General features: G+C 44.4%; 2 protein-coding genes across 2 annotated transcripts; both read left to right on the top strand.

Moving 5' to 3' along the window:
* The first annotated feature begins 1,338 nt into the window (after positions 1 to 1,338).
* Positions 1,339 to 23,578, top strand: sned1 (sushi, nidogen and EGF-like domains 1). Its single transcript, XM_068743400.1, has 32 exons — positions 1,339 to 1,557; positions 7,745 to 8,032; positions 8,746 to 8,886; positions 9,015 to 9,177; positions 9,251 to 9,376; positions 9,623 to 9,736; positions 10,382 to 10,495; positions 10,992 to 11,105; positions 11,797 to 11,844; positions 11,932 to 12,039; positions 13,342 to 13,434; positions 13,536 to 13,676; positions 13,964 to 14,083; positions 14,412 to 14,528; positions 15,512 to 15,655; positions 15,937 to 16,110; positions 16,221 to 16,334; positions 16,419 to 16,532; positions 16,628 to 16,741; positions 16,850 to 16,966; positions 17,112 to 17,399; positions 17,495 to 17,678; positions 18,554 to 18,666; positions 19,043 to 19,321; positions 19,575 to 19,707; positions 19,785 to 19,867; positions 20,259 to 20,357; positions 20,640 to 20,756; positions 22,436 to 22,523; positions 22,660 to 22,739; positions 22,832 to 22,855; positions 22,991 to 23,578. Exons 1-32 carry the CDS (start codon positions 1,339 to 1,341, stop codon positions 23,020 to 23,022), a joined length of 4,203 nt encoding a protein of 1,400 aa, XP_068599501.1. The 3' UTR covers positions 23,023 to 23,578.
* A 1,847-nt stretch (positions 23,579 to 25,425) lies between these two features.
* ryk (receptor like tyrosine kinase) lies at positions 25,426 to 51,879 on the top strand. The gene is made up of 16 exons (XM_068743641.1): positions 25,426 to 25,642; positions 35,388 to 35,509; positions 35,604 to 35,703; positions 36,966 to 37,097; positions 37,854 to 37,916; positions 38,623 to 38,764; positions 39,461 to 39,561; positions 41,272 to 41,355; positions 43,002 to 43,127; positions 45,459 to 45,545; positions 46,229 to 46,298; positions 46,810 to 46,942; positions 48,445 to 48,554; positions 48,647 to 48,806; positions 49,991 to 50,127; positions 50,887 to 51,879. The coding sequence occupies exons 1-16, from the start codon at positions 25,426 to 25,428 to the stop codon at positions 50,996 to 50,998; spliced, it is 1,896 nt and encodes a 631-aa protein (XP_068599742.1). The 3' UTR covers positions 50,999 to 51,879.
* Positions 51,880 to 54,335: the final 2,456 nt, after the last annotated feature.

The following is a 54,335-nucleotide window of genomic DNA, read 5'->3' as shown; positions in this document are numbered from 1 at the left end:
TGTTTCCGGTCATGTCACTTCTACTGCTTGTGTAACTATTTTATTATGGGATTCAAGATTCTAGATTCTTTATTGTCATGATGCTAATGGAACGGAATTCTGTGAAGGCCCACGGCTTAAGGCACACAAAAGAACATCAAATATACACAATCATTATGGGATGTGTTTCACGCGATCACTAGTAATTCCTAATAAACAGGGTGTATCAGAGAACAGGTTGCGATGTGATCATGATGTTTATGCTACTGCTCACACAACGTTGTTATGGAATAAGTCCTGTTGGAGCTTTGTGAAGGACGGCGCTGCTCGTGCGTTCCGGTGTTTGGTTCACACCATTAGAAGCTTCGGTGGATTTAGTGTTGTGGGTGACAGAATGACCTTCGCTCTCTCTGTGTTGCCAGTGCTGTCTTCACTGTTTTCTTTCCAAGATCATTGCTGACTCCAAGGTCTGTGCGTGTGTGTGTGTGTGTGTGTCATCAGTCCCTGAGAGGTTTCCCTTGCAATCTATCAGCTCCTATGTTCTCTTCCATTTGCTGATTAGAAACCTCAAACGCCGTCTTCTCTAAGTGATTGATTCCAGCAAAATAGTCATTTGATTTGTGGAAAGTTTCAAAAGTCAGGAACTCTTTTTCTGTCATTCTTTCATTTCAGTTGCGTTTCATTGTCATAGCAATGCACATTCATGTGTTCTCACTGTGCAGCGGTGCAAGCCATGCTTACTGAACACAGTGGGAGTTTCACTGAAAATCATGTCAGAGTTTCTTTAAAGCAGCCTTTTGATTATCATAGATCCGCCCAGTGCTTATCCAGTTACCAGCCTCTTTGCAGCTATTGGAGGGATGGAGCTAATTATGCAAGGTAGTGAATCCCTGTGGGGGAGGTGGGGCCAAAACTGAAAGAAGTCCTTTGGCAGGCAGTATAGAGCTTTTATTGAGGATATTTCTAAGCTGACCATCAGGGACCAAATCGCTGGATTGTTTAAAAGAAAAAAAAAACAAACATCTCAGCTGAATCACGCTTCTCCCCCTCGTTCATTCCTTTCCTCGTTTCATTTCAGTGAGACGGAGTGTAGCTCATGCAGTACCCTGCTGCAGGCAGAATGCAAGGAATCTACAGTATTCCCCTGTCTCACACAAGAAGCCCAGTTCACTACTGAAGGACAAGTGAGGAGAGAAACAGGCAGAGTCAGAGAGGGGAGGATTCAGACTCGGTTGTGGCTGAGAGGAGGAACGTGCGCTCCTGTCCTGCTCTGCTCTGCTCTTGTTGCCTCAGGTGTGTGCGCTCCTCCCTCCCCAGCGCGGTGCCTGCTGTCAGCTCCATCCCTGGGTGGCTGAGGCCATGGTGTTGGTGCTGCGATCCCTGCTGCCCTGCTTCTGCACCCTGTTCTCCCTGAACCTGCTGCCTGGGGTGGAACCCGCTGTGCCCCTGGAGGAATTCTACCCCTTTGGCAAGGACAAGGGGGACTCCCAGACCATCGCTCAGGACGACGGAGGCTCCAGGCTTGTCAAGATATCTGTTGCGTTCCCCTTCTTTGGAGACAGACACACGGGACTCTATGTGAGTACACAGGAGTGTGTTTTTGCATGTGTGTGTGTGTGTTTGTTTATGTTTTCATATGTCAGTGTATGTGTGTACATGCACGTGGCAGTTGGCAATTGCAATTGACATGCTGAGGATTGTATGCGAGCCTTAGGGAGTTGATATTTGGGACACAGCCAAATACTACATTCTCGTGTCCTTTGAGAGTTTGTGTATGTTTGTGTGCACTCACAAGCTCTGGTCTGTAACCTCATTTGTAGAATATAGTGTTTCCCCCTCCACACACACACACACACACACACACATACTCATGGGTGGAATCACAATCCTCCGTGACATTCACCCCACTTTCCATCCTGCACTCTTTGAGCGCTGGAGTCCACAGAGGGAGAAACTGTTAGCAGAATCAGTGGTTAGCGTTGCGCTAATAAGGCTACAATGAGCTGTTAAAGGAAATGACACTCTGCTCTAACTGTTGCAGCCGAGCATCTGTGAGCAGTTTGTTTTCAGAGAGCACAGGGGAAGGTATGCACACGGAGAGAGAGAGAGAGAGAGAGAGAAGAACAGCGCTCAGGGGAGGAAGCAGAAAGATTTGACAAGGATTTTCACACACCACAGTGAAACCCACTTTGATCTGCCTTTGTCATGTATTGGGTTCAGCTCCAGCGCATGGAAAGGCAGAACTCCTTTAAATCAACACCACCTGTTGCGGTTATGCATCCGTGCTCCTCCTCCTCCTCGCCTTCTCTGAGCCCCTCCTGCCTCCATTCAGTTCAAAGCATGGGCAGGGGAGGCTGAGGAACCATGGCAACAACGGGCAAGGTCAAAGATCGCCTTTCTAAACTAAGCATCTGCGCCAACGGGGTGAGGTCAGCCTCCCGATGAAGACATTTTTAAAACTATTTTGCACACACCGAGCATCAACTGTGACACGAGATTTGTAAGTGCAGCCTGTGAATAGTTTTATACTCAAATGCTCCCGTGTGACAGTCGTCACATTGTTTCTCCAGTGAATTCCAGTGAAGCACTTGTTTCCTTCTACGGCGATACACAATAGTCGCGTTAGACAAGATAAGGAATGTTCCCGGTTGCCTGGCTTGTTGGTTTTAGGCTGAAATGATGGTGTGAGAGGGATAAACATCTGAGCGCACCGCTTTCAGAAATGTGCCGCATCAGCTGTGATGCCATCTCCTGTAACTCTGCATCTCATTGGGCTGCTGCTCTGCAGCCACGCGATGCGTGACACATTGTGACCGGCACTTGAAATTACAGTCACGCTCATTCCGAATCCCTCACCTGAATCCATTAAACACTTGCTGGGGAGCACGGCGATCGCTGCCGCCAGAAAGTCGCTTTGAAGGTAAGATTTCACAGAGCGCTATGTTTTTGGGGGAGTTTCTTTCCATCAGTCTGTGCTAAAGCCACATGGAAGCTGGTGCTGTCTTGCTTTACGGTCATTACTGATTCTATGTGGATGAGCATGCACAGTCACACCTCTGATATCCCATTACCCCCCCAACTTCCACAGCTGAGTGGCACTTCATCCCAGAGGTCTCTAAGGTCCCATCGAATCGTTCCGCAGGAGTGGGGCTGGAGGTTTTCACACATCACTGGGATCACTCCTTCTCCTCCTCCACCATCACCACCTCCTCCGGCTGCTTTATCCGAGAGATGACCAAACGCTTTAACAGAGCGCCGATGTATCTGCAAAGTCTCTTTTTTCATTTTCATTTCATTTGACCTTTATTAATCCAGGTAAAGCCGATTGAGTACAAATTCTCTGCAAAGTCGCTTCAGGTCTTCCAAGCAGTGTTGGACACGGAGTATATATTTATCTACAATTTATTTTGTATAATGTGTATGAGCCATCATGATTTCTACTTAATAAGTTGTAGAAACAAATAAACAGAAGAATATTTCATGATCTGATGTATTTGGTGACATCGTCTCGTGAATTGATTTCCATAGCTTGTTTCTCTTTGTTCTTTCCTGTTCTTAAATACTAGTTAATGTTTTGTGGCATTTTGCCCCTGAGTGTACAGGATAGCTCCAGAGACAGGAAATGGGGAAGAAGGGGGGGGGGCATCCAGCAGGGGGCCACAATTGGGAATTGAGCCCACGGCTACTGCAGGAGGATTGTAGCCTCAGTACATGGTCGCGGGGGGGGGGGGGGGGGCAACATTAACGCTATATGTTTTGTTCCATTCTTGCAGAATTTACCGTCCTAATCTCATTTTCTCAACATTGCAGAAAAGAGCTCTGGTGAAAAACCGCTTTACATTTACATCGCTGAGATTCACCTCGTAATGCTTTTTCACCACATCAAAAAGCATGTGTCATGTCACCCTTTGTATTTTAGACAGTTATCAGAGTGCTGGCTGGAAACCTCTGACCCCTGTCTCTGCTGTATAAATGATTTTTTCACACATACATTTTCATTTCCTTGCACTTTTGTTTTGCATTAACAATACCAGGTCTTTTTTTATTTCCATTATTGTAAATGTTTTTTAGCAATTCATTTTCCTCAGGCGTTTACATACAGTAGCCTCATAGACCCTGCTGACAGCCTCTTCCCAGATATCTGAAATTTCTGTCGTCCAATTTGTCAACAGCAAATACTTCAATAATATATATATATATGCCACCCCAGACTGTACCAATATGTGGCTGTTGTGTTAGTTTACTCTTACATATACAGATTAATGTACTCTGAATTATGTTTTTGGGGAGATAGTACATTATCTGATTTTTCTCACGTCATATATTCGAGACGATAACTCTTTATCGCCTTCCTTAGAATATTAATGAATAGGCTGTAATTATTTTGTGTACAGTAAGTACAGTAAAGTGTAGTCTAGTGTTCAGGTCTCCCCTCAAGTCTGATTTCCTTGTCTTTTATTTAAGGATGACGCATGTGACATTCAGTTGATGGATTAACGACTCTAAGGATAGCCAGTGTAAAGAACACGAAGGAGGATGTCCAAGGTCAGACACGAAGGAACCCAAGTTTAAAAGCAGATGTGCTAAAAAAAAACATTTATTGTTGATGCATAAACTCATAGACTGGAAAGAATCGAGCTTTTCCTGCACATATTTATATTTTATATAGTTGCCTGTAATTACAAATAGTCTCAATTTGAAACGTTTGACCACATTGTGCCAAGAACACGCTATACCATAAATGCAGTCTTTACGGACTTGCACATCTGCAAGTGCTCATCCACTCCTCTCCAGCTCTACGAGTGCGATTTCATTCACGCACTTTCACTCACCGCCGTGTATGGCCCAAAGATGTGCACATTAAATTGTATTCTTTGTTCTCTGCTGGAGTTTTTATTTTATATTTATCTTTTTAAAGGTGTGGGAAGAGAGACGTGACCCAGTGGTGTTAGAAAACAGTTTATCCACCACAGAAAAGATTTGTCTGCACTTTGAAAAGCCTTCAAGTTTGAAAGTAAATGCCGCGCTTCAATGTGATGTTTATGTACAGCTGGATTAGGAGATTGATGGCACTCACACGCAACTGTTCGTTGAATGCGACGCTTTCAGCCAGAAGATGCTTAGCTCAGCTGAGAGCACACGGTGGAAGCTTGTTTATGTGAAAACAGCAAGTTGTGGTTTTACAGCATGGTCTATTTCTTGGTCCAGACTATGCTGGTTGCATTTTCAGGTCACAGTGACGACAGGACTCCAGGAAGTCTCAGCGCCAGGCCAAGAATGAGTCTGGTGCATCTGTTCATCTCACGCTTGGGCAGAGACCAGAGAAAATATGGAACTTCTCAATTTGGAAAGAAATTACAATAATTTTGAAAGCATGGCTTTAGTTTACCTTGCTATTATACATCAATAAAAGTATCTAGCAGTTTCAACTATACCATAAAAGCACCATCATTTCTTTTGAATCTAAAAACTCACTTGTAGAAGTGTTCCTCTGCATTCAAGCCATGGAACTTGAAGTTGAAATGGTTGTTCAGTTTCTACACTTCACTTTAATCACTTGCATCATCGAAGCTGAACGAGAGCCTTTCCACTCGGCGCTGTGGTCACTTCCTTCAACTCCGTCGTGCCATTGGACAAGCTCGTAGCTGTGAAAGCTCCAGTCCTGACAAGGAAAACAAATGTTTTCCCCGAGTTGATCCACAGGCACCTTTTTCATTCTGTGGTTTGTTTTGGCATGACTTAGCCCAGATGAAAGTTTATTTTAGTCCATAAATTTGCTCGGCTCTAAAGAACACCCGAGCAAAATCCTGGATATATCCAGCAAAGAATCGCACCCCCCCCCCCCCAAAAAAGAAAGAAAGAAAGAAGGGCTTTACAGAGTGGAGTGGCACCACCCGCTGACAGAAAGAAGTACGGGGAAGCTTCTAACAAGGTTGACTGATCGCACCTCCTCCCCCCCAGTGAATCTGACCTTGGTCATGTTACAGCATTTAACACAAGGCGAGCTCTGAACCCACTCGCTCTCTCCCGTAAGTGTGATACATGACCAGCCTCCGCTGGATCGCCCGACTGGTTCTCACCCTGCTGAATTCCACGAGATGAAGAAAAGCACAAGATATGGAGCACAGAGAAAGTTCTGCGTGAATTCCTCTGAGGTCGTCCTAACGCTTAACAAATGCACTTGTTTAAGCAGTCCCAGATGCCACAAGCAATTGGATTAGGTAATTAAACGTATTTGCGTATTAGAGTATGAGCTTCCAGACCGCCGTTACCGCAGGTCTCTCTTTGTGGGTGCAGGAGATTTGTAATTCATGTGCATCCCTCCATTCATCCAACCCTGTGCCCTCTTGTCTTGTTTTTCTCCCAGCATCAGATGGTTCTCTGGCTGACCTTCGCCCCCCCCCCCCCCCCCCCACATCAGCCACGTTCTCACCACATCACGCTGATGCAGCGGGGAAGGCTGTGGTCGGGCAATTAACTCGGCCCCTGTGCCGTGCCAAACAAAACTTCCTTTGCTGTTTTTGCAGAAAAATCCTTCAAATTCTGGTTTTCATACATGCAGGGGAGTAAAGCGGAGCCATTTGACGTTGCTTTGTCACTGTCACTTGCCACTCAGCTTGAATGCTGAGAGGCAAAGTTCATGCCAGCGATTAGAGGAAACGGGGTCGGTGCCGTGGTGCGACGAGGCTCTGCTTGTTGATGTTATGCAGAAATGATGTATGGATGAATGGATGCCTTTCATGGGCATTCCGTGATGGAGACCTTTCCTCTCAACTCATGTTTGGTGGATCACCTCTTGGGATGTTCTCTTTGTGTAGTGGCTGCCTATCTAATGAATCATCAGAACTGAACAGATCATTTAAAACCCTGCTAAACACTGTTTTCGCATCTTTAATAGAAATACTAGAATTTTAATTAATTTACCACCTAAATAACCTCATTTTTTCCTGAAGCATCCCTGCCTCTACACCATGAATCAATAATTCCACAATGGCAGGAATCCTATTGTGAAAAACAGGATCGTTTTGGATCTGGTTCCTTCAACTTACAATGTTTACTGTTGGTCCTAAAGCGTCACAAGAAATCTACAGAGAATTGTGAAGCATTGCATGGCCTGTTCTATTTTACTTGAGCTCCTAGGTTTGAAACATTAGTCAGATTCACCCCCTCTGTGGAACATCATGCATCATTCAGCAGCTCGTGTGCCAGATAGTTCCACTGGGCCCTGGCAATCTGCTAATGAATACTGATTGGTCGGTTAAGGACTTACTGCATGCATTACTACTTTTAAAATCCTCTTCAATAGTTTATTCTTCATCACCAGCAATGCACCAGTTCTAGATTTCTAGATTTTGGTTGATTGCTGTTTCTTCACGCTGCCGCGTTTGGCACCAGGGCTGCAGCAGGCTCTTTGCACGCCGCTGTGGATTTTACGACCGTGAGCGTCCTTCCTGGTATGACGGCTTTGCAGGTGCGTGAGCAGCTGAAACCTGGTTTTCTCAGCTGCTGTCATTTCAGGGAATAAATGTAGCATCTGTTTGCTGCAGCATGAGAAGTGCAAACATCCGTTACGGGAGAATCCAACGCCCCGTGCTGCCATTCCCTCCGAGAGGTCAAGCTACCGCTGTTTGTCCACTGTCTTCTCCTCTCCTTAGCACTTTGACTCAAGCCCCCACCTCATCCTGTGGCTTCATCTGGCATGTTAGACCAAGCACGCCCCCTCCGTGGGATTAACCTGGCTCAACTCCCACTGTCTCCTGTCCAGGTTAACAACAATGGCCTGGTGTCTTTTCTGAGGGAAGTGTCTCAGTTCACACCCGTGGCGTTTCCAATCGCTGGGGACAGAAGGGTTGTGGCACCGTTCTGGGCTGATGTGGACAACCGTCGAGCTGGGAAAGTCTTCTACAGAGAGAGCAAGGAGCCCTCCATCCTGAGGAGGGCCTCAGGCGACGTCAGGACACACTTCTCAGAGTTCCCCAATTTCAATGCAACATGGGTCCTCATTTCTACGTGGCTTCAAGTCACTTTCTTCGGAGGCAACTCCCTCACACCGGTACAAACTCACACCTGACGCAGCTTTGGTCCTTTTTGTTTTAGAGATGATATTCAACATTGATAAGTTCATGCCACTGCATCAGCATCCGGTTGTAACACGAGTGTATGAAAATGTGTGAGGTCACTAGACAGTTGATTAAACGTGATGGAGAGCAGAGAGTTAGGATTGTGGCACTTTCCTGCAACATCGCTGTTGCTCTCTCTCTCTCTCTCTCTCTCAGCCTGGGAGTGGGAGCAAGCAATGCTTGGCAACGCATAACATTGTTAAAATAATGATGAAGTTAGAATGAAATATTAATTTACTGTTAGCTAATAGAAGGCTGTAAACAACCATCAATGGGTAAACTGTGAGTAGCCAGTTGAATCCCTTTGCCTTATAGATAAAGGTGCGGACGATCTCTTCAGGTCTTTAAATCACCATCCTGCAGGCTGCGTGACGAGTGATGAAGATGATGAACAGCTGTGTGAAGTGATGTAATGGGGAGGAACCACTGGCAACCACTGATCTAGATAATCTTTATCTCTGAGGAAAGAATCTGGTTGTCACTGGTTGCGATTGGAATATTTCACGCTTTCTTCCTTGGCGGCAGGTTCAGACGAGACCGCTAGTTTCATGCTTGCCTGACATTTAGGAATCTGTGTCGTCAATATGAGTCATACATTAGTGGAAACCAGGAAATGGTTTAACCAAGCCTCTTCCTTCCTGTGCAGGTAAATACTTTCCAAGTGGTGCTCATTACAGATGGAGAGCTTTCCTTTACTATATTCCAATACAATAACATCGCTTGGACCACAGGTATGCACGCCAGCAGTGGAGGAAACCTGGCTGGGCTGGGAGGGATCGCAGCGCAGGTGAGGTCACGCGCCTATTTGCTCAGAATCAGTGAATGCGTGAACAACGTGCTTCTCGTGAAGACGCAGACTGAAGTCATCAGCTGTCGTCTTCTGTGACGTCTGCTTCCTTGTTACGCTCTTCCCAGGCAGGTTTCAATGCTGGCGATGGCAAACGCTACTTCAACATCCCCGGCTCTCGCACGTCCGATGTGGTGAACGTCGAGGGGACCACCAACGTCGGCTACCCGGGCAGATGGGTGTTCCGTATAGACGACGCACACGTGGAGGTGGGGGGCTGCAATAACTCAGGTGAGAATGCTCTATTCCTGTTCTCCATCGTTTTGCTCCTGAGGTTGCTCTTACGTTGACCCCTCCCCTGCAGCATCCGTGTGCCCACACCTGCGACCGTGTCTGAACGGGGGCCAGTGCATCGACGACTGTATTACAGGCAACCCCTCCTTCACCTGCTCCTGCTTGGCAGGCTTCACCGGCCAGCGATGCCAAATCGGTGCGTTATGATCGATTCCACTTCCTGCTCTCTTTGTTCTTGCCACACACGCAGCACTCTGAATGAAGGCTCGTCTATCTGACTTCAGCCAGAAAAAAAAAACTTATGAAAGGAGGCTTTAAGGGGACTTCCTTAATACTTTATCGTCTTCATTCTCCTTAAGCATTGCCTTACCGACTGACCTCAGCCAGAGGCGTTCCTCTGATTCAAGGATTCGCATTACCTCCTGTCTCCGTGTCTCTGCAGATGTGGATGAATGTGCCTCAGATCCCTGCCAGAATGGAGGGACATGTGAAAACCAGATTAATGGTTTCATCTGTCGGTGTCCTCCTGGATACACTGGGAGTCAGTGTGAAACAGGTACAAAGAACGCTTTTCCTGAACGCCGTGATATAACATGGATACGCTTACGTTTTTATTACCTGCCCCGGTTCTGTTGTTTCTGCTGGTATCCACAGTATTATAAAAATAAAGCGCTACATATCTGAGACTTCTTTTCTGTTATGTAACGCATTCTTAAACATTTCCTCGTGGAAAACGCACCAAACTGATTTCCTTATTTTGACTATTTGTATTTCCAGCATTTGTGTTTCTATACAATTCTGTCGAGTGGAAATGTGCTTTAAAATGTCAATTTAAAATGACACCTGGCTTGATGAAGTCCACGAACCTTTCATTTTACACAGTAACAATAAATGACTCACTGCCCATTAAAAGAGGCTGAAGACCAGAAAAAACTTCATTTGAAGTCGTTTTCTGCCTCATTAAGCACAAAAACGTATTTGAGAGTATCGTGGTCCGGACTGCTGGGAGCTCCTGTGCCTGTTCCCACAGTCCAACCTGTGGAGACGGATCAAACCGCTTCTAATACCTTTCACAGCCAGCAGCACATACTTGCAGAGTGAGGGGAGCAGTGTGGCGGATATATTAATCAGCTGAGTAAATATTCCTTGAGTCTCTCTAACGCCGCGTGTGTGTGTGTGTGTGTGTGTGTGTGTGTTGCAGACATTGACGAGTGCAAAGACAAGCCGTGCCTCAACAACGCGTCATGTGTACAAGGCGCTGGCAGCTTCACCTGTGTGTGTGAACCGGGTTACACTGGCATCCTGTGTGAGACAGGTGAGCCGGGCTTTTTCACACTGGAGAGGAAAGCCTTTCTGCTGCTTTCTACATCAAACTCCGCCTGGAAGATGTTTCTGTTCGAAAGCGCTTCCCATACTGTTCGGAGAAATGGGTCCAGGTTGAGGTTTCATTCGTTTGCAAACAACTTGTGTTGCAACGAACCTCTGTGAAGACGTTAGCTGAAGTCAGGTTGCTTTTCAGAAGGGACCGATGTTGCTCTTCCTGTGATGGATCATTGTTGATATTTGAACCCAATGGGGATTTGAATTATCAGATCTTGCACAGTTCATGAATCCTTGTATCTACATGAGATGGGATTACTCCTAATACCAGACACCTGGTTACTGAAACTCGACACGTTGAGAAGGGAAGTTCAGCGCCCTTAATCTGGCTCTATGTTCCTGAGTAGGTTTTTTTATTTGAAGACTGAAAAATAATAGTTGGGAACTTAATAAATGGCAAATTAACCCCTGTTTTTTTGTGCACCTTCTAGACATAAATGAATGTGAGTCTCAGCCTTGTCTGAACGGAGGCGAGTGCATCGATCAGGCGGCCAACTTCACCTGCGTTTGTCCTGCCGCCTTCACAGGAACGCACTGTGAGACAGGTGACTTGAACGTGGACGAGAAGAGCATGTTTTAAAATGTATCTTCATAGAAGATGTTGACCTAATAAGCTCTTTTTAATTATATAGCATTTTTTCCAACTAGAATCCTGATTGCGAGCCAAACGTGTGTTTTCTCAACAGCTATGAAAGCAAATTATGAGCTAAAATTCCTGATCCGGTTACAGAATCTGACAGGATGGTTTGAAGCATTTTTCTGGCGTAGTTGCTACTGCAGTGAGCAAAAGTTTCTGTTTGTCCATCAGCCTAGCAGCAAACATAATAAATCCAATGAGGTATGTGTCGGTTTTGCTGTTTTGCCACCTCCACAAGTTTGGTTTGAGGGTCATTCTGAGAGAATTACAAAATAAATCTGATCAATTGGCAAATACTCAAGCATGAACAGAAATTATTTTAGTGGGAACTCACTGATCTTGGCTGTTGAAGGATTGATCTACCTGTCATCAAAAACCTTTGTTGGTTTTCTGACAACAAAAGCAGAAATAGTACACAATAGTACTCAAACTGGATTTTATTTTCACTGGATTTGCTTGCATAGATCTGTCTTTGATTTAAAACCGCTTTAAAACATATTGCCATTGCATAATTCTGCCGGAGTTCAGTGAGGGAATACGTATGTTTTGATGCTATTCGTATGAAGCCCTTTTAAAGCACGCTCCTGTTTTCCTCTCAGAGCTGGTGGCGCTTCAGGTCAATCCAACTGGGGCAGAAAACCAAACGGGTAAAAGCAAGTCAGCCACGGCTCAAGCGCTTACGAATGTTTCCGCAGGTACTTTGTCACAACTTTGTCGTGCTTTTCTACGTGCAGCTTTGTGCGAAGAGGGAGACTGTAGGAAGAGCCGGATCTGTGAATACAGCAGCCCAGGAATCTCCAACTGCACGTGTGCGCCAGGCTTCTATGGTGACCAGTGTGAAGGTACTGTACACCCGGGCCGGCCGGCTGCAGGAAGCAGGCAGGTAGAGGGGGCAGACTGGTGCTGTTAAAGAGGAGCTGCGCTACCCCACAGGAATTTGGAAGTCTGCCCTGGCCATAATGATGGATTATTGTAATTATCAAAACTGACATGGCCCTCACCCGCAGTTTACTACAGGAACCAGTCGCTTGATGTTGTGTATAATTGTTTTACAGCACGTTTTTATTAGTTTACCAACAAGAGGAAGCGCTTTGTCTAGACTTAGAAAGGCGTCTTTATGAGTCCAAGCTACTCTTTGGTATTCAGGTCATCTCTTCAGACAGAGCTGTTAAAATATGCATGCTTCCTCACCGCCACGAGTTCCTCTGGAAGTCGGCCATTGCTCCACGTTGTAGATTAAAGCACAGCTGCTGCTTACATAGCCACAGGGCGCTTAGCACAGAATATGCAGAACGCTATCATCCTCAACTAATGACCTCCTCCGCCTTCTCCATTATGTTTAATGGCTGTATCGCATCGTGTTAGATTTTTACAATGATTACAAGACGCTTGAAGCTGATTCAAGCTCTGGTCGGAGGTTAGTGTCATTGTCTGACAGCAGTTGTTGCAAGAATTCTTCTTTCCCCACCGAACGCTCTTTAATAGCATAGTATTTGAGCTATTGCAAATAGCTTGAGCTGAAATAACTCTTAAATCTCCCAAATAGTTTCCTGCCCTGCTCACATGGACGGCACAGTGGAAAAAGGAGCACGATCCTCCGAGGAAGAGAATGTGGCGGGATTCAGAAGTGCCTAATCAGGTTCTCAGATCAAAGGGCCCGGGCCGCACAGGTGGCCAATGAAAGTTGCAAATTAACAATCCATTAATTGCCCTCGGGGGAGCCGTTCATTCTGGTCACAAAATATGCTCCATATCATCAGGAAAAATAAAACCCTCCACAGAGCTCCCGGGACTTCAAAGGGAGCCATTTAGCTGCGATGCGGCCGCATCCTTTGATCCACTGCTGCAATCAGGAAGGAGAGGAAAATAAAAACATTCATATGAATGGTATGGAGCGGATGTACAGCATGCTGAGTGGTAGCCCTCTGGTCCTGCGACCTTTGTTGGGGGGGGGAAATGAGGGAAAGCGAAAAGAGAGTGAACTGATAGAGTTTACAGAGCAGCAGATGAAAGACGGCGGCATGTTGTACATGTGCTGAACATTTGTATCTGCAGCCTAAGCTTACGCACAAGCCAAGACTGAAAACTGTCTGTCCAACACTGAGTCTCTTTCTCTCTCACTCTCTCTCTTCCTGTCTCTGCAGAAGAATGCCTTTGCCAGAACGGGGGTGTGTGCGTGGACAGCAATGGGACATGCGAATGCCCCTCAGGTTACACAGGACTCTACTGTCAGTTTGGTGGGTGCAACCTGTAGAATCCTATCAGGCATATCTCCTCAAAAACACGCTCTGTTGTGTGAATGCGAATTAAATGTGTGACTGCATTCCCTTCCCCTCAGAAGTAACTGAGATGCCATGCAGCAACAGCAGGACGTGTCCTGATGGAGGCCCCTGCCTGGAGTACGGAGGCGCCTACCTGTGCACGTGTCAGACGAGTGCAGCCGAGCATTATGCAGACATGAAGGAATTCTACCCATATGGTAAGAGCCTCAGGCACAATCTCTGTGTCCCTGCATGAGCTGCTGGTTTCTATAGCGACAAACACACGGGTCTTAAAGAGTGCCACTGTTTTAAAAGGAACAGTCACATTTGTAGTTTTACGATGACCTTTTTTATTTTTATTTTTTTATGATGTGTGAAGAGACATTTGAAACCTGAAGTAACCCGTGTTTTCAGATGTTGGTGCCGCTCGATTGAATGAAATTAAAGAGGTTTACCATTTCCCAGTACGGTGGAACACAGTCAAGTATCGGTGTGTGTTTTTCAGTACAGCCCCAATCGGTCTGCGACTCCTCTCCGTGTCTGAATGGGGGCTACTGCTACGAGCGGGACGGAGGGTACACCTGCGAATGCAAATATGGCTACTCGGGGAAGCACTGTGAAAAAGGTAGCATAACTTTAAAACTCTCTTGGAACACATTCACATGAGCTGATCCCTTAGGCAAAACGTCCCCCCAGACTGATGTGTTTTTTACTCATGCTCAAATCTAGCTATGCACCAGGAAACATGTCATTACTCGTAATGCTGCTTGAAATATTACAGCGCTGAAAGGCTTATGATAATTTGTACTTGTTGTCTGAGTTGTGAGCTATCATCCTGAATTATGTCTTGAGTTGCAAACAACTGGAACCGATTTATTTGTGTGTGTGTGTGTGTGTGTGATTAAAAGCGAGACTCCTGCTTCATGGATCCCCTTCTCTCTGTCTCCTTCTAGTTAGACTCAATACATGTGCTTCTGGTCCCTGCCGCAACGGAGGCTCCTGCAAAGAGGAGGCAGGGAGCTACAGATGTGTGTGTCCTTACAGGTTCACCGGAAAACACTGTGAAGTGGGTGAGTGCTGCCCTTGAGCAGTAGCTTTTAGATAAGTCTGATTTTGGATAAACTTAATGAACAGAAAATATCGATCCTCCATGCAGGATCTCAGCTCCAGTAAAGTTTGGTTGTCTGTTCGAGCTAAGTCAGCCTCTTGGTGGTTGATCGTGCAGCAATGCACAGCCAGAATTGGGTCTCCAGCAGAACTGCCGTTTTCACAGTGTGTCTGGCAAATGTTTGCAAAGCATCAGCTTTTCAGTGCAGAGAGGACGTCCTGCTGATTTTACCAGTTCGACTGTGCAACCTCCTTCCACAGATGGGTGGCGTTCAGTATCGACAGTTCTACAACCTATGGTTCAGGGGAACGTGTGCATACCAGGACTTGAACGACAATTTTTCATTTTTACTGATCTAGGAGTGATTTTGAAGCTTGATTTGACTTTTTCATGAGGTTGCAAAAAAAAGAATTCTCGTGATCATCAGAAATATGTCTTAATATAGAGATACATGACTTAAGCACTAATCATTAGGCTATGTCTCTCTTTTACATGAGTTTTATATCTTTAAACAATGACAGTTAAAGCAGAATGCTGCAGTCTAACATTAAAATAAAGGTCCTAGCTTTTTGACGCCGCTGCCTTTGTGTTAGAAGTTGTAGAAGAGTGTCCACACATTGGGTCTGAGGGCCAAAACAAATTCAAAAACATTTTATGTGTTCTTCTTGTTTTTGATATTGGTATTGCGTCATCGCATTGCTTAATGCTGCTTTGTCACTTTGGGCTGGATTTTGTTAAAAGCCTTAGGAAGTAGGATTTGCCCTCGCTTGTAAACACAACATTTAAAGATGGCCACGCCTAATCCTGCGCGCGTCAGGGCTTCATGTAATGAAAATCTAATACCTTGACAGCACTTGAAGACGCTATGCAAATAACATTGTTATTATTTTGTTGTTCTAGTTGTTATTACCAATGATAATGCTCACTTTGCATGTTTTCTTGCAGGGAAGCCAGACCCCTGTGCCTCCAGCCCTTGTCTGAATGGAGGAACGTGCTTTCACTATATAGGAAAGTACAAATGTGAATGCACTGAGGCCTTTAGCGGCAGGCACTGTGAAATCAGCAGGAGCTCACCACCACCCTCTGCAGGTAAGCAGACGTTGCTGAATATCCGAGTGGCTTTCCAACCGAAGATAATCTTAGCAGTGTTGCTGCACTGGCAGCCCCACCATCACAAATATAGAGCGTCTACGTTAGCTATTTAAAGTAAGACCTGATTAGACTTTATGATTCATGTCTACATACTCTGATAGCATGCTGGAGGTCATTTTAGAAGCACTGAAACAGAGAGCCTGGTGTCCTTGGTGAGTGTTTGCAAGCTTTGTGTTATGGTGCCGCCATGCTGACGTTTCGACTGTGTTTGCGTTCAGAGATGGGCTGTGGTCCGCCTCCCAAAGTCAAGCATGCTGAGGTCCAGTTCTCCTCAACAACACCAGGCTCGGTGGCTGTGTATATGTGCCACTCAGGCTTCATGTCCGTGCCCAGAGCCACACAGAGCATCTGTGGTATCCAGGGGGACTGGAGCCAGCCCCCCATTTGTGAGGGTCTGTAACCAAACACATTAACATTCACTCTGTTACTGAAGCAGAAAACAAAAAATATTTGTGCTGATGTTGATTTATAATGAGTTATAATGAATTCCCCGTCATTACAGAGATCAATGAATGCTTGTCACGGCCTTGTCTCAACGGCGGTACCTGCCGAAACCACGTGGGATCCTACCAGTGTGAGTGTCGCGATGGCTTCAGTGGAAAGCGCTGTCAGACAGGTAGAGCCTGGTCAAAGTCCTCTAATAGTCGGTGCCTAAATCCAGACGGCACTGATGAAGTTCCTGTGTCTCAACCACCTTAAGACATAAATGAGTGCCAGTCAGAACCCTGCCAGCATGGTGGAACGTGCGAGAACCAGCCCGGCTCCTACATGTGTCGCTGTCTACAAAACTTTAAAGGCCAGAATTGTGAACTAGGTACTTGGCCCACACGGCCTATTGACTTACTTTAATATTCTAACAGAGAATATACAGGACAGCGGTCAAATTCTACCATAAATATTTGTGTTCAGAGCAGGACGGGTGTGAGTCCAGCCCTTGCCTAAACGGTGGTGTGTGTCGGGGTTACCGGAGGAATTATTTGTGCGTGTGCAAAGAGGGGTTCTTCGGGGACCAATGCCAGATGCGTAAGTCACTGCCTGCCCACAGATTTATTGATTTTAAAAGGTAATTCATGCAACTCTACTCAGACGGAACCATTCATATTAATTGCCTGTCTTTGCCCCCCCCCCTAGTGGAGAATCCGTGTGTACTGCAGCCTTGTGGAAACCGTGGCCTCTGCAGGAGTGACAGGAAGGGCAACTATAACTGCGTTTGCAAAGCAGGACACACAGGCAAAGACTGTGACAAAGGTCAGTAAGAGTCAGTAGGTGAAGTCCACCCTGTTCCCCCCGTTATTTCTGCCCGACACGCAGATGTTCATCATCTGAATTACAAAGATGACTCTGTAATTATTTATAGTGTGGATGAGACATGTAAGGTTGCCACTGTTCCCAGACCTGCTGCCTCCCTCGGGTCTCCACGTGTTGCGTGTGGAGGAGAACGAGCTGGAACTGCGCTGGGATCAGCCGGAGCCCTCTCGCAGCCTGATCAGCGGGTTTATCGTCACCTATGGTCCTTTGGGCCGGACCAATCGGAAATCGGATCTGCTGGACAGGCACAAGTCCACGCATGTCATGCGAGGCCTGATCCCTGGGGTGCTTTACAACATCTCCACCTTCTCCACCAAGCGTAACACCAACAGCAACGATGTCAGCCAGCCTGCCACTGCACTAATACGCACAAGTGAGCACACTCTTTAACATTTCTGTGCAGTCACATTTGTTTGAATGCACACGTGGATGCGTTTTCATGTGAATTTGCGTGTGCTTCCGCACTAGGGCCTCGGAGGGTGGAGCAGCTGCAGGTGGTCAACGTGTCCTCTTCTCAGGCATGGCTGAGGTGGATGGTCCAGGCAGCTCGTCACGCAGCAGTCAGCAGGGTGCATGTGTCTCTGCTGCCTTCAGATGGGAGTGATGCCCGCACTGCTGTGCTCAACACCAGCAGCACTGAGCATACCTTCAGGTCAGCTCAAAAAATCACCAAACTGCAGGATCCCATGCGTCCACTAAGTGGTGCTGTTGTAGCACTTCACTTGAAATGGCTTTTGTAGATTTAGCATATCACCACTATAGAGGGCACTGTTTCATCTCTGTTGCTCTTATTTAGTAAGGGCAGGGATCCCCAAACTACAGCCCGCCTCCACATTTGGCACGGCCCCCTTGAACAATACCAGAGACCAAAAAAGTTAATTTATTTATTTGTATTATTACTTTCCTTTCCATACCACATGATTAGCCGGTGGGGGATCAATAATGGTATGGGGTGCATTTAAGAGGGGTCATTAATTTGATCTTTTGTTTCCTAAAAATAATATTGATAGTGGATAATATATTAATATTCTGAAGAAAAGCATTCTTCCTTTCGTTTGGGACAATTTTAATGATGATCACATACGACCAGTGACAAACCTGGAAAGAGTTATTTAGTTATTATTTATTTTATTAATAGTGTTACTATTTATCTCCTGGCTCTTTTTTTCTGTGAATAAAGGGTTATTTGGCGGCTGTCTGGAAAACAGTAAATGTTTAGGCACCCCTGCCATCGTCACACTCTTCCTACAAACTGACCCCGGCCCTCCATCAGAGAAGGGTAAAGTTATGTGGCCCTCACAGGAAAACGTTTGGAGACCCCTGAGTATGGGTGATAGGTGTCATCCCTGATGTAAAATGTAGGTGTTCAGGTGCGCACTGTCAAAAAGCAGAGGTAGAAAACAAGTACACAAGTAAACACACTTTAAACTAGCAAGAGAAACACAAAGCAGGAGCTTAAAAATTACTGATTTTTTTGTTGTTTTTGCTGTAGTCCAAAGTTTTTATGTGCTTCTTTGTGTTTCTTAGCTCATTGCTCGCTGGTCAGATGTACACAGTGGACGTGTTGACCCAAAGTGGAATCAGACCCGATGAGTTCCCCTCCACCAGCCACTCGGCTGGACCACTGCAGTTCTGGACAAGTACATTCATTTGTACTCACTTAATAGCTAGCATTAGATTACTTTTTTTTTAAAGACATTGACTGTCGTCAATGTATGAGATTATTTTATGTTTTATTATAGGTTGTGTCACATAAAATGTTTTTATGCATGTGAATACATGAACCCTTTAGTTTGATCTTTTTTTCTGCATATATAATCTAAGTAGTTTCCTTTAAGCCCATGGGATCAGGACTCTTCTATGTATATTGATTATTTTTCATCAGGCGGTTCTGATTATTAGCTGGAAAAGAAGGATCCAGGAAAAAAAAAAGGATCACTTTTGTCTATAACTAAAGAAACCAAATAGAACATTGATTATGCTTCAGTCTGATCTGAATGGTGTTTTTTTCCTCAGAACCTCTTCCACCACAGAATCTCTCCCTCTCACGTGTGACCACTAACTCTGCGCTGATCGCCTGGAGCCGCCACCCAAGACACATCCCAGATGGCTTCGTGGTCAATGTGACCCGCGGGTTGAATACACGTAGTCGCTTCCTGCCCAATGGGAAGCTAGGATCTTATACCCTGCGTGAACTGACACCAGGGCAGCACTACAATGTGGCTCTGACATCCGTCAAGAACACAGGACAGGAACAGATTCACAGCACACCTCAACACCTCGCCTTCACCACCTGTGAGTGAATAGAAGAACATTTCTGAATCTCACCTGCACTGCTTTTAACAGTGGGAGAAAATGGTGCCAAATTTTTAATGCCTCCCCTGTTATCAAGCTAAAGTGGACACTGAGCAGGTCTAGGTGGCTTATTGTGATGCTGCGTACATGTTTTGTTTGTATTTATCATGTGACTTTACTGAATCCATCAGATTTGATATGGTAACATGCACATGTTTTAAAATAAATCATGTTTGATTTTCCTTTGACTCAGTGCCAATGGAGGCAAGATCTGGCAGAAGAGAGCGGCCAGCCCTGATTGGACAGTCAGGACGCACACTTCCTCCATCTCAGCCGAAGGCCACGGCAGCCACAACGGAAATAGGGAACTCGGAGGAACTGCCCAGGTACACATAGAATACTGGTGATTATCTAAAGGCCTGCTTTTGATGCTAAGCAGTTAGCATTGTTTCCTGTGTTGCAGATACACAGAACTCGTTGACAGAAGGGGGAGAATAGCAGCCAAGTTCACTCACATGCCTCGAAAAGCGATTCGGCATCGTGCAAGTAAGTACAGGCGGGAGGGACGAGAGTGAAGAGACGGTACCGTCAGTCATTTATCCAGGAGGAGGACAGGGACACTGCTGCATGTCTCTTAAAACATCAGTGAGACACATTGGTGTCAAACAGTTCTGGTGTACAAATACATTTTAATTGTTATCTAATTTACTTAAGTTTGATCTAATTTCACTACACAAGGGGTCATGTTTAAGTAAATTAAGAAGCCTGTTATAAGTGAGCGGGTCCCAGTGCCTGTGTTTATAACTGTCCAACCAGGGATGTAATGTTTCATTGCTGTAGGCTGACGAATGCACACATAATCTGCCGGAGACATCCTGTAGTCTGCCATTTAGTCTTTTTAATGGGGATTCATGGACAGGCATGTTTTTCCTTACAGAACCTGACCCTCCAATCAAATTGGAGAAGATGGAAGAAACGACAAATAAGATCAGCCTGGCGCTGGAGATTCAGGAAGATGGTGTGAGAACGAAACCTGGTAGGTGTTCTGCTGGTCGTTCCAACAGGGGCCATTGTTTCTCCCGTCTGTTACATGACGTTAATATCTTGTTTGAAAGAGACTACCTGTGTGTAGATTGGCAGTTGTGTTATGTGTGCACTGAAACATCAGAGTGCATGATAGCCATGAAGACCCAAAATTAAGAAGGCCGATTGGTGTGGAGTCCTTCCAACACATGGTACCAGCTGCATATGGAGCAGCGGCTCTGACACTCGAACCCGATATTCATTGCGGATGTTGATGGCAGCTGTCGTCTTTCAGAGCCGCCACCCGACTGCCGCAGTCTGTCCTGTCAGAACGGAGGTGCGTGCGTGAATGGAAGCGGCTCTTTCATCTGCGACTGCGCTGCAGGGTTCAAGGGCAGGCGGTGTGAACTGTGTAAGTGAATGTGCTGCTCTCCACCCTCGCACGTACACACGGGGTGACTTCAGTCTATTTAGGCACACACACACAATGATATACAGTATTACTATAATGTAAAATTTAGTTTATTATTTTTACAACTAACGGAAAATAATAAAAGTCCACTGTCACTCTGAACAGGATCGATTATATAAAAAGTGGATGGATAATATAATGCAATTTCAACCCAAACAGTAGATGCTTTTCTTTTTCTTTTAATGGGTTTATATGTGTTTCCGGTGAATGACGTCTGCTCCTCAGCAGTGTGTCACGATGCTGGTTTTATGATCCTGCTTCTTCTCAGCAGAACGGTAGCATCTCATGGTGGGAACCTAAGGCTAAATCTAGGCTTGTTTCATCATTTAATCTGACTTAGAGCACTGACTCCTCGGGTCGCCTGAAGGCCGAAACATGCTCCGCAGACAGCTGACCACTCTGACGTTCAGCACATGAATGGCCTGGTTAACCAGAAGGCTTCCGGGCTGAACGCACAACAGAACAACGCTCCTCATTATTTCCACTGCATGGCTTTCCTTCCTTTTTTCAGGGATTCTGTGGTCCTTTTTTTTTTTTTTTTAACTCAGTGATTCCTTTGAATGCTGGCTTGAGGTTGGGAGGCAGCATTTTATTGTCAATGGACAATATCGTCCTTTGTTCGCTCACTTTAATGTTTACGCTGTCTGTCCTGTATGGCCTAGTTAAATAGTGAGCTTTTTTTTAAAGGGCTCTGGCTTTGACAGGTTCCCTTGGGTTAAACTCAACATTATTGTCCTTTGGACACATTTATAACAGACAGTTTTTGTGTACTATTAATTAAGACGGCTCCTTTCATCACTCAGGACGAAGATAATCTCTCCACGTGCACTCCCTTTACATTGAGGATAACACTTAACTGTTATAACTCAAGCCACCAGATGGATGACAGCCAGTAGAAGCGTTTCATGTCCTTGAGTTAACGAACATGAATCCATGTGTACATTTATTATTGTAGCGGATTACATGCTACCAATATTAATGATCAATCGCAGCAATGAGTTAGAAGGGTAATTAAAATATTCTTGATGAACAGGAAGTTTATTCACTGAGGGAAGTATTGAGATCATTGGCCTTCGTACGAAAAACAACCCACTCGTTGAATCATACTGCAGAAACAAGCGAGGCTCACAGAGAGTCTCGACCTACGGTTTCTAAACTCAGAGTTTTTAACGCAGAACGGGTAGTGATAAATGTTTAAGAGCAAAGCCCGTCAAGGACTTCAGATATTTTAACACACTAGTAGACATCACAGTTTAAGATGCTGTTTACACTCGGCCTCTGAGCTAAAAGCTCTGAAGTGCAACCAATCTGAGGAGAGCGCAAAAAGCGCGACACCAAGTGATAAACATATTGAAACAAACCGAACCGTCAGCTTGAGTCCACCAATAAGCAGACGGTGATGAAGCTGTGCGTGAGGAGACACTGGACATACCCTTGGCTCCTCTTGAGTCTTTTTTTTCTTCACCTAAACATCCAGCGTCAGATTGTTTAAACATTCCTTTCCCAAAGTCATCCATCAGGCAGAGAGCAGGGCCCAGCTCCGTCTCACAGCAGACCCCTCCCTGTTCACAACGCTTTGTGCATTCATGCCTCTCATGTTGTATGACCGCTGTTTGCAGCGTGCCAGCGACTACCACACCCCTGTACCCGCCTCTACTCTGAAACCAAGAGTGTGCCTGTTTGGGAGGATGGAGTGTGCCACTACCTGTAAGTCTTCACCGTAGATCACCCTACATGATAAGACTCATCATGACATGCATCGTCTTTAAACTGCATTACAAAGCTGCAGACAAACGGAGGTTATTCATCACTTGCATTCATGAGCGTGTCTTGTACTTCACAGGTACAAAAGGACATATAAAGTACAGCAGGACGTTTGTTATCGAGAGATTTGTGAACCGGTGCCTCCCAAGAAAAGTCAGAGTAAGTTGAGAAGCGTGAATAGTGTTTTTCTTTTTTGAGATATCCCAATGCCATTGTTCTCATCACCTTGTGCTGACGTTCCCAACAGCCAGAAGAACAAACAGACAGCAATAAAGGTTTGTTTGCCTTGACACAGTCAGTGAAATAATATTTATATATAATCCAGTCAATTTATATTTTCTCGAGGATCACAACCATTTCAAGAATCATCCCCCACCCCCCAAAAATCATTGTTTTGTTTTTTTTTCCAGAAAACGCGGATTCTGACGAAAAAGAACTGTAATCACTGTCGTGTGAAAAACTTCCATTTGTTGTTCATAATGTACTTGAAGTAACTGGTTATGGTCATGTTTGTGCTGAAGAACCCTGTCAGAGCTCACTGTAACATTTTGGACACAAACCATCTGAAGATAAGGTCGTATTTGTTTGTTCCTGAGAGTTGTGTTTGTGTCTCAATTCTTCACCAGAGGAAACACAGCCCAAATCATTGATCAGTCTGATGACAGATATTTCACAGCGATGGTCAGCGGTCCACTACACTGCATTAGAGACCTGATATACCTCATTTCCATGCTGACACATTAGGAGAGGTTATTATGTGTGATTCAGCTGCAGGTCTGGACCTCAGGTAAATTAAAGTGGAGTGCTCTGAGACCAGATCTCTTTCTTATACTCACCCCATGATCTTGTAAATATGCGGGTAAAATTCTCCAAACGACATCAATTCATCTCGTCCTCTGACAATGGGGCACAGTATTTTCTTTGTATAAATGTATTTCTCTGTGTCTTGGCAGGCATCCCTGCTCGCTACTCTGTAAATAGTGTTTATAGGCCATTTTGTAGGTGAATATTTTAATAATAAAAATGTTAAAATGTTTTGTGTTTCTCTTGCCCATTTTTGGCAAAAATGTTTATGGGTGGTGGGATATTTGCAGACTGGATTTTATCTTCTAAAATTAATCAAGATCCTGCAGCAAACATTCTTTGTCAATGTAATTTTATATCAGCATATAGAAACATACAAATATTGCCATCATCATCATCATCATCACAAGTAGTACTAGTAAACCCATTAGTCGACCCAGATAAGCATTTTTCTCTCTCTTCGGACACAATTCACCGAAATCACAAATGTTTCACCAGCTGCAGGAAAGGAACCTAACCCCAAATAAGAACAAATAATTATGCTTCCATAAATTGCTGGAGGGGGGCCATTAAAAGGCTTGGGGAGTATGAAATAATGTGCCTTTTCTTGCACATAAACTATTAACTATCTTGACAGCCATCATAAATAAAACAAAAACATATTTTGGAAGAATGGTGTTTCTGGCTCGAATAAGAATTCCAAGGAATATTGATGCTATTTCGGAGCATCAAAAGCACAATAAGACAAAGTGTTCAATCTCGACAGTCAAAATAGGTTTGCCTTTATCTACCGTACTCACTGCAGACATTGTATGTCATATGGAGGGTTACGTGTTGTGTACTCTATATGCTTTCACACACAAAAAAAGTGCTTATCAGAATTTCATGTTATCCTTACCCTCTCATTTGCATCCTTTGCTTGACCAGATTGAACAGCAGTATTTGGATGAAAAAGGATTTAGTTCCATTCACTGCGGGCCTATAATTAAAGAGCGGTGGCCTTACCCGTGAAACATAAACTAAAGGCATTCAGAAGGCAGTTCAATTAGTTTTAGATTTTTAGTTTCAAAGCTCAGGCCGAAATAGTTTCTGTGGCCTCGTTAAAATTATGCCCCCCCCCCCCAAAAAAAATATTATTTAGCAGTGTTTGCAGTTTAGTTTGTTTGGGATAATCATCCCACTTGTTCTCCAGACGTGCGGTTTTCATGGTGCCTTCCGGAACCTCGGATTATTAGGATTTATTTCGCTCACACATTTATTCGTTTCGAAAAAAGTATTGAAAATAGTTTCAGACCCTTTTTTGCAATACATCGAAAGATGATAAATGCTTATGCTTTACTTATAGCATGTTAACGAATAGTTTTGACACTTATTACTATATTTATTAGTGACTTCCTAAGTGCTTAAAGGTACGAACAAATGTTAAATTGAACACACGGACAATGATTATGGATCTGGATTTAAAAATATATTTGGCTTTGGGGTTTCATTCATGAGATATAATCTAAGATCATTTTATGATTCGTTGAGTTCAGAGTTTATTGATTATTTTCGACAACACTTGAAGGCCGCACTCCACTCCAGCGAGTGCCCCGCCCCGCCCCCTCCTGCTCCAAGTGAAAACCGAGATAGCAGCGGTGGGGAAGCCCGTGGACGGAGTGCGCTGGGTGAATTAGCCATGTTTGGGTAACGTTTTCATATATTTATCAGTGTGGTGGTTTTCGTTGTGGATTTTATGGGCTGGGAAAACTTCCAAAATACCAGGAACATTAAAAACATTCAGCGGCCGAGGACGGTTTGAGCAACGCAACGAAAGTTAGCCTGCTCCGGCTAACTTAGCCTGTCAGCTAGCAAGAAGAGACAAAAAAAAACAAAAAAAAAAACATCCAGCCGAGTGGAAAGAGATTTGCGGCTGAAAGTGGCGCCGCGGCGGAACGTAGCTAGTAATGTTGCCTCTCGGGATTAACTTCAGATACGGATGAGAAAGAAATCGGCCACTTGGAAACACCGAGACCGGACTGCGAGCCAGACGAGCGCCGCTATGTTGAGGGTGATTCACGGCTCTGGCAGCCCGCCCGAGTCCCGAGATTGGCCGCACTCGGTGCTGTGGAGGCTGGGGGGCTTCTTCTTCCTCCTGCTGCTGGAGGGGGCCGGCTGCCTCGCCAACCCGGGCAGCCCCGCAGGCGTCAACAACAACAACAACAACCACCCGAGTGTCAACATATACATGAGTGTGGAGGAAGTGAAGAAGCTTTTAGGTAAGATGTCTTCGAACTTTAGCCCGTCGTGCGTGTGAGTGTGTGTGCGTGTGAGTGTGTGCGTGTGTGTGTGTTGGTCGTGTCCTCACCTCCATAGGCTTCCATCTAGAACTGCTGTCTTTTTATGTCTTTTATTATGTAAGGTTACTTTGTCTCTTCAAACTGATCCGGAGAAAATAACCTGATTTAATATTACGGTTATTTTGTGACCGTAATGTGATTTATATTAAAATGTCATCACAACTAGCCGCTAACTGGTCAGGAAGCGACTTGAATGAGCTGCAGGATTGTGGATATGTTGATTTAGATGCACAGAGGATGGATTTTCAGTGCCGATTAGTGCAAATGCAATGCGCAAGTAAGAAAGCGAGGTCGGGGCTTGAAGCATCACCACAGCTGTGCTGTGTTAAGACCTTGGCCTGTGTCACCAGGAGTCATGGAAACGGGGGAGACTTAGCCATACATGTACAGTATATATGCACTTACCAGACTGGGATATTACTGCTGGTAGTACAAGTAAAATGGGCTGCAGGGAGCTTTTGTCCTGTGTGCTGAGCCAGTCTGTGATTTGGTCCTAAAATGGTATTATGGGGTTTACTGAGGCGGCTGCAGAGTGAAACCAGCCATTTAACGGTCTAATGAAGGTTCAGAGTGCTAATACCTGTGGAAGGAAGGAAATCTGATGTTGCGGCTTCTCAACTTCAGTCTAATCCACTGCTGGATTATCATCCTGATGTGGTATCAATGTATTTTGCATTAAAATGCCATTCAGCAGGACTGATCAAAAATTAGTTTTATCCGTTATTGTGGGAGAAACGCGTGTTGGACCTCCTGTGTATTGGAGAGTTATTCATTGCTGCCATCAGGTGTGTTTGTTTAACTCCACCTCATTGAATACATTCACAGTAGCTTTTGTGATGTTTCCCATCGTGTGAATACTTAAACCAGATGATTTTGATGTGCAGGATCACTCATTTCAGCTGCTTTCATGCTCTGTGTCGGCTAACCAGTCAGACTGTAGGCTTTTGGTTCCCCTCATTGTTTATCAGGCTAGAATTAATCTCTGGTTGCCAGATGAATGTATCTCTTGTGGTTTGCTTGAAACTTCCACCGGTCGTATGGAGACGTGTCTTAATGTGTCACAGCGATGTGTGACAAGTCGAAACTCCTGTACATGTGGGCAGAAACGTCCGTGGTGCAGCAGCACCTGGAGGAAATCGTTTTGTTGAGAGCATCACATTGGTCGTAGGCTGCTGGGAGTCTTTCGCCACACTCGTGTGGACATCCAAAGTTGCTTTTCAAGAATCTGGGCCAGAACAGGCCGTGTCGTAACGGCAATGAAAAGCTCAGAATCATTGTGAATTCAAATATAATGTTGTGCCTGCTGCTAGCATATGCATGTACACGCCTAAAGGCATTTCATCTACTAAGACTCGTCTTCTACTGTTGCTGGTTTCCAGAGTTGGGGAGCTGCAGGCGTGCTATCCAAGGATATTGATAAGATCACATTCTCAATGTATATTTAGACGTGTTCAGATTTGTCTAATACATTTCTTTATTAAGACATTCATTGATGGGCTTGTATCATTTCCGTGATTGTAGTTGAGTGCACGATCATTTCTGACTAATAATGAAATGTTTTTGGCTTTTCAACTTAATTAAAAATGAATGATACAAATATTTCATATTTATATTTGAGAGTAAAAATGCTGATATCTATACTAAGGCTAAACATTCTTCAGAGGTGATTAGGCTGTTTTATCTTCTGATTTTGGTGACCTAAATGCTGCTCGGTGGAGACAAAGCCTAATATATCAGATTTCTGCTCGATCCCTGCAGCGTTCCTCAACCGTTAAAATTCTCAGCTCCATTCGGGCCTTTTTTGAAGTTTCTTGCAGCTTAATGCCGTTTCATCTCAAATGTTCACAGTAAAGTCATAAAATTTTGTTTCCCAGTAAAGCACAGAGACATTATTATGAGAGCAGAAGGGTGACATCACCAAGTAATCAAGTGTAGCTATGGTCTCTCTGGTTTTTAAACAGATGGACGGTCCATTAAATATTTCTTTTTGTTCACTTTAACAAATGACCAGACCCTCACGGGGTTGGTACGGAACAGGAAAACATCATGTCTGGATTAAAACGGGGCTTTGCACACGGTAAATGTGTCTGTGGATGGATTGCAGGAAGCATCTCTGATTATTTTTACGTATGACTAGCTACTAGTGAGTTATCATGTCCACATGCACCCTCAGCCTCAACATCAGTGTCTCAGGACCCACAGCTTGCATTTGCATCATGGTGAGAATCATTGCATGTTCCAGGACTCTGTTTCGCTTCAGACGCTGAATAAATCACACTTGTTTTTGGATGTGATGCCAATAAAATGTGGATTTAAATCTAGTTTAAATCAGTCACAAGGAAAATGCGTCGTTTCTGCTGAGAATATTAAATGATTAATTATGAAAATAGATGCGTGTGTTCTGAGCATTGGGCAGAAAGACCAGTGCTGTTATTAAATGTTTAACATTCAGACATAATGATAGTGAGATAGTAGAGCAACGCGCTGTATCACACCGCCCCATAGACACCGGGCCAGAGACTGCATTCATAACGGGCCTGGCCCTCTGGTTTTAAAGGATTCAATAACTTTGATTCCCCCCCCTTTTTTTCTAGCTTTCTCACCATCCATGTTACGATTCAGAAGAAGCATGAGGTGAACGTCTGCATCTGTTTGCTGTCTGTTGTAATAATAACCCTTTTGAGCCCGGTCACTTTGATCCCTAACACATTTCTCTGAGGAATTTTACTTTGTGGAAAGTAAGCACTGAGTGAGTCTGTTTTCCTGGCGCTTGCGTGCTTCCTGTGTTCCTGGTCTTGGTGATCACTGTACAGGAAATTCTTCTCTGCATTGGACCCATCCCTGAGGAGCAGTGGCAGCCCCGAGGGGCGGGTTGGAGTTAAGGACACATCAGCATGTCGGTTTTGGGACTGGGCCTCCGATAAGTGGACAACTCTCACCACCCCACCCTCACAACCCCCGACCCGTCTATTATCCATTTTTATGGTGAACTGGGCGCTGCATCTTCATTTTGAGGTTGAAGTGAACTCTTGCAATGCTCATTTTACGCCACTAATTATTTCTACATTTTAGTCTTCTTATATTTGTGGGTGGCTCAGTGGTTAGCGCTGTCGCCTCACAGCTAGAAGATTCTGGGATCGTATCCTATCTGTGTGGAGTTTGTGTGTTCTCCGCACGTCTGCGTGGGTTTTCTCCAGGTTGTTGCGTTTCCTTCCCCCTCTAAGTTTGTCAGTGTGTAGAAATGAGTGGCGATCAATCACTCGATTGGATATCTGAAAAAGCAACAATAAGGTGGTTTAGGGTTTCATTTTTATTTTGGTTTAACAATGTTAATTAACAAACAAATCTGTTTCAGTTGTTTATGAACTATAAAGTATTAATAGTGAAATACTGTGGTATTTTGAGGTGTTTCTGAATACTCATACATTGAAATCCTAGTTTGTTGTGAAGCACTTTATGTGGCCTCCAAATAAACCATATTTAAATGTATTTTAACAAAACTGTTCCTTTTTGACCTGTCGAGGAATAATTACCTGTTCTGTTGTAAAAAATAGTACTGCATCGAAGCCAAATACAACTGGATGTTGATGGTATTTCTAAAGATTCTGTTATGTGTCGAATCTGGTCCAGTCACAACAGCACAGTTTTTGCTGACCCAAGTGTGCACATAGACGCCAGGGTCCGGATGCTAATATCTTAGGGAGGTGTGGGGCAGCGTAGGTGATTCAGGGGCAGCGCTACACAAGACTCGATGAGGTCCTTACTCACCCTGAAACTGTACGGTGCATCATGTAGCAGTTTGTCTCTAGCTACTGTCAGTCTACAGCCGGATGTGCTGGAGATGATGGCCAAAAACTGGCTAAATCTATTCCCTGGTCGGATGCAACAGATGTCAATTTCTAAATTTGAAACGGTCTCCGGAGTTGAGTGAGTTTCCGGCTGTGTTGAATGTGTGTATCAGTGCTTTAATGCTGATGAAGTCACTTTATCTCAGAGCTGCTAATTTATTTCCTATTGAGACAAGATGGTATTTCCTGGAGCACAGTTAAAATGTCAGTATCGTTAGTGAACTGATGTATCGTTTCACGCAAGAAACGTGATTCAGAATCTTCCCCGTTTCATTTCCACATGCTGTCAGCGATGTTTGCTGCTTGTAGATAACAAGGGAACAGTTAAGGAGCTTTGTCATAATCAAGCAGACACGCCTGCTGCCTTCCACCAAATATCAGTCCTCCTAACCGCGTAATGTAACGGCATCATGAAAGCTGAAGATAACCGTTTCCTGTTTACAAAAAATAACAACAACACGCAGTCCAGTTTTTGAAATCAGGTCTCATGTCATGAATACCAGATCAAACCGGACTCTGAAGGTGTGAATATTTTATAATGATGACTTTTGAAGCGCATAAAGGTGTGGTTGAAATATGAATGAGATGGATGTGTGGTCCAAAGGTTCGCTAATCTAGTTGTACTTAAACACAAACGTAGCTCATGGTTGTAAAGAAACAAGTGATGTCGTTGACGTGTTTTAAACGCGTTTAGACAAATGACCGTGTACAGCAATTCATTCTAGAACGGGACAAGCGTGTGTCCACCCCCCCCCTCCACAGAGCTGAAGGGCAGCAGGGGCTTTGAGAAGAGGAGCCTGCGAACAGCGAGGAGTGATTGGCGGCAGCATTCACTTCCTTCATGCCCGTCTGCTTGAATAGGGAAGCCCCTGCGCCGTTTGCTCTGACGAAACAAACGAGTCGTTGCTTTCCAGGAGGTTCCACGCTTTATGAATTGTTGCCCTTTCTGTTGAAATGGGGGTTCTTTCTCCTTGTATAGACAGCAAATCTCAAATCTTTTTGCTCATTGCCGTTGATGCTGTTGCATGCCATGGAGAATATGAAGCAGACCTTTTATAGACTGAAGGATACAATAATATGTGACCTTGCACACAAACTGCTTCCAAACTGCCGCTCTACTCACGAAGGTTCTCGTGTAAAAATAGATGAATAAGGTGGTGAAACGGCTACCGGTAATGATTTTCTTTCAGTAAACCATTTGATATTTACCGAGTGAACTGAGGAGCCCCTCCGAGCTGCAAACAACCATCGACGGGGTGTCGATAAAGGACGAGAGCAGCAGACGCTCTCGCTCTCGCTCGGTCTCCTTGCCCTGCCTTCATCCTCGTCTGCCCTCGGGGCACTTCAGAGAGTAAGAGGGGGAGGCTGATGTATGAGTTCTTTGATGCTAAAAGCAAACCACAGAGATCGTGGCTTGATGCGTGTTTCTCTTCCAGCTGAAAGGTACTTCAGAGCGACCAGTTCTGCAACCAGCTATAAAAGCTTTCAGTGACTTTGGTCGGGATGCTTGGTTGGATTGTTCACGCGTTACGTCATGTCAACCTTATTCTACGTTTTTATTCCTCTTGCCTTTTCATTCAGTCACGGATCTTGATGACATTTTCAGGAAATGTTATGGGTGTTATCAGGAACGGATGATAAAAGTTTGGTGATGATCCAGAAGAGATCCCGGATTCTGGATCACTTTGGAATCTTCGTTAACATTGCAGTCGATGGAGCTTTAAAATGTGTTCCTCATCAGCAGCTGATCAGGCGTAAAGCTTATTGATATCTGAGTGAACACGGACAGTGAAAACACTGAACAGCAGGATGTCAGGGCACAGCTGTTTTAGGTCTTCTGTATTGGGAGAGTGTTGGATTAAGTAATACTAATGGACAAATACACTGAGTATTTGCATTGCTTGGATGTTATTCCAGGAACATTTCATTTTTGTTGAAGATCACGTGTTGGTAATCCCGTGATGTGATATCTGGCAGTCGTGCACACCAAAAGTAAGAGGCCACAGATCCCCTGTTACCTGCTTCAGTAATAATTACCCCTGCTCACTGAAGATGGAAGCGGTAATAATATGCAATCCTTGTTTTGTCAGACGATAGACGACACAGCGGCTCTAATCACTAGATATTTTAGGCTTCTCCTTATGTCCTCAGTTCAGAGCTGCTCTTTTCTGTTTGATATTTTAGATCTTGGCATCCTTCACATGTGGTAACCCCTTTCCTGAATCCTGCCCCATTCATACCTGTGGATTTGTTTGGGTTCCAGTTGACAGAATTTCATGCTGGCTCCCATTTTCTCCACCACTGTCTAATTTTGTCGGTATATCTTCTCAGCGAGAGGCTGAAGGGAGCATTTATCTCCGGAGCACTCGGGGATGAAGGCTCTGTGCGGTTCGGTGTCTTCCTGGACACACAAGAGGGTCTTTGTTAGAGACCGGTCCTGCACCTTATCGCCTGGCCATTGCCACCTGCTGCAAAATCTGCAGTGTCACTCACAGGTAACAAGAGAACAGTGATAAACTCTAAAACTCAGAGTCTTAAAACAAAACAAGGTTTATTTGTCAATGTAACATATTGAATTTTATTGTTTACTTTATTTAAAATGATGACCATTTTCAGCGCATGTAGAGCCTTTTATACGTCAAACACGGGATGCTATGTGAAAGCGTTGTCATTTCTATGTCTCGGCCATTAAAATCACGTGGAAGGGTGGAATCCCTGCAGCAAAGTACGGAAATTCCACTCCACTGGAGCTGTTCAGTGGCCATCAGCAGAGGACTGGCTTATTCTGGGATGGCCTAATCCCAAAGGTGTAATGTATTGAACCCTGGTCAAACCCATGAAGATGAGAAAATGATTTACCGGTAGTTTTTTCATTACTTTTTCAGCGATGGCTCCCCGTTTGGCATCGCTAGTAAACTTTTAAAATACAGAATCCAACCTCCCACTCAATGAGGTTAGGTCTGCAGTTTAAGCTGCATTTACTGTCTACTGTTTCATATCCAGGCGATGCTGAATCTCTTCTTCGGCTGTCTAGCCTTGTGTCAAACGTTTCTGTGACTGGATATCTTTTCAGCAGCGTTCACAGATGTGCACCTTTTTATCAGTCTAATTTTACTTTGGTTACTCTAATGTACCTCTTAGCAGCTTGCTGTGCTTCAGCCGTAAGTGTTGCCATGTGTTCTGAGGACTGCTCTTCATTTGGAACGTTGTACCCATGCTTTAAATCTGCTACAGAATTCTTAACGCATGACACCATTTGAGTTCACGCTTTCTACTTCGACTTTTACCGTCAGACACATTTCGGGTTTTCTTGTCTTCTGATGTGTTGCCTGCTCGTAGACACACGTTTATGTCTTTGGGTCGACGCATTCAGCAATCCATCATCGGTTGGAGTTGCTTTTATGCCTTCACCAGCATGTCCGTTTATGATGGCAAATGCAAATACCATTTCATTTCTATTCCGCGACATAAAGTTGTGTAGTTCTTTGTCACCCTTCCTTTAGTGCGCAGACAACACGACACATGTTGTGCATGCATTCCAGTCCCCGTGTATTGGCGGATTGTCTCTTGGATGCATTGTTCACATACGGAATTTGCTTATCTGTTGTAATTACTGCATTTTGTGGCTCGTCCCTCCCCTCAAGATGCCTCTTTCCTGTATTTGCCATCTTCGTGTCAATATATGACACTGCACCAGCGATGACAAGGCCACATGGTGCTGGGTTTTGTCCCGTGGCAAGATATTCTGTTGTTTACCAAACCATCGCGGCTGAGAAGCACGGTACAGGTGTGTAGGACGACCAGACCCGTCAGACTCCAAAGGGAGGCCTCCAGCCTGCGGGCAGTTTAACATCAGGCACAGGACTGATCAATCGTGATTGATTATTGTTGATATAATAAATTACACGATAAAAATGTGCTCTGTGTGCAATGTGTTGTTTCCTTTCAGATTAAGGGCACTCGCTCAAAACATGTCTAAATAAACATTTATTTTAATGAATTGAACATGTATTTATTTTTATGAGTTGATGATGATTAAAATGGAGCTTCTGCTCGGGCGTTTTTGTTGGAGTAGAAATAAACTGCTCTGACAAAAATTAGCTGCCATGATGCTCATAGCGCTGTTTGTGACGCCGAGCTAAAAATACACAAAAAATACTCATTTAAATCATAATATGTAGTTGAATGTTTGCATCTGCACATGATGATGTGCTGAAGCACGCTGTATGTTGTGACAAAGCACTACCAAGCATTGTATTTACAAGCACGCTCTGCGGTTGTGCTGTTTTCCCCTTTCCAGATAGTGATGTGTGTGTATGTGGAGGAACTGCTGTGCGTGGTTCAGCTTCCTCGGTAACAGGAACTACTTATTCCCTGTGTTCGGCCTGTGTACACTGACAGGCTCCTGTTGCCTTTCCTTCATGTTCCTATTTACCTCCGCCAAGCCGAGGCAGAGGTTATGTAAGCGCCCGCGTTTGTCTGTCCGTCCATCCGTCAGCAAGATGACTCAAAGCTCTGGACGGATCTGGATGGAATTTTAAGGGTATGTTGGGGTTGTTACAAGGAACAGATGATTGTATTTTAGTGCCGATCCCGAGGAGATCCTGGATTCTGGATCACTTTAAGATTTTCATTGACATTGCAGCTTCCACCACCGAATTTCATCCGGATTGGATCCAGAATGATGTTAGGAAAAAATATAATATTTGTAACATTGAAACCACCATTTATGAATTCAAAGATCTCTTAAAAATACACAGCGACTCTGATTCACTTTTACTAAGATAAGCTGCTCGGCGGAGGTCTGCGCTCTCTGAGTGCGTTTCTAGTTTGTAGACCTGGGGTGCTGGGGGAAGGACAGAACTGAGCCGACGGATTGCATAGTTTTGTTGCTATTGATGTGGTTTGGCCACATGTTGACGAAGAACTCACACAGACTAATGCTGGTGTGAGAAGCCATTAAAGGGTTAAACACCTCTACACAAAGCCACATCCAAATCTGTTGACGTTTTTCCAAAGATTGAAGACATACGGTACGAACTCACACAGGTGATGTCTTCACGAGTTTTCACCATGTTCAAGCGGAAGTTCCTCACTATTGGAAAGCCTATAGTAGGCCTGGATGCAGAGCCAGGGTTACCTTGGTTACCGTTGGATGATGTAATGATTCGCTAGCGACTATGAGTGTTCAAACCTCTGAGTGTGCCCAAGGGTATTGGGGGAGTCTGGGCACATTCTTGCCCCCTCTTTAAACTAGATCCTGAGAGAGTGATGCAGGGAACCCACTCTGCCAGACAGATGCATTCAAGGGCTGACGGTGCTGCCCCGGGCCGGGGCAGGGGATTTCACCAGCACACATTAGAATCGCATGGCTTTTGTTGCTGCAGGAGGAGAGAGAAACACTCCACTCCACAGAACGAGCCAACTCATCCAGCCATGTGACGTTCAAGTTCACATTCCAACCCCTTCCTCTGCCCAATTGTGTTTCCTGACTAGAAAATTGCAGTCATAGTTTGGACGTTGTCTCACTTGAAAGTTTTGAAGTTTTTCACTTGGGCACTCAAAGGTCTCGAGTACTACCAGATGTGGTTAATCCATCTCTCCAGACCTTTCTAATCCAAGGTGGCAGTTTGAAAAGCTGTTATTTTCCTCAGGCTTTCTCTGAGTGTGTCTACATCGGCCTCTAAATTGCAAAATGTGTTGTCTTTTGTATCCAGGAGTTTTTTCGTTTCCGTGATTTTCAATGTATTCAATGAAAGTGATGTCAGCGTTTTGTCATGAGATACGACTTGTGTCCCCTGTCTGTCTTCACGCAGGCCTGGATGCAGAGCTCTACTACGTGCGGGACAATGTGGTGAACCACTATGCCCTGTCCTTCACCCTGCCTGTCCCCAGCGAGACCAACAGTCTTCATTTCACATGGCATTCCAAGACAAAGGCAGGTTCCACCAGGAATGATCATTATTTACTCAAGTGTGCGCTTAAAAGGCAAAGCGACACGTGGCCTCTTTTTACCATTCTTTGTTTTATAGGTTGATTACCGGCTTGGCTTCCACATGGAGAACCCTGTTGCCATGAACCAGCCCCGGAGCAACATCTCCAGTCAGGGGGAGGTGCCCCACCTTCCCTCTGGTTTGTCAGACATCCGTCCTTGTTGGGTTCCTACATGCTTTATATTCTTTAACATCTGTGCAAACCAGATATGATAAAAGTTACATGAGAAGATTGATGCAACTGTATATGAATATGAGGCTGGAGCCGGCAGCCAGTCGGCATAATATATCATCAGAACTGCTGGCTTATTATTGTGTTTTATCTTTTGAGTTCAAAAGATATATGAGAAGGACCGTTTTATGGACATTGATGACCAGAAACTCTCATTTACTGTGGGTTGCTTGGAGACTGGCCAAAGCAGAGAAATCATAATATATGCTGTGGAGCTTGTTCTGTTTCGCTTGTTTGCCTGCTGGACAAAAAAAAAAAACATTTGACAAAGTATTTTTCAAAAAAATAAGACGATAAAGATGACAAGATGTCACCAATGTCATTAAATGCTAATTGTGACAAAAGCAGCTTAACACTGTAGACAGAAAAGAGGGGAGACTACCGGTAAACTGTTTAAAAATAACATCTCTTGATTTTTATTGGCAAAATGTTGTCAACTTATTTTTTCTAAATTGCAATATTCTGTTCATTGGGAGGTAAATGCAACGGCTTAGTTTCCCGTGCTGCAACCGGCTGAGGTGGGATCCACAGCACATGCCCCTCACCCACGCCATTGTGGAGGTGAAGTCTGAGTGTCTGCAGGAGGACCACAGAAATAGTGAACATGTTACACCAGAAGAAACTCTGGTGGAACCTGATCAATCTGACTGGAACGGAGGCAAAAGGAAAACGGACTTCCTGGTTCACTCTCGGGTTTCCCTCAGGGTAGCTGGTACTCAGTCTCACGCCTTCATCTGGTAAAGCCGACATTTAGTGGCCCAAATGACCTCAACCCAGTGTCGAGCTAAACTGGTGACGAGCCTGACTTGCTGGTTTGAAGCAGGCGTGGTTCTCTGTACATAAATAAAAATCAAACTACGTGCTGTGTCTGCATCTATTCCTTCAGCACGAATCATCAGACCAGACATGCATCTTATTTTTCAGTGATCAGAAACATTTGATGTGAAATTAAAGTCAAGGAATAATTGAAGTAGAAATCAAAACAAGATGTCTTTGCAAAGATTGTCACTGAGCAGTAGTATCAGACTGAAATACTTCTGGATGTCTTTCACTAAAATACGGCTAAAATGCTCCAGACCGTTGGGGGGTCAGACACACAGATGCAGGTGAGAACAAGATATGGCAGGAGAGCGCGTCTCTAAATGTGTGTGTGTGTGTTGTGTCCACAGTGTTCAGAGTGGACCTCTTCTGTTCTGGCAAGGTTGATGGAGAAGCGGTTTTAACAGTGCAGCTCAATCTGACAATCCACGCCAACAACTACACAGTGCTCAACTTCAAGAGGAGGAAAATGTGCTACAAAAGTAAGCACATTTATAATCCAGCAATGGTCATAGCTGCAGAAACCCGGGTGGATGTGGGATCAGTCGTGGCTTTCAGTGGAGCACATCGGTTCCCTTTCCTGCTTTGCCAAGTAAAAATGGGTCTGTTGGGTTGACTCCTTGGAGTCCGTCTATCACTTGCTTAGATATCGTGAGCGACGCTCATTGTGGACTCTAACCATAATAATTGGTCTTGGATCGTACCTGTAGTGTTGTGTTGGATGGAAAACAGTGATGTGTATGCAGGCCGATTCATTCAGAACTATTGACAGACCGGAGTTATTCGGGTCGTTCTGTTTTGCATTCTGTGCTCTTGTCGTCTGATTGCAGAGAAAAAACTTAAACCATTTATCTTACTGCCTTAACAACAATAACATCCTCGTTGCTAGTTTGGGAACGGGAGAGATTCTTTTTCCAGCCGCTTGTGTTTCCTTTTTTCCTGTTGCACGTTCTCTTTGAACGTTAACCCGTTACTGTCACGTATCTTTAAATTACATTGAACATTCTGTCTGCTTGCGTCTAAAAGCTGCATTCAAGGTGTCGCACGAAAACATCTTCAACTACGATGTTGGTTTCTGCTTTTGCCTTTGGAATAGTGGGGATGACGTAATGGCTTTTTGCTTCCTGGTCTTTTGGAAGCTTTCATTAAATGCATTAAAAATGCTTTTATCTTGAATATAGCGCTTTCAAGTAAGTCTGTCGTTGGAAGATTTAATTTCCTCCTTCCTCTGTAAACAGGAATAGATGCTGACCCCAAGATTCCCATTCCCCTCAACAACAACACTCTTCCACGGCCTGACTGTAAGTACTTTTCCCTCTACTAGATTCTGCTGCACTCGTCTGTCCATTCCACCTCTATGACGACGGCGTAGGTAGAGTACTGGCACTGAAACGTAGATCTGCGTGAACTTGAGGTGGAAAGGGAGGACAGGGCTGTGATGTTTTTAGGCATGCGGCCCAAATGCAGCCAGCGACAGATAGCGCTAACTCAAACGACAAGACAAAGAGCCAGGAATGATGACGGTTGTCCTTGTGTGAGCAGCTCCGTGTATCAGAGTTGGCGTCGGCCAGATAAGGCTGGGTTGGGTTGGCACTGAGGACTCTGCGTATCAGTCTTTCCATAACCAGGAGGATGACTTGGAAGCCTGAAGAGAAGATTCATTCTCTCTCGTGTGCAGTGGTCACCCTCTTCCAGCGGGTGGTACTCAGTTCAAGTGAGCCCACCACCCCAGTATTAGAGCTCCATTAGTGGGATGTGTCTTTTCTGCTCCAGTAGGAGCCCCCCAGAGACCTTTAGAGAGGCTTTGTACACGGCTCCCTCTATTCCGGAGCCCCCGTGTGCTTACGTCCGCGTCCTTTCTCCTCCACGTCTTTGTGATTCGGCCTCCGTAGAAGCTTTCTGGAAAAAGACTGGTAGTTTATGCACAATGATTGCCATTTCCTTTGAGTTTCTCTTCTGCTCTGTTTCGTGAGTGTTTCATGTTAACGTGAGGCTTGTTTTCACCAGTAGATGGCGTGGCCACCCCCACCACATCCACCCAGGTGTTCTACATAAGTGTGAGTGTGTGCTGCATTGTCATCTTCCTGGTGGCAATCATCCTGGCCATCCTGCACCTGCACAGCATGAAGCGAGTGGAGATGGAGGACAGGTTTGTTTCGTTTCATCTGTCCTTGCTGTGAAGAGACAAAAGACGTTCTAATTTATCGCTGAAGAGAAATGCACTTGTGTCTGTTGAAGCCACTGAAACTCGCCCACAGTGCTTTAGAGCGACATCTGTCACTTCTGAAAGTTCTGTTAGTATTTTCTGCAGAATGCTGTTCAAAGACCAACAGAAATAGGTCGTCTCCACAGAGAGGACTAAATCAAGTTGAAACCCGCTCTGTAGCTTTCCTGCTTGCTTCCTGTAATCTCCTCTCCAGATGGCTGCAGGCGGCGAGGCGGGTTATCAGATGCTGATGTGGAAAGAGATCGGCTCATCGGCCCCTTGCTGTTGATTTAAATACATCTTGTGTATTGTAAAAGCACTGTTTTGTAATTTAATGAAAGTCTGTCTACTCTCATACTTTCACTGAATTAGGTTTTATCAGCCTGTCAACGTTTGACTCTGGTCAAACTCACACTGCTGCGTCACGCTCAGTTTATTGTTTCAAGCTGAACCAACAACAGCAACTACTAATTATTTAGTTTATTGTGTACATAGTTTGAATTTTAAATGCTGAAGTTACGATACAGCCTTTGATGCTTGCTGTAACCTGATTGAGCATTATCATTTTGATTTCCTTTGATCTTTGAGGAATGCCTTCGCATGTTTCAGTAGCTTCACGATCCGCTCTGTGTCTTTCAGTGTGAGTGACAGTGGAAGCTCGCAGGGCCTGTCTCAGCCATCCACCCAGACCACTCAGTACCTGAGGGCCGACACTCCAAACAACGTGGCCCCCGTCACCAGTAAGAGATTGAACTTACTCAAAGACTCAAAGACTGGGCTGTAGTTCATGCTCTATTTATTAAAACACCTGAAGCATTTTATATTTGGGAGCGTTCACATGCATTCGGTCCGATTCAGAAGTCCGATTTATTCTTTTTCCTCCCTTTTCACGCTGGTTTCCACAAGGTTATCATAATCCTCCAAATGCCATAAGCAAAGAATGACTTGAGTAACTTTACATGGTCATGAGATTGTGATGGTCGCGTATTTTTGCCCTTTCACTCTCTGAGCGGTGTTTTTATATTGGGCCTGGCAGAAACTAGATGCTCTAAATTGATATCTTTAATATGGCGAACAACACACCAATCCAGTTACAAAGTCGTGTCTTAAGTCTGGACAATAAACGGAACTATTTACAACCAACTCACTTCTGACTTTTGATCTGTACCGGTGTGAAGTGGATCTAAGTGTTGTGTGAGGCGGTCGTTTCGTACAGCCTTTGCTCTCTCGGCGGCCATCTTGGGTCGGTCTGTGCTGCATTAAGGAGGAACTAATGTGGCTTTACGGCAGAGACATGTTTGTTGTCCTTTTTATTAAACTGTTAGCATTTTTCTAGTCCCTTTTCTTATCTAGTCCCTTTAACTTTCTGTCTTTCACTTTGTCAGCATGAGTTGATGATCAGTAACTCTTGTTTTCAACCCAAAGCTGTTTAGCTTTGGGTTGAAAACAAGGCTAGAAACTTTGAAATAACTATCCTCCCTGCAACCAATGCAATAAATCTCCATCATTAACTTGCTACCTTGATTTTTGTAATTTGAAAATGAATGAAATTTCAATTTTGTATTCTATCACACCAAAAATAAAAACACCATCAAATAGTTTTTACTTATAAGCAGAATAATGAAATAAAGCAATAATGCACTAATGAGGGCAGCAAAAATAAAATGTTGAAATATTGTGATTTGTGATACTGTAGCGATTCTCAGAAATGATGTTTACTTTGCAGTGATTTGTGCTGCCTTGGTTTTATGTTGTGCTTCGACCCTGACGAGTACAGTGTAGTCTATGATCAGCCTTTCCTCTTCAGGGTGACGACATTAACGAAGGATCTGTCCCCTTGCTTGCATGATCATGATAATCTGATGTGTAAATCTGCTATTGAGATATTTCAAATTGCTCCTCCAGATTATCGACACAAGTATTCGGTGTTCAGCAACATAAAACGACAGAGAGATCAGCCCGTCTGCCGTTGGAGCGTTCTTGTCCCTGACCCTTTGAAATGTTTTCTTTTACATAACATGTTTTAAAAGGAGACTTTGGAGAGCAAATTTACCCAAAAATGTTAATTAAACTGTTAGTTATTTAGTGCAATGCTTGAACTCTGCGTCCATTTCAAAAAAGTACACCCGCTATGTTTGCCTCTATGTTTGGCCCTCCATCGCCCCCTTGTGGATAAAACCCACATCACTGCTTGCGCATTTCATTCGACCTGCTCCGTTATGGAATGCTAAGATGCTCCACTCTACCAACGACACGCTTACCCAACCTGCGAGCATACTTTGTTGAATGCATGTGTTTTTTTAATCAACTGGGATTTGATGAATACAAAATCTATCTATCCATTCCTATGATCATTCGGATCTTGTAATTTGAATGACTTGTATCCCTGAATCACTTCTTTCTCACTGTCTCCCATCCTCCACTCCCCACCCCTTTCTTCTTGTCATCAGACAATCACCCCGGTTCTGCACCCATACTCCAGCTTGCTGCTTCTTCCTTCCAAAATCCTGGTGCCCCCTCTCATGAAACCAAAAGTAAGTTCTGGAAATTGGCATGGTTGATCCAAGTGTTAAACGCCAAGCACAGAAATAGATCTCACCCAGAGTGTAAAGGGACCATCGTCTGGGTAGATTCGGCCTGAAGGCGACACCAAAGACGGGCTATCCCAGTTAGTTCACACGTAGTTCACACGTAGTTCACACTTTGTCTGAAGACATGCAGGCAATTTAGAAAAAAAGGAAATTAAAAAGAATCATTCCTTGATCTTAAATTGTTACTGTGACTATTTTGGTCATGGGCTTCATATTTTCTGTAATAGAATATGTGATCCGATGGAGACCCTTTGGACGTAATAACAGGTCCGTGGTCTAATTTGTAGAATTTTTGGGTTTCCTGGTGTTTCCTCTGTATTTATGCTTGTAGGTCTTAAGTGTTATTCTTGCTGTGTTTACAGTGGATGGAGGGTACGTCTGCTGATTATCAAGTGCTTCAAGTTTACGATTGGGTTGGAATCTGTAAGAACACAAAAATATCTCAATTTAAACTACAGGAACTATTGTCAAACTGAAACTGATTGAACAAATAGATTTTGTAGACAAATATTTTGTTTTGTTTTAACTCAAATTATTGAACTTAAAAAAATCACACATTGACTTACTGGCTCAGTAATTTAGCCATTGACAATCCACCGGTGTTAAATATGGAGTTTAATCCTCCTGGCCAGTGATGCAGCCGCAGCGGATACATGCAGAGGGTTGCAGCAGGAATGGCATCCTGCATCAAACGCTTCCAGAATGCAATCGACCAGAAAGTTGATCGGCTGCCCCTGACGGGACAAGCCAGAAGAAGAATCATCCTGCTCATATAATTAGCTCATTTTAAACCGGTTTTGAGTATTTTAAGTGTCACGTGGAAAGCTGTGAAATGAAGTGGCGCTGCAGTTTATTGATAGTGAAAGTGAAACGGAGTGGAAAAAATAAATAGTTGTTCTATTGCATTGACCTCTAGGGGGCAGCATTGATCTAGTTCTGTTACAGCTTCCATTGAAGCCTTATATCACTGTCTACCTCACTGAACTCAGTTGGGTCAGAGTACGCACAACTGTGTAAACACTATTAAACATAGTACTGTCATGAACTGTATCTGAAGGGTAGGGAGAATTCTAACTTCTCGTTTCAGCCACTGGTTTATCTCCAGTCATTCTAAGCAGCTGCACAGTTTATTCTGGCTTGTCGGGTGGTGAGAATGTGTTCTCTGTCATCACCTACATGTTGTGTACACATGGGGTGTGTTGATAGAAGGAGGTTGTCTGTACACGATGTATTCATCCATGTGCAGATTCTACAAGGAAGTGCTTTTGTGTCCAAACTCGGCCTCGACTCAAAGAATTCAACCGCCGACATGTATGCACATGGATGTTCTGCAGTGGAAGTGCTGTAATACTGGAATTCACGCGCTTCGATGCAACATGCGGGGGTTCGACTACTTGTTTTGGTCACTGTTTTTCTTGTAATGGCTGAAATTCTTAGAACTGACATTGGAGTTTTAGAGGGATCTTGTCTTGGAGGTAACGTGATGCAAAGCTCAAGTCCCTTGAGGTAGTTTTCTCTGTCAGTCTCCGTGAACGTGTTCCATGTATCTGGCTCGTATGTAATTTGCTTGTGGGTTTTCCCACCCTCAGGTTACCCATCTCTCCGCATTGAGAAGAACGACCTGAGGAGTGTTACTCTCATGGAGGCCAAAGCGAAAGTGAAAGACATTGCCATCTCGAGGGAGAGGGTCACACTAAGAGATGTCTTGCATGAAGGTACTTGTTTCCTCCTCCTGTCTCAGAAAGATGCGCTGAAATGACTTGTGAATGTCTTCTCACAGGTTCAGACCGTCATGAGGGATGGTTATCATTTCTATCCCAAGACAGTGTTTCAAGTGTTACAGTTATTCTAAACAAACCATACACAGACATTACATGAGGTGATGAGCTTCCTATTCCTTCTGCACCTCGTACAAAAACTTTAAAGTAAGGAACAGGCTCTCACAAAATACCAAGAGACACACAGCCATCTGCACTGCTAATCCAAACATTTGTGCACTCCACCCTGAGGAGCTATGCCTTATTCAGTCATCAAAGACTGTCAAGAGCGAGTTAGTCAGTGACAGGTAATCCATATTCTTTTCATTCTTTTCTGATTATTTTCTCCTTGATATGCCCAAACACATTACACATAATATATGATCTGTATAATAGAGAAGACATTGTAACTGACGAAGACGATTTGTGAAAGGGTTGGATCCTCTGAGAGTATAATGTGAAGAGTAAAGAGGTCAATAAAATGTGAGCGATAAAGTAGGAAGAACATAAAACTAAGTGCTGGAGCGTTCGTGGTGCTAATTTTTTTATATATACTTTAATTTATTCTACCCTCCTTCTGTGCAGCTATTTTTAAATACAAAACTGTCCAACCAGGGAATTAAAATGTTAATATTTCTATTGATAAGCTTCTATGACCAATGTTGCATTTCCCTCCAAACCTGTCTCCTCTTTCATAGTCTCCATACGGTGTGTGTGTGTGTGTAGTACTTATAGTCTCACTTTAATGATGATGTTTACTTATAGGCCTAAATAATAGTCGGGTATCTCTTAACAGATGTGAAGATGTCAAGTTAATAATTTGGAAAACAATTGCAAGGGACATTTCTAAGTTGCTGCGTAATGTTCGAGTCAATAAATCTGACATGTGGTATCTGGATCCTGGCGTACAGAAACACAAGTCTGTGTTTTCAGGACTTTAATTATGTATGTTTGTGTCTGGGCTATGAAAAGGAGACGTGGATGTGTCCCCCCCCATGTTTGAACATGCCTCATCTGATCATCGTCACTGGAACTTTTGGAACAAAAAGCTGAGCTTGCTGAGACGTTCGACATGGAGCCGATATGTTATCTTAAATCTTTATATCATACAACTTTGGAGCTTCAGTTTAGTTTATTGGTATTTCCCACTTCAGACGCCAGGCTTTTGAACAGGATTCAGTATTGCCGTGGAACCAAAACGAGGCTGTACTTTCCTCTGGTTATTTGCCCACATGGGGTTTAGTTCGCCTTTGTGATGACCTCATAGTTACCGAGGATTTCTACAAGGGAATAGAAAGGTGTGGGGCTTCTATTTTGGAATTCTAACTACCGTAGTGACCGTGATGTCATTCCAGCTGAAGGCAACAGTCCCATACGTTTTACCCTCATTGTGAATTCTTGAGAGGATAACCCCCCCCCCCCCCCCAAGAATCTGGGATCACATTGGGATCATTAGTTTTATAGTTCTTCAAGAAAACAGTCTTTCATTAAGGGGCCGTTTCTATTATCTGCAGCCCAATAATTTCATTTCTATTTTGCTGTTGAGTCAAATCTGCTATCTTGATATGAGGTCATGCAAATTAGTTTTAAGGTTATAATTACAGAAACTATATCAACCAAATGTTCCACTGGCACGTTAAAGTCCAGGACTGGTCTATACTGGGACTGGTATCTGTTCTATTCTGACTTCCAGACTGCGCTTGATGTATGTGGGAAGCTTGCCCGTGCAAGCAGGACAGACTCTCGTCATTTCTGGAAACAAAATGGCAAAAAAATCCATTTGTATCAAATGGAGCAACAAGCATTAAAGACGTGACGTCCAAGGCCGCGTCTCAGACCGCTGTTCTTTGGAGTCGGCAGGTCCAGACAGGTTGACGTCGTAGAGTGAAGGAGACGGCTACACACTAACCCTGTTGTTACTCTTAGTCTCCTTTCCTGTTGAAACACAAGGCCTAGTTGGCCCCGGGGCGCAGCTTTTCTCTTACGTTTATGTTGATGGATTATCTTCTCAAGTAGCTTTCTATCCCAGCCCTCAAGCGATTGGGGGGGGGGGGGGGGCATTTTACACAAAGGAGAGGATGAACGTGTTCACTTGCCGTTCCACATCAATCACATTTCTGACTCGTTCTCAGTGATGAAAGTTCCCCTGACTTCAAGTGAATCTCTTGTTTTGGCTATGGTCGTTGCAACAGGAGCCAAAGCAGCCGAATCTCATGAACTCATCTCCACAGCTCAGCCAGGCGTTTGCATCTTTTTCCTCAACTAAAGCCATTGGTTTGTCTTTTACAGGCACGTTTGGCCGCATCTTCCATGGCGTGCTGCTCGATGAAAAGGATCCCAGTAAGGAAAAACGGGTCTTTGTGAAGACTGTCAAAGGTTTGTGCTCCATCCTTGAGCATAAAGCACCGTCTATCCTCAAAGAAATGACAATATTCCGAAGCCAAGTGTGTCTGAACGGTTTCATTTTACACAAATGTTCAACTGGCTGCAGGTTGGTTGCGATAGCGAACGCAGCAGAGCTCAGTGAATGCCCGTAGAATGAACCATAATGTCAGAGACGTCACGGCGGTAGCAGCGGGCTGCACATGGTTCCAACACGGTAAACGGGCTGCAGGGCTTGCATGCTAGTAAGAGCGCCGCCAGGTCCTTTGTTGGCAGCGTGCGTCTCTCTGCCAGTTGCCTTTTGACCTCTCCATTCCTCCATGTTTACTCAGGGAGAGGTGGATACCCCCCCAGTGAACAATATAATCATGCAAGTCTTGATGTTGTTCAAGTCTTTACTTCCTCTTCTCCTGGCGTTTGTGAAGGGAACGTTGCAGTTTTCCATAACGACCGGACAATGGCAGAAATGCACGCACTGATTGACTTGACCTCAGATTCGCTCTGATGTTTTAATACTGCAAAGAAAATAACTGCAAAGCTGCTGGCGTAGAAGCCTGTGCAGAGACACCAATAAAATGAACCAGTGAAACAGGATTCAGTAGCGATTAGACCCTCGCGCTTTAGTTTGACCAGGCGGCTCCTTCTTATGAGTTTTGCTGTCTCATCAAATTGTTCAGATCATGCGTCTGAGGTGCAGGTGACCATGATGCTGACTGAAAGTTGCAAGCTTCGTGGTCTTCATCATAGGTGAGTGCAGGCCGACGCAATGCATTTTGTTGATGGTTTAATTTTTCCATTTTGATAAAAGAAAGTTGATTAATCCTGTGAAATTAAAGATTAGAAACCCAAAATACACACGGCCCCGCCCAGGCCGACGTCTACCTGATGGAATGCTAGTCCATTTTTAAACCACCCAAAAATGAATCAAAACGTTGAAATCATTTCAGGTAGAATCAATTCTGGCGTAATCCACCACTGCCTTCTATCAGAACAAAAGCATGTTTTGCTAATGAGGGGGGGGTCACAGCCTGGATTATTATTCTTGTTACTAGTTTAGCAGAAATGCATTTCAGAGGTTTCGACTTCCGTTGACAGTTTGTCGTCATGTCGGCCCACTCCTTCCTCTTTCAGCATTTTGAGGTCAATAAAATGACTGATTTTTCTGACAAATCTTTTTCCTCCCTACATTTCTGTGTTTATGTTGACGGTTTATATGCTGTTTTACTCAATGTTTCCCCCCCCCCCCCCCCCCTCTTAGAAATCTGTTGCCCATAAGTAATGTGTGTACTGAAGATGGAGAGAAGCCCATGGTGCTTTTGCCTTTTATGGCTTGGGGAAATCTCAAGCTGTTCCTGCGGCAGTGCAAGCTAGCTGAGGCTAACAACCCACAGGTGAGGGGTCAGCGCAGCACACACGCTGGTTGGAGGTAGAAACATGGTTTCTTATTAAACCATTAAGATAATTGCCTCAATGCATGTCATGTCTGGTATTAGATGTAGAGATTTATTAACGTATGTTAAGATAAATCCTCATGCGTCAAACGTGAAGTGAGCTTTTGTGTGTTTGCTGAAATCAACGCCCTCCGGGCGCTACGGTTTACACTGTTGTTAGAATGACTGTTGATATAGGCATAAAGCCAGAGCTCGAGGCACGTTTTTACCCACCATGTAAAGACAATCAGGCTTTTGTCAGGGCTAACCCCGTAAGCGAGGGTTTGATGGGTTTGGCGATGTCACACCAGTGATGCAACCGATCAATCAGCTGCAAAATACAGATCACAGATGTAGCGCGCACTCGGCAAGCACACGCTGAAACTTGCCACCCGTTTGAATGAATCAAACTTCTTTTATAAAGTCTCAGCACCTTTTGCTCTCATTATGTGGTTTAGCAGTTTCAGGAAACAAAGACAGTCATTAAGTCGTGCTGTTAAACATTGAACTTTAAATCAGATATGGGGATAAAACACTCAGGAACATGAGCTTTCATTCTGCAAGTAAACATCTGGTTTCGAGGGGGAAGAACCCCAAAGGGATGACCTTATCTCCTGTTGTCATTTTTCCGCCCACAACCAATTGTTATCCTGCAGCATGGATGCTATCAGACTGAGCTAAATAAATGAGTTCAGATTCCGTTTTTGCACAGAGGGGATGTCGCCCACTGAGCAATCCTGACCTGGTGAGTCGATGGTTGCCATGCTCGCCATCTTGATGGTACATGTTGGCAAAAAACAAAACCAAAAAATAGTTTGGCACCTGAACTTATGCTTTAAAACACTGAACACAAAGTACGTGACTTTAGGACATACTTCACCCTCAGAGGAAGATGAATGTGGAAGCAAAACGCTATCACATTTAACTCGAAACCACAAATGGGAAAACCACATAGTGACATAAGAAGAGAAGTCAGGGTGTCGACAACATCTGTAGGATTCTTGTCTTTGCAAAAAAAATATTCATACCGGAGTCATGGCAATCCATCAGGTAGTTGTCTTAACTCCACGAAGAGCCAAGATCCCCGCTGGCGTCGCACGTTGTGTAACCGTATTTTATAAAGGCTTTGGTTGCTTTCCAGCATTCTTCACACTTGAACAAATTACGTAAGAAACTAGAAAATCAGAGGAATGTTTCCTCGGCGAAGCAGAGCACAGATTGTTTCTTTGAACAAGTATTGTTTGATTAGCTTTGCAGTTGCATTTAAAGACTGAAATGGTTTAGAATTCCCACCTTTTGACCCATAGTATTATAGTTGAAGGAAATAAAACCATTTTGACACAGATCGGTGTCAAACCTTCAAAGTAATGTCCCCTGTCCACAGTCCCACCCTGGTTGTGCTTTTCCTGTCTCTGCTTTTCAACAGCACATTGTCTGTGTCCTTCTCCCTCGTTTCCTTTCAGGCCATCTCTCAGCAAGATTTAGTTTACATGGCTATCCAGATTGCATGTGGAATGAGCTACCTGTCTCGCAGGGAGGTCATACACAAAGACCTTGCTGCCAGGAACTGCGTGTGAGTCTCCGAGACCCGGCTCAAAAATATTATTGTGTTATTATTTATTGTCTGTGGGTTTGAGTGATAAACATTTGCTCCCTCTCTGACAGCATTGATGACAACATGCAAGTTAAGATCACGGACAACGCCCTTGCCCGAGACTTATTTCCCATGGATTACCACTGTCTGGGGGACAATGAGAACCGGCCGGTGCGATGGATGGCCCTGGAGAGCTTGCTGAACAACGACTTCTCCAGTGCAAGTGATGTGGTAAGAACTGTAGTATCAAGCTCCATCATTTGCTTTACCTATGTCATAATGATTAGCTGGGGGGGGGGGGGGGGTCAGTGAATACAATACAGAGGAGAAGATACAGGAAATGGCTCCAGCTTTTGGGCAGATGTTCTCAAATGCCTGGCTAAGGGAGGGAAGGGAGGTGCAATGTGGCGCTGACTCCTTCCTGTCTTGGGAGATCGGAGAGGGTGCATCAGGATGCTCGACATATCCTATGAAGCAGCCAGTAACACACCAGTCAGGTATGCCTGACCCCACCTTCCTCTTCTGGTTGTGCCGCTTTCTGGTAATCCCCCCCCCCCATTACTCACTCTTCAAGTTAATATCCTCATGGGTCTATCGATGAGAGATGCAGCTGAAGCCGTGCATCAACACAGCATCACACACATCGATGGTTCACACCCTCATGCTATGCGTGCTGAATAAACATGCAGGGAAGGAGAACCAGATTGTTAAGCAATGTGGGTTCTAATGCGGGAAAGGGATGATTGTAGCATAACCGCAATGGATCACTGCCCATGTCCTCACTCCATTCACTTATTCGGAGGCGTTATGAAATCAAAGACTAGTTAATGCATGCTTTATGATGACATAAAAATAAGAGAAATTACCAGATAAACGAAAGTAGAAATTGTACAAGTGAGATATGAACTTACAGTAGAAAACAAGTTAAAGGAAGCAGAACTAAATTAGGACAAACAATTTCCAAAAGTCTGGAAAAAGTGTTCTTAAGAATTGCTAAGCCTCCCCCGAGGGGCTTCGGTTTACGAGTATGAGCTGCCCACCTTTATTTCGATAAGGATTAGCCTGACTTCCAGCGTTCCGTAAAATAACGAGAGCACGGTCACACCTGCAGCAAGCACAACAGTGGCCTTTGATGTGGGTCAGTAATAAGAGTAGCACAAACAGGGAAGAGCTCCGGTGCCCTCCTGTGAGGTCAGAGCAGTGGGTCCTGGCTTCCTTCTGTCCCTAAATGAGAACTTACTGTAACTATGTATACTCATTATAATGTTCTCTGCATTATTTCCTTCCTTGTTGCTGTGAAACATCTTGCGTTCGAATGCACGTTAACAACACTCGCCTTCCTGTTGGGTTAGCGCCACATTAAAGGCAACAGATTGTGTTTCTGGTGTCGATGATATTCACTTGTGTTTTCACAGTGGGCCTTTGGAGTGACGCTGTGGGAACTGATGACTCTGGGTCAGACACCCTACGTCGACATCGACCCTTTTGAGATGTCTGCCTACCTGAAGGATGGGTACAGAATAGCACAACCAATCAACTGCCCAGATGAGCTGTAGGTTGATTGACAGAGCAGACACAAATACAGGCGCTACATTTCCTGTTTCTGATTGATCAGTAATTTCATTTCACAAAAGGAGTAGTTTGGTGGCATCATTCTGTCCTCTGACATATTCTCATCAAAAATATTCTATTTCTTTGATTCTAGTGGTTGAGAAAGATTCCAAGGAATTAATCCAGACTGAAAAAAAAGGGCTTGCTGTAGTCACAATCAGATGAAGGGGCCTTACAGAGTTGATTTGAATATTAAATATATAAAATTCTAGATCAAGACATGGATATGTGTGTAGGTAAAACATGTGTTCGGAAGGATGACTTGACATTGAAACCACCGACATGTGACGTGGAAGCTGAACCAAAGTGAAATGTTAAGCGGCTACCAGACTTGGCTAACGTGAAGCATCCGGAAAGAATCACGACGAGCAAAAAACAAATCAACTGGCCTTTGTTTTTTTTTTGCTCTTCGTGATTTACCATGTCCTGGATGGCTGAGAACCGACGGACACCCTGCAAGAAGAACGCATCCGTTTCAACATCAGCGTTATCTCCTCAACAACCCATTTGCAGTAAACTGTATTCTATGGCTGCATGAGCACCGACTGCCTTGTCTTTGTTGTAATAAATAGTCCATATTTAATGTGAACTGTATTTATGGCATCACCGTCTTCCTTTGTCCCCCTGAATCCTGCCTTCGTCACGGAGCACGCGGGATTATTGTGAAGCTGACGTTTCATTCGACTTCCCTGTGTTGCAGCTTTGCGGTGATGGCTTGCTGTTGGGCGCTGGACCCCGAGGAGAGGCCCAAGTTCCAGCAGCTGGTTCAGTGTCTGACGGAGTTCCACGCAGCGTTGGGTGCCTACGTGTGAAAACATGCTCTCTATACTCGTCTCGGAGCAGCGGCGTGTAAGGCTGGAGGACGCTGTTCTGAAGGAGTACATTCGTGTGAAGGTGCCTTATCAGGAAAAAGATCGGACTTAAGCCTGCAGGCTTTGTTTGTACGGTTCTTTCTTTCCTTTTTAAACATAATGAAGTAAAAGGATTGTGTTTGATGTCGCGTACGTTATAAACGCATCTAGCAGTGGTTGTTGTGATGTTCTTCCCTGAAAAGACGTCCTCATCTGTACAGCACATCAGTGTTTATTTGACGCCCTGGTTTTAAAGACCGTACCGTACTTTCTACATTTTTTATTTGTATACGTGTTGTGGATGAGTGTAACTCTACAGCAGAATGTTTTGGGTACAAGGTAGACATCGTTTTTACACTCGCCTCCAAGATGCTGCCGCTTGGTACGACAGAGCGCTTGGAAACCAGATTTATGATTGGATGATTTCTAAAGTCTTTTGAACGGTACACGGTTTCCCCTGGGCGACACAGAAACTGTGCTCCTGGCCTCTTTTCAACACCGATCAAATGTATGTGCAGATCGTGTAAGAGCACCAAAGCTCGGTGCGTGAGTGAAAGTCTCATTTGAAGCCTCCTCCCTCTTTTGTACATTTTCTTCCTACTATCCGTGCCTGTCTTCAGGATTATCATTTCCACTTCGTACGCTTGATTGTTCTGCGTCAGAACACGGCCCGTCACAGGATTGTTTTTCCAAGTAAATAGAACACTAATAATAATCACTGTGAAAACACAAAACTGCCCGTCAGTTTTGTCGAACTGTTTTCTCACAGCGTTAACATCTTCGATGCTGCATGTTGAGTCAAGGCTGTAAACTGCTTCCCCAGTTCATATCCACAAATTAAACGGGATTGTTTTTTTAAAATATAGAATGCTGTCTGCTTTATTTTTGTATATCAAAATCACATCAAAATGAGGTAATTGATTTAATTGGGCACTATTTTGAGTTTCCACTGGTTCTCAAAATCAACGGTTAGTGAAACGGATGGAAAAACAAGGCACTGAAAGGTTTCGGTGAAAAGTGCACCAATTGCAATCATTTCTGTAATTTTATTTTTTATATATACCGGTGTGTGTGTATATATATACTCTATACTCGCAGCGTTTTGAAGAAGGCCTCCTTTAAACTGTGCTGGTTTCACTCCGTCACTGCCGGCGGGCCTTTTTCAGTTCTGCACAGTTCCACGGTTTCTTCACCAGCAGCATGCTGAACCCAAATGCAACGCAACCACAAGCAGACATGTTGAGTAACTGGGCCTGCAGCAAGAGACTGTGTCACGAGTTTCCAAAGAAAACCGCGACAGGTCTGAAGGGGGGGTGGGGGGGGGGGGGGGTGGGGGGGGGGGGGGTCGGTTTATTCAGAAGTCATCCACGTAAACCTGCTGCCCATAACTGGCCCCCGTGCACAGTTGGAGCAACTCCTCCACTTTAATTATGGCTTCCTCAAAGCTTTGGGACACTCTGTTTTTACAGTGTATTTATATTGCCCTCGCTGAAAGGGACGACCCTCGTGCTCACATTTGATTGGTTGAATCGTCAACTCATTGTACTGGAACGCGAATGTAAATATTGACCATACAAAGATCAAGTCATGCACCACATGACCTGATAATTCACCTTGAGGGTAATCAATCCACAGATTGCTGGCTTTTAATCCTTATCACATTATACAACATGCATAATACATGTTCCAGATTCACAGTATAACGACTACTACTACTATATACTACTACTACTGTACTTTCGGCTTGTCCCGTGAGCGGTCGCCACAGCAAATCAACGTTCTCCACTTCACCCTGTCTAATCCAACCTGGTCTCTCCCAAGGAGAACCTCAGCATCTTCATCTCCTCCACTTCTAGCTCCGCCTCCTGTCTTCTCCTCAGAGACACTGTCTCTAAGCCGTCCATCATGGCTGTCCTCACCACCGTCTTGTAGACCTTTCCCTTCATCCCATCACAGATCACACCTGATACTTTCCTCCCCCCGTTCCAGCCTGCCTGCACACGATTCTTCACCTCCTTTCCACATTCTCTCCATCACTCTGCACTGTTGACCAGAAGTACCTGAAGTCCTCGACCTTCTTTACGTCTATTCCTTGTAACTTCACTGTCCCCCCCTTCTCCAAAGCCAATCAGTCTCGTTTAATTAAAAACCATTCAGACACACCTCATCTTTATTTAAGCTGTGTACTGCTGCTATCTGCAGGCTTGTAGGTCTATATGTTACACAGCAGATTGGATAAGACCCCCCCCCCCCCCCCCCTACATATGCCAGATTGTTTTCAAGATGCATGTTTGATTCCCTCTGCAGAGGTTAGGTTTCACCCATGTGTAGTTTTTGGTGTGTCAGTAGGATTGTGTAAGAACTACAGAATGGGGTTTCTGTTCGTCGTAGGGCGATCGGTCCTGAGTCAGAGCGGACTCTTAAATTTCTGTGTGAATCCAGGCGGTGAGGAAATTAATCAAGAGACCCCCTGCTGGTTTGGTTAAGCTTTCCCACTGACAAAGGATTTAACAGTGTGCCATTCTAATCGTGTTTTTGTTTGAGCAGTGAGACGAGATCAAGAGAATTCAGAAAAATATTGTAAAAAAAGACAAATTGATCATTTTAATGTGAAAATTCCTTTTTTACTTGGTGACAAACCTGTTGGCAATTACAGGTCAGACATTTCTTATCAATGGTCAGCAGGTTTGTGCACATCTTAAGATTTTGGTCCACGCTGATGTTTGGAAACTCAAAGCTTCAGCATTCTTTACATATTTCTTTTTGGATTAAGGTCCAGGTGGGTTTTTGAATCCCTATGTTTGTTTGTTTTTTACTTTTTTATTGCATGCCCGACACTACAGCATAGTGCTTTATTTTGCGTTAAATAAAAGGGGTGATTATTTCAGTTTCTTAGCATCCATCCTGCCACTTTCTGATTGATATCTAAAACAAAAAGCTCATTGTTCACATTATTCTGACGCACTCGAACGCATCACGGGTGAATTCGTCCTCCTCGTTAGCTTCGGGCCGCATTCCGTGGTTAACGGAGCGTTCAGCCCGGGAGAGGCGCTGCGTAAATGGCACGGCGGTGAATCACAGCGCGTTCCTGCTCGTTAAATCGGTGCGGCTGCGCGCGACACAGGTGAGGATTGTTGCGCAGACTCGCGGGTGACTCGGCCAATCAGCGCAGGACTGTTTGTTCTCAACTCACAACTTTCAAGTCATTGACGCGTGGAGTCTGTGGGCTGAGACCAATTACATCACGGACTGTCATAAAACTGCGATCCGGCTCGCCGGAGCGGAACAGACGGCCTCG

Source organism: Brachionichthys hirsutus, chromosome 9, assembly GCF_040956055.1.
Source record: "Brachionichthys hirsutus isolate HB-005 chromosome 9, CSIRO-AGI_Bhir_v1, whole genome shotgun sequence".
Classification (NCBI taxonomy): Eukaryota; Metazoa; Chordata; class Actinopteri; order Lophiiformes; family Brachionichthyidae; genus Brachionichthys; species Brachionichthys hirsutus.
The sequence above is the reverse complement of the archived record's forward strand: the minus strand, read 5'-3'. Positions and strand labels throughout refer to the sequence as shown.

What these genes read in the sequence shown, in the direction of transcription:
- ryk (XM_068743641.1), top strand. Translation starts at nt 25,426, where the DNA reads ATGTTGAGGGTGATTCACGGCTCTGGCAGCCCGCCCGAGTCCCGAGAT. An exon ending in AAGAGATGTCTTGCATGAAG is followed by an intron (nt 43,128 to 45,458) that starts GTACTTGTTTCC and finishes TGTCTTTTACAG; the next exon opens with GCACGTTTGGCCGCATCTTC. An exon ending in CTGAGGCTAACAACCCACAG is followed by an intron (nt 46,943 to 48,444) that starts GTGAGGGGTCAG and finishes GTTTCCTTTCAG; the next exon opens with GCCATCTCTCAGCAAGATTT.
- sned1 (XM_068743400.1), top strand. Translation starts at nt 1,339, where the DNA reads ATGGTGTTGGTGCTGCGATCCCTGCTGCCCTGCTTCTGCACCCTGTTC. An exon ending in ACACCTCGCCTTCACCACCT is followed by an intron (nt 19,322 to 19,574) that starts GTGAGTGAATAG and finishes CCTTTGACTCAG; the next exon opens with TGCCAATGGAGGCAAGATCT. An exon ending in ACAAACAGACAGCAATAAAG is followed by an intron (nt 22,856 to 22,990) that starts GTTTGTTTGCCT and finishes TTTTTTTTCCAG; the next exon opens with AAAACGCGGATTCTGACGAA.